The sequence below is a fragment of the Delphinus delphis genome, chromosome 17 (assembly GCF_949987515.2).
Source record: "Delphinus delphis chromosome 17, mDelDel1.2, whole genome shotgun sequence".
NCBI lineage: Eukaryota > Metazoa > Chordata > Mammalia > Artiodactyla > Delphinidae > Delphinus > Delphinus delphis.
The window spans coordinates 18,957,567-19,029,655 of record NC_082699.1 but is presented as its reverse complement, the minus strand read 5'-3'; the positions used below and the strand labels follow the sequence as shown (position 1 = coordinate 19,029,655).

The following is a 72,089-nucleotide window of genomic DNA, read 5'->3' as shown; positions in this document are numbered from 1 at the left end:
GCTGGTACTGAAGTTCTTAGGGGGGAAAAGACACCTATTGAGAAGATCAAGTGATATGATGCCTAAAGGATTATTAAATAACAGTAACTTACAATCAATTTTGAGTCTTTTTTTTTTTTTTTTTGTGGTATGTGGGCCTCTCACTGTTGTGGCCTCTCCCGTTGCGGAGCACAGGCTCCGGACACGCAGGCTCAGCGGCCATGGCTCACGGGCCCACTCGCTCCGCGGCATGTGGGATCTTCCCGGACCGGGGCACGAACCCGTGTCCCCTGCATCGATAGGCGGACTCTCAACCACTGCGCCACCAGGGAAGCCCTTGAATCATTTTTATTGTCTTAGTTTAAATATTTTCCATTACCCTAGACTAAGATAAGGTCTGGCATACACACAAATGCTTGTGTTTTAGGAAACTCAAATAAAGTGACTTTTTTTTTTTTCCTACATCTTTACTGGTATGGAGCAAAGAGAAGACAGCAGTCCCAGGAACTAAGACATGAGTGTAACTGAATATTCAATAGAACCAGACATCAGGACCCAGAGAAACCATAAAAAAAAAAAAAAGGCCCTAGGAATGCACAGCAATCTAAGGAAAACACTAAAATACTGCACCCCTCCCCCACTTTACACATACAGAAACAGAATATAGATATGGGGGCTTGAGTCAAGTTTATTCAAATATCATGTAGATTTAAATGGTTGACTTCATTTAATATGGGTTTTTTATTCCAATGGGAAAGACTTCCTAAACCAATAAGCAGAAGTGCAGAGGTAAAAAGCATGATGCAAATTGTGGAGATCTACAGATACCTTGGTGTAGTTAGACCATAAATTCCAACCCCAGAGTAGTAAATGATGAGGCTAATTGGAGAGGAGAACCCGTTTCGTGGAGATGGAAAACTTTATATGGATTGAGAAGGAGCATGGATCACCCCATAGCAATAGAGAGCCTTAGAGCTGTAAGCAGGGAAGTGATATATCAGATTTATAACTTAGCAAACCATGAGACACTGCGGATAACACGGCTACGAAGGGGACAGGTATATAATATAATTTAAAAAGACCACTCATGAATCAGTTTAGTAACAGGATTAGCAGCCCTCTGGTTACCTAATAACTGAGCAGTTTCATTCAAAATTTTCTTTAGAGGCCTAGTATCCTTGCCAGTGTAAAGTACCAAGGAGCGAGGAACTGCTGCCTGGAAAAATGGAAACCCAGATTCAAGTCAGAAAAGACAGAACCACAGAATGATGACTTTGGTATTTTCTTTTAACTAATGAAAACATCAGAAATTGCTAATACCCCCAGTTTTCCAGGAAGAAAGAATTGGGGCTTTCCTGCCAGTTTTCTTCTCCCTTACTTTTTAAAAGAGAGTCTTTGGGCCACCATGTATGCTATAAATTCAGTATTTGAATAGTTATTTGTTTTAGTTTTATAAATTTTGTACAGAAATTGAATTTTCTTTGTAAAAATAATATTGCTGTAAATTGACAATTGAGAGAGCCAAAAAATTAAGATAAATAAAAAAGTAGTTCAGTGTATTCAAAAGACAGAAAGGAAAATCTCTCAACTATGATAAACTGGGGGGAAAGTCATAAACACATAAGAATATTGTGAATAAACTTAAACACAGAAGCACCTAAGATTACTTTTTAAAATTTCCTACCCAAAAGAGGGCTTTTACATCATGTTTTAAGAAATAAAGTAAACAAGAAGAGGAAATGTCCAATGGTTGAAAATCAAAAAGGCGGCAGATCTGTTTAAACACTATTTTTTTTCAATTTCTCGATCAGGGTAGCTAGAAAAAATTATTAAGAGGAAATTGCTTATTCTAATCCATGAACACAGGCTATCTTTCCATTTATTTGTGTCTTCTTCAATTTCTTTCAACAATGTTTTATAGTTTGCAGTGTACAGATCTTTTACTTCAATGGCTAAATCTACTCCTAAGTATTTTTTTGTGCTACTGCAAAGGGGATTGTTTTCTTAATTGCTTTTTCAGATAGTTCGTAGGTAGTGTATAGAAACATGAGTAATTTCTGTGTGATCTTGTATCCTGTAACTTTACTGAATTTGCGTATTGGTTCTCACAGTTTTTCAGTGGAGTCTTTAGGGTGCTCTACATATAAGATTATGTTAACTGTAAATAGAGACGATTTCACTTCTTCCTTTCTGATTTGAATGACTGTAATTTTGTTTCTTGCCTGATTGCTCCAGCCAGGACTTCTAGTACTACATTGAATAGAAGTGGTGAGAGGGGGCATCCTTGTCTTGTTCCTAATCTTAGAGAAAAAGCTTTCAGCTTTTCACCATTGAGTATGATGTTAGCTATGGTTTTGTTATATATGGACTTTATTACATTGAGGTACATTCCTTCTATATACCTGATAGTTTTCAATTTGTTGAGTTTTTATCATAAAAGAGTGTTGAGAATGTTTATCATGAAAGGGTACTGAATTTTGTCAAATGTTTCTTCTGCATCTCTTGAGATGATCATATGATTTTTATCCTTCATTATAGCCGAAGCAATCCTGAGCAAAAAGAACAATGCTGGAGTCATTGCACTATCTGATTTCAAAATACACTACAAAGCTATGGTAATCAACACAGCATGGTACTGGCATAAGAACAGACATATGGATCAATGGAAGTGAATAAAGATCCCAAAAATAAATCCACACATTTACAGTCAATTGATCTTTGACAATGGTGACAAGAACACAATGGGAAAAGGATAGTATCTTCAATAATAAATGGTGATGAGAAAACTGAATATCCATATTCAGAAAAATGAAATTGTATCCTTATCTCACACCATCTACAAAAATCAACTCAAAATGGATTAAAGACTTAAATATAAGACCTAAAACTGTAAAACTACTAGGAAAAAACATAGGAAAATAGCTTCTTGATACTGGCCTTGGCAATAATTTTTAGATATTACCCCAAAAGCACAGGCAACAAAAGTAAAATTAGACAAATTGTTTATACCAAACTTAAAAGCTCTTGCATATCAAAGGAAATAATCAAGAGAGTAAAGGAACAACCTATGGAATGGGAGAAAATATTTGCAAATCATTTATGTAATAAGGGGTCAATATCCAAAATATATAAGGAACTCAAACAACTCAATAGCAATAATAATAATAACCTGATTAAAAAAATGTGCCAAGACTGAATAAGCATTGTTCAAAAGAAAATGCACAAATGGCCAACAGGTGTATCAAAAGATGCTCAATATTAATAATCTTCAGGGAAATGCAAATCAAAACCACAGTGAGACATTACCTCACACCAGCGAGAATGTCTATTATCAAAAAGACAAGATATAAGTGTTGGTGAGGATATGGAAAAAAAGGAATCCTTGTGCACTGTTGGTAGGAATGTAAATTCGTTCAGCCATTATGGAAAACAGTATGGAGATTCCTCAACAAACTAAAAACAGAACTACCATATGATCCAGCAATCCCATTTGTGGGTGTATGTCCAAAGGAAATGAAATCAGTATCAGGAAGAAATATTTGCACTCCCATGTTCATTGTATCATGATTCACAATAGTCAAGATATGGAGAAAAACCTAAGTGTCCAATGAGGAATGAATGAATAAAGAAAATGTGACTATCTATCTATCTATCTATCTATCATAAACACAATATTTTTCAGTCTTAAAAAAGAAGGAAATTCTATATTTGTGACAACATGGATGAACCTGGATGACATAATGCTAAATGAAATAAGCCAGGCACAGAAAGACAAATACTGCATGATCCCACTTGTATGTGGAATCTTAAAAACTTGAACTCAGAGAAACAGAGATTAGAATGGTAGTTGTCAAGGACTGGGGGTATGGTGGGGTTTTAGTCCCCATTTAAAATGAGGAGATTTTAGTCAAATGGTACAAAATTTCAGTAGTATAGGATGAATAATTTCTGGAGATCTAATGTACAGCATATTGACTATAGTTAATAATACTATATAATATACTTGAAATTTGCTAAGAGCGTAGTTCTTACATGTTCTCACCACACACAAAAAAACTGATAACTGCATGAGGAGCTGATTATGTTAATTAGCTTAATTGTGGTAATCATTTCACAATGTATGTATACACATATGTATATACATCTATACATACATATATATACATACATATCACATTGTACACTGAAAATATATACAACTTCTATTTGTCAGTATCACCTCAATAAAGCCGGAAAAAAAAACTGAAGCTCAAGAATAGAAAAAAATATTCTAATAGAGGACCTAATAGTTTTACATTAGTTCAAGTGGGCCCAGAAAATTTGATTTTAAGGAAATAAAAGAATATTTAGAGGTGATCATGAAACAATCATGAGTAATGTTTATGTAACTGTGCCAGCTGCAAGTGTATGTATTTTTTCATTTATTTAATTATTTGGCTGCGTTGGATCTTCGTTGTGGCGCGTTGGCTTTCTCCCCGTTGCGGCGCGCGGGCTTCTCATTGCAGTGGCTCCTCTTGTTGCAGAGCACGGGCTCTAGGTGCGCAGGCTTCAGTAGTTGTGGCACACGGGCTTAGTTGCTCCACAGCATGTGAGATCTTCCCAGACCAGGGATTAAACCAGTGTCCCCTGCACTGGCAGGCGGATTCTTAACCACTGCACCACCAGGGAAGTCCCTGAAAATGGTTCTGACTGCAAGAAATACAATGCTCAAAGAAGGTGATTTATGAAATAAAGATGTTTAACAACTTTGCAGATAGGAAGTTTTAGGCCTGATGTCATAACTCAACAAAATTATTAATGTCCTAGGTTCTCACTGTTTTTCCATTTTGCCATCCTCAGCATATTAGCTTTTATTAAAATAAATGCTTGTCACTTCTTAGCTACATAATGAAAAGCACAACTCCAAGCTGTCATATCGCCACAGAACTTTGTTCAAGGTAGGAGTGTGTTTATCTTGCTCTCTTTATATCCATGGAGCAAAATCCTTACCAGAGCCACCTTGACCCCAAGCAGATGTCTCCTTAAATATCTTCTTCTGTAACTCAATCACCTCATCATCTCTAAAAAAATCTGTGACAGAGTAAATGTGGTAACCAAGCTTCATTTAGATATTCATGCTTCATCCCCTGGGGAGTAGGGAAGGATGCACTTTCCTTGAGCATTTTAGCTCCTGAGAATATTGGGGTTCTATAAACAAATGAGGAAAGAGTATTAGGTAGGCCCAACAGTATCATTTTCCAGAGTATTCATGAAAGACAGATTTGTCAAAACACAAAGATAAACAGTGTGTGTTTTTTTTTCTTAATTCTTTTTGTAAAGTTTCATTAGGGAAAATTCAAACATATTAAAGCAAAGTGAATAAATAAACGAAACCACCCCCTGTACCAATCTATCAGCTTTGATAATTTTCTATATTCTGCCAGTTTTTTTTCACCTATACACTTATCTATTTTGTGGAAGTATTTAAAGGAAATCCAAAAACTGAACTGTTCCATCCTTAAATACTTATTTTTTTAATGACTATCAGATGAGGATGTTCAAGAAGTCTAACAAGACTTTTATCACATTAAAAACACATACTAAAGTATATAATTAAGGTTGTACAAAACTTCCTAATGGTCACAAAAATGCCTTTAACTTTTTATTTCAAAATAATTTTAGACCTACAGAAAAGTTGCAAAGATAGGACAGAAAAGTTCCTGTCTTTTATTCAGCTTCCCTTAATGTTAAAATCTTACATAACCATCATGCAATTATCAAAATTGAGAAATTAACATTAGTAAAATACTATGAACTGAACTTCAGACTTCATTCGGAATTCCTTAATTTTTCTACCTATTTCCATTTTCTGTTCCAGGATACCACATGCATTTATTTGTTACATCTCATTAGTCTCCTCTGATCTATGACATTTTATACAAGTTAGTATCTTCTTTTAGAACAAAAAAAGAGATTTTCTATAAAAGGCAGTATAACTTGAAAGATAGTTTGAACAACCCTATAATAAGATCATTATTTAAACTTGTTGCGGGCTTCCCTGGTGGCACTGTGGTTAAGAATCCACCTGCCAATGCAGGGGACACGGGTTCGAGCCCTGGTCTGGGAAGATCCCACATGCCGCGGAGCAACTAAGCCCGTGAGCCACAACTACTGAGCCTGCGCGTCTGCAGCCTGTGCTCCGCAACAAGAGAGGCCGCGATACTGAGAGACCCGCGCACCGCGATGAAGAGTGGTCCCCGCTTGCCACAGAGAAAGCCCTCGCACAGAAACGAAGACCCAACATAGCTAAAAATAAATTAATTAATAAACTTGTTGCAATCATTTACTTCTTATAATTTTATTCATTCCACAAATATTTATTGAACTATAATATAGTATCTTTCACATATTGGGGATACGGCAACAGACAGACAAAACTCCCTGCCCTCATGGAGCTTACATTCTAAGATCACTAGTAATAAAACCCTAAACTAAAATAAATGTGTGCATATTTGGGGACAGCAAGGAATCAAAGAACCAAGAAAAGTCATTCTATACCATAGAGATTTTCAGATGAGAAGAATCCTTGCATAACTGGAAAGGTGGAAGTAACTCAAGTGAGTATAAAGCTGATGGATATCTGGTGATCCACAGGAAAAATGAAGGAACTCCTTGAAAACAGCCCCAATTTATGAAATGACCTCTGCATCTTTTTTTTTTTTCTGCATCTTTATTAAGATAAGAATTTTATATGACTGTACTACATTTAAAGTCAACCTAGAGGTGTCTCCCAAAATGAAAACACGGTTTACTAGTTTCCATTGCCAAAACTCCAAACCTTAAATCCCAGAGCAATTTCCCCTTTTTATTTTAATCAATAACTTGGATGGTAAGATAGACTGTATTACTGTTCAACAATATCTGGTGCCCCTTCCTGGGGAAAGATTATACTTCCTTGCATCCTTTAAAATAAACTTGACCAGTGGCTTTGGCTAATAAAATGTGAGCAGAAGTAACATGAGCCACTTTGTAGGTAGAAACATTAAGGAAGATTTTAAAAGTTAAGAGCATCTCACTTTTTTTTTTTCTTTTAAGCTTGCAATGTTTATCTTTATTTTGTTCTTTATATTTTGAAAGTGAAAAGAAATAGTATTGAGTCAATTTCTTTTTGCTTTTTTAAATATTTGTTCTATGTATTTACAAGCCTTAAAGTTGCTCTAAAGTCTTCTTCTTTCTTTTTAACAGAGTCAGCAGGTATGTTCTAGATACTGCTCTGGCACCCTGGGTCCCAGAGTATGGACCACAAAGATGTAGGAGAATGGGTTCATCTCTCCATTTACTTAGGTCTTTGATACACCTCAGAAATATTGGGGGGAGTTTTTAGTGTGCATGTGATTAATAAGCTTATCCACTATATTTGCTTTTTTGTAGAGTCCTTATGATATATTTTTTAACACAGAAGATCATGACTCCTGTTAACAGAGATGGCTTTACTTCTTCCTTTCCAAATAGGATGACTTCTATATCTTTTCCTTGCCCTATTTTATTCTAAGATGGCATGCAGAAGAATGAAATTGAACATTTCACACCACATATAAAAATCAACACAAAATGGATAAAAGACTTAAACCTAAGATCTGAAATTGTAAAACTGCTAGAAGAAAACATAGGGGAAAATCTTCTTTACATTGGTCTGGGCCAATATGGATATGGCCCTTTTTGGATATGAACCCAACAGCATTAAACAATACAATGTTTAATGAAGTGGTAAGAGCAGATATCATCACCTTGCTTCTGATTATAAGGAGAAAGGGTGCATTTTTTAACCAAATATAATTTAAAATTTCTGTATTTTTCTTTGAATTTAGATCAGTTTTGGTTTCATGTATTTTGAAGCTGTGTTATTAGGTGAATACATATTTAGGAGTTCTATATCCTTTTCATTAATTGACCCCTTTATCAGTATGAAATGTCTATTCCTTGTTATAAAGCTTACTTTATCTGACACTAATATAGCCATTCTGGCTATCTTTTGATTAGTCTTACGTGACATATCATTTTCCATTATTTTTCCTTTAATATATTAGTGTATTTACATTTAGAGTGGTTTTCTTGTAGCTGGTTGGAACTTGCTTTTATATCCAATCTGACAATGAATAACGGAGGGCATTTCAGACTACTAGTTGCCCCACATCTACAATGTTTTTCCCTTTTCCACAGTGAACTAATAAAGGTTACCAAAAAATGGGTTTGCTGAGTAGCTAGCCAGTCTCTGCCACACTTAATAACAGAGATCTAGGCAGGTTATGGCCATGCAGATAAGAATTACATTTCCCAGTTTCCATGAAACTAGGGGTGACCATATGAGAACGTTCAGACTAATGTGAACAAAAGTAATGGGAAAAATGTCCTGTTATCATCATTTGAAAGATAGAGAGCTTATCCTCATCTTTGCTCCTTCTCCTTCAGATAAGCTGAAATGTGTTCACAGCAGTGGCACAGGTTTAACCATACAGATGGGGGAAACATCCAAGAAGAGAGCAACAGGAACACAAACAGGAACCCCAGTCCTTAAATGACGTAGGGGGAGCAGAGCTACTTTCCTGCCCTAGACTGCCACCCACCTCTACACTATTAGTGAAAGGGGACTAATACTCAACATCAGTATTGCCTGAGGCACTGCATTTTTCTCTCATTTAAAAACTATATGATTTCTAGTTATAGTGACTATCAATGAGATGATGCAAGGATCTAAAACTTAATCTACCCTGTTCCTTTAGACTCACTTATCGAAACAAAATACACAACCTCTACAGTTTTAGTGCCCCGACCTCCAGACAGGGATAGCAAATAGTTCCATACCTTATCACTGAATCAAAAGAAAAACTGAGATCTTTGTGGACTCTCTCATTTTGGAAATAGTTTCCATATCATTTAAATTACCTTTACAACAACTTTTTTTCATCTGAAACCGAGTAACAAGGTTATGTTACCACTGACCAGGTTTTTCCTATACCACACACTTAATATTCTTCTAACAAATATTTAAAATTAATTTTCCATTAAAGCAAAATAAATGAATGTAGCAGTTGTATGTCTTATTGAGGTGAGGCACAGTGGAAAAAGAGGCAGGAAAAAAAACAGAAAAGAGGGGGTGACTGAACTCACAACGATAACGATAAACATGCAACTTCATTCATAAGTTGTACCAAATTAGGACAACCAACATTCCAACTATAAATGGGCAAGTAAATCTGTCAGGGAGGATGTACAGGTAGGGTATACATATACACACTTTGACTAAGTACTGCCAGATTGCTCTAAGAATGGTTGCAATAGTCAGACTTTGCACCAGCAGAGGTCCTATATCCCCCCACTCCTGCCCACACCCGCCATTCTCCAGTTTTCTACTTTTTTTCCAGTCCAATAGGTGTAAAGTGATACCTCAGTATTGTTGTAACACGTATTTCCCACTTATGAGTTAGAGTGTGTCTTCATATTTTTGTGAGCTTTTTGGATTTCTTCTTTGACAAATAAATTTGTCTGTTTTTTCCATTGGGGCCGTATTTTATATAATTTTTAAGAGATTTTTGTATATTTTAGATCTTAATCCCTTATTGATTCTAGACATTAAAAATATTTTCTCTCATTCTGGTAGTTATCAATTTCTTTACTATGGTATTGTTAAATAGAAATTTTAGTTTTGGTATGACTAAAAGAATCGATTTGGTTTGTGATCTTGAAGAAGTTGTTTTTCCCTTCTAGGTTGCAGAGATATGCGCCCTCCCTTAGTTTTATTATCTTTAGTATTTTACCTTTCCTAATTAAGACATCTGACATTAATTCATTGGACATTCACCTGTGAGTACTGGGTTAGGTTGGAATCCATTTTTAATCTTCTTCATATCATAAACCAGTTCTCCCAAAACTTTCTACTAAACAATATATTTTTTTTCTCATTGATTTGTTAGCACTGAATGATATTCCATTGTCTGGATGTATCACAGTTTATGTCCAATCATCTGCTTAAAAACATCTTGGTTGTTTACAAGTTTTGGCAATTATAAACAAATCTGCTATAAACATCCATGTGCAGGTTTTATGTGGAGATAAGATTTGATCTCATTTGTTTAAATACCAAGGAGTGCAATTGCTGGATCGTATGGCAAGAGTATGCTTAGTTTTGTAGGAAAAAAAAGAAAGAAAAAAGAAATTGTCTTCCAAAGTGGCTGTACTGTTTTGCATTCCAACCAGCAGGGAATAAGAGTTCCTGTTGCTCCACGTCCTCCCTAGGATTTGATGATCTCAGCATTTTGGATTTTCTCCAGTTCTAACAGTTGTGTAGTAATATCTCATGGCCATTTTAATTTGCAATTTCTTAACAATATATGATATTGAGCATCTTTTCATAATTTGCCATTTGTGTATCCTCTTTGGTCTATTCAGATCTTTTGCCCATTTTTGTTATTTTATTTTTATTTATTATTATTATTTTTTTTTGCGGTACGGGGGCCTCTCACTGTTGTGACCTCTCCCATTGTGGAGCACAGGCTCCAGACGCGCAGGCTCAGCAGCCATGGCTCACGGGCCCAGCCGCTCCACGGCATGTGGGATCTTCCCGGACCGGGGCACAAACCCGTGTCCCCTGCATCAGCAGGTGGACTCTCAACCACTGCGCCACCAGGGAAGCCCTTTTTCCCATTTTTAAATTGGATTTCTTATTGTTGAGTTTTTAGAGTCCTTTGTTTATTTTGGATAATTTTCCTTTATCAAAATGTGTTTTGCAACTATTTTCTCCTAGGCTGTAACTTGTCTTCTTGTTCTAACAGTGTCTTTTGCAGAGGAGAGTCATTATTTTTAGTCTTACTCTTTTTCTCCTTTCATTCTGGGACTCCAATGATATGAATGGTAGCTATTTAGTTTTTGTCCCACAGTCCCAGACTCCACTAACTTTCTTTATTCCATTTTCTCTGTTACTTAAATCAGGTAAATCTTATCGAATATGTCCGTAAGTTCACTTATTTTATCCTCTGACATCTCCACTCCACTACTGAACCCATCCAGAGAATTATGTATTAAGTTATTGTATTATTCAGTTCAATAATTTCCATTTAGTTCCTTTTTGATATTTTCTTTGCTGAGATTTTGGGTTTTTTTTTTTCATTCATTACAAGAGAACTTTTAATTGCTTGTTTAAGTGCTTTTATCACAACTACTTTAAGATCTTTGTCTGGTAATTCCAACGTTTGATTTGTTTCTTTTTTGACATCTGTTGACTGTCTTTTCTCATCCATAGTATGATATTCCCCTGGTTCTTGGTATGGTTTTTATTGCACTCTAGACTTTCAGACATTATAAGACACTGGAATAAATAAGTATATGTGTATATATTGTACTCATATTTATAGCAGACCTTTTCCATGTTGAAACATACACAAGGGCCAAGCAGGCATTTGGGATCAGCTTCTTGCTTGGCCTCACCATCTTACCTCACGCAAGTGGGGTGTCTACTAGTGCAGCATTACCATCTCCAACCAGGGGTACAAACTCAACTCCCCGCTGGGCTCCCTGCCACTAGGGGAAGAGAGAGGGAGAAGCTGAATACAGACTAGCCTTACTTCTTACCACTTCTTTTTGCCTCATTGATCCTGGGTGAAGGTAGATACTCACCCTCCCCACTGAGACCTACTGATCTGGAGGAGAGGAGTGAGTAGCTGGCTTTGCACCACCTTGTTCGGGGTCTTTGATGCCAGGTTGCAGTGGAGGCTTACTTCACCACTGGATCACACTGACACTACCTGGCTGCAGTGCTGAAGGGACTGCTGCCTGCTTCTGCTGGGTGTGGAATAGACATCAGTGCTCTGCTCAGCCCCACTGCCATCACCCCAGCGAAGGAATGGAAACACCTCCTGCTTCAGCTGGTTGAGGAGGGAAGGTCAGCTGCCTACTTGATCCTGTCAGCACTCGGTGGGGTGGGGGGGGGGGCATTCAGAGCATCACTGGATTCTGTGAGGCAGGTGTGGGTTGAAAGATCAACCTCACCTTCCACTTATCTGGAACCATGGGGGCAGGGGCAGTTGTTCTGTTGATGTTTGAGTAGATATTGCCAAAAACGTTTTCTTTTTTAGGCTACCCTTTTCTTGGAAATTTTTAAAAATATCTGTATCCTTAGATGGCTCCAGGTTGGAGGTTTCTACAACACCCTAACCAGATGTCAGGGTGAAGCAATAAAGAAACCCAGGGAATTCACCCCCAAGGAGTCTCTCAAGTCCTGAGTTTCCTAAGCAACCTGTTTGAATAGAAAATTCTAAGTTCTTTATTTTGAAAACTTAAGAAATATTACCCCTTTGAAATTTTGTACCCAGTGGTGTTATTGAAATGCTTGATGTTCATCCGAAACTTATTCCTTTGTAGGTCTTTTCATTCTCCCTGAAAATATTTAGAATTTTCCCTTTGACTTTGATATTCTTAAAATTCACTATACTAGGTGTGAATTTTCCTTTCTCCTGTTTTGTACTCTCTGCATACTTGCAATCACAAGTCTTTCACATGTATTTTTCAATCCTGGGAAATTTTATGTAAATTGTTTCTTCAAAATTCTTTTTTTACTTTTATTTTTCTCTTTTTCTGAAGTTTCTGTGTGGATTTATGTATTTCTATTTCTGGTCTCACTCTGTCTTAGCAATTGTTGTATGTTTTCTATAACTTTATACGATCATGCTGCTTTTTGGGAGAGTTTCTTAATTTGATCTCTCAACTCATTCATTCACCAGCTACATCAATCTTACTATTAGTGCTCAGGGATACCTTTATTTTCCAGCTACCCTATCTCAGACCATGATCTTTAACCCCGATACCCGCTCCATTATTCTCATTTGCTTTCTATGTCTGTCCTGCCTTCAACGTAACTCACCCACATCATGTGCATCCTTTTATTTTATGCCTTATTATTCTATTAATCCTAATTTCTTTATGTAATATTTTGTTGTTTTAATCCTTTATATGACACATCCAGCTCTTCCAAGATATCTAAACCTCTCCTTGAACAATTGATGCTTATGAAAATTTACATATCTATCTTCTCCTGTCTAGTATCTTTATAGACAAATCTGATGGTAGGGTTGCTATTAGCCAGTTTTTCATACATTTTCCATTCATGGATGTTTAGTCACCACTGATACTGTAAGACAGTGGTTTGTTGTTCTATCCTCACACAAATTCAATCACCTGTATACATTTTACTTATGGAAATGGTTTGCTTAAAAATGGCTGTAGAAAAAAAAGAATGGCTGTAGGATAGGAAGCATGGGGCATTAAGACTCCTAAATATTTTAATCTATACTTGTAGTTATTTTCAATAATGCTCTTGAAAAGATATTTGTCTTTCAAAGACTTATTTGTGCTTGATCCTCACTGTCATCTTTCCAAAAATGAAACCTTTTAGGTTTTATCCACTTCATTATATAAGGTGTAGGATAAATTATATGCATCTAGAACATAACAGACACTCAATAAATATTATTACAATGTTTATGTTAGTTATGGTTATATTATTCTCAGGAATTCAATTATGCTTTACTTAGGTTATTACCCTACAATTAAATATTTTTAATATTTAAATTATCTAAATAATAATATATATGCTAAATTTTTGCTCATAAATAATTAGAACAAAGACAGTACTTCCTTGTTTATTATGGAGGCATGTTTCCCTGGAAGTAAACCTTCATCCTACTCTTGCTAGAACTGTGTTTCATCTAAGTGTAAATAACCTGTAAAAAAGTCAATACTGTTGATACTTCTATCTAAAGACTGTTTTCATTGTATTGCTTTGCTTTTAAAATCCATGGAAGCAATCGTTGTGTAGCTATGAATTACACAAGAACATTTCTCGCTTTGATTCATCATTCTAAAATTTTTTAACTTTTTTATTTTTATGGAAAATAATTCTCAAAACCTTTCCCCTTGTTTTTTCCTGAACTTTTCCATTTCTCCTCTTTCACCCTGCCCAAGTTTTCACATCTATATCTGTTTCTCCTTTCCAGTCAAGTGCTCCAACCAGCGGGTAAGGCTGCCAGTAAGCAAAGATTTACTCAGCGTGCGACGACGTGGAAGAATATTTGGCTGCTGCGTGCCCAGGCTAGCTTTCTCTGGCAGTGCTACACTGAAGGCTACTGTCAAACAGAATGTCCTATTAACCAAAAGAGCTGGGTAAGAGCCATTAGAACCAGCAGAAATTATCTGTGGGTTGGTCTAATTTTTTTTTTTTCACTGTGGAGGAACATTCCTTCTTTCCTTTCGGAATTGTTATATTTCTTCAATTGCCAAAAGGAAAATGTTTAAATGGTTTAAACAAGATGACTCGTATAAAGCAGAAAAGACAATTTAACACATGCAATAAAGTTTATATTTAGCAATACCTGTTAATAAAGAGCACATGAATGATTTCCTAATTTATATTCTTATTTTCAAATGTTTGCAAAGTTTCACATTTACTGTATTACATGTGAGATGCTATAATTTCAACACTTTTCATCTGTGGTATTGTAAGGAAATAGAGTGTGTGCAGATAAAAAGAAAAAATACATACATAAAAAATAAATTATTGGTCTTGTGATCAGACATAAATTGTTCTTAATATGCATATACTATGTGTGTGTATTCTTGTACATAAATCAAAATGTACAAGTATTTATAAACTCTATCCTATGAATAAAAAAATTAATGATTAAAATATGGCAGTATTCAATGAAATCCTGATTTATAATGTAACAAGTCTCTTAAAGGCAGTAAAATCAATACATCAAAGTAGAACTTACATTGTAATGGACTAATATCCTCTTAAATAATCTTAGTTGGGTCCATACCAGATCACATGCATCACTACTTCTTTTTTACACAAAGCAGTTAGAAGGTCAAGCATTTTGGTTAATAACACTATTTCAACAAGGAAAGGTATAGTGATAAATTCTCCTAGAGTAATGTACACAAGACACACATGACACACTTACCTTTGTTGCATCTATCCTACACAAGCCTTCAGGGCAACTGAACCATATGTTTCTCTTTGACATCACAGACAAATAAACCTGTCCAGACTATTATTCTCTTCTGTATTCTCACTGTTTTTATTTTTCTGTTGTTTATTCTACTTTATCAACTTTAGGTATTCCAGACTCTGGCCTAATTTATCAACCACCTAGTTTCCCACCATTTTTTGATCTTCCAGATCTTGGGTTCCCCCAATGACCTGACACTATCAAAGCTCTCAACTCTTAACTTCTTGTCAGCAAAACGACTCATTGACTTTTGATCCTAAGTGTCTGCCCTACTTATGTGACTGCACTAGCCCTGTATTTCAATATAGCATCAACCAAATGAATGAAGGATTATCTCCAAGCACTGAGGATATTTAAAACACTCTCTAATCTGTATCTGTTAACTCTGTGAAAAAAACCAAATATACCAAGGGTCATTTGTCTTCCAATCATTTATAAAAGTAGCCTCTTCTAATTCTCTGCCCTTCTAATTCTTTTCTCCAAACATACCTTCTGCTCAATTTTTATCTACACTATTTCATTTAAGCATTTCCGGGTGAAATATTTCTAATGATTTTAGACTATATGATAAGCATAAAATAAAATCTGAACTAAGATCCAATATAAATCCTTAAACTACATAATACTTTTTTTGGTACATGAGTCAAGACCAGAAATCTTCTCAAAGACTCAACATCAGTTTCAAAAATTATGTGGTAGAAATGTCTCCTTATTAAGTTGATAGATATTTCAAATAAAGTAGTAAATGACAGAAATATTTAGTTTCCCCTTTTGGAATGTATGATTGTAACACTTTTCTATGTCTTTGTGATTATCAATGGTTTGTTTTTTTTGATGTAAAAAATTTCACAGGCTCTAGATTGAGAAAAAAGTGATATTTTTGAACCTCCTGTGACAATATAATATTCTGATATAAGTAACAGTTAAAATGTGTATGTCACTCTCTACTATTTCAATAATTTCACTATTTCAGTAAATGCATGGAAAATTTCAGAATCAGCTCCATAGGTTCTTAATATTTTTTAATAAACAAAATTAATAGCAATCATATTTAAAGCAGAAGTGTCTTATTTTATTTTCAAATCATTTTGGAGTTCACTAAAACCATTTAACATCTCTGCTTTTGCTTTCCCCATTTGTAAAATGGAAAAATAAACATCTATTTCATGGACTTTTTGTCAAACTCAAATTAAATATTACATGTGAAAAAAGCTTATAAATTTTAAGACACTACTGGAATTTGAGGAATTATTATTTGACATGTTCATCAGACTAACAAAAATCAAATTAAGATCATTTTCCTCTACTAAAGGATGTAAAAGAAAAATGTTAATATTAAATGAGTTTTATGGTATTTATTGCTTTCATAAAATGTAGGTTGGAATCATAACTTATAAGGTACAAGCTGCAAAGTTTTAGAATTTGTGTATATTCCAGTGCAATGCATATTTATAGCAGATAGAATGGGAACCAGGAACTAAGTGAAAACATTCTCTAAATTCAGTGCACAGCTCAATGTTGAAAGATACTGGTTATGTTATTCTTTTTTGGTGGAGACTACAACTTGCTGCCTATTTATATCAAATACTTCTTTGTGATATGTTTTATACATTTATGTCTACTAAATCCTACTTAGAAGGATTAGAGTTATTTTGTAACAAGACAGAAAGAGAAAAGGATGATCTCTCCCAGAAGTATTCTGCTGGGCAGCGAGGATGTGTACAGTGGGAGCAGGAATGTCACCACATCACGAAGTGCGTATGACATATGACCTCACATTATAGGCTCTGGGGATATCACTGATCCGGTTTAATAAAAAGAAGAAAAATTATGGTAGCAGAAACTGTAACTATAACCAAAAGCATAAGGCATCCAATATTATACCTGTGTCTCAAACTGGACTATTAACTGACAAAAAATGACTTTTACACTTCCTATGAAAATATAAACATGTGAGACTCGCTGGCAATTTTTAAAAAACACAAGTAGTAAGCCATAAGCCATACCAAACATTAAAATATGTTACAAAGCAAATTAACAAGGCATGTTAGTATTGGCTGATAGATAGCTAGATCGATAGATCAGAAGATACAGCCAATAATTATAGCAATATTTATGGAAGTTTAGTTCAAATAAGACAGCATGTTCAGATTTATGTGGGAAAGATGAACTATTCAAACAACAGTGCTAGGAAAAATGAAGAGCCATTTGGAAAAATATAGTTGGATTTCTCCTTCCTCAGTCCTTATACCAAAATAAATGTTAGATTTATCCAATATTTAAACATAATAAATAAAAACTTTAAAGTGCTTGAAGAAAACGTTGAAGTTTTTTTTTTTTAATGTATGCTTGAAGTAAGAATGGCTCCTCTAAGCAGAATGACACCCGAAATCATTAAGGAAAAGACTTAAAAAATTTAACAACAGGGGCTTCCCTGGTGGCGCAGTGGTTGAGAATCTGCCTGCTAATGCAGGGGACATGGGTTTGAGCCCTGGTCTGGGAAGATCCCACATGCCGCGGAGCAACTAGGCCCGTGAGCCACAACTACTGAGCCTGTGCGTCTGGAGCCTGTGCTCCGCAACAAGAGAGGCCACGATAGTGAGAGGCCTGCGCACTGCAATGAAGAGTGGCCCCCGCTTGCCGCAACTAGAGAAAGCCCTCGCACAGAAACGAAGACCCAACACAGCCAAAAATAAATTAATTTTTTAAAAAATTTAACAACATACACATACAAGTTTAAAAATGAAAAGAAAAATGACTGGTCAAAATATTTTAAATTAATAAGGAGGTGTTAATTTCTTAATTAGACAGAATAGCATAATGGTTAAGAGTTCACATGCATGTATGCACAAATCCATAAATACAAAGACATGCAGATCTGTGACTGTAAATCCATATGAGGCTTGGTTGAATTTATAAAGAGAAACTTTACAAATTCAAAGTAACATACTTTTCATGATATATCTTTAGAACATCTGAATTTTTTATTGTTGCCATGGGCTTCATTACCTCTTCCAAATAAAATACAGCTTATAAAAACAAACATTTGTAGCTTTTTGGTTACAGCCAGTGTAGAATAGCCTGTTTTGGACTAGCCTTCCAGCACAGAACAACTATAAAAGCTGAAAAAAATCTATAAAACATGGATTTGGAAAGCATCAAATATAGTCCAGGCTTGAAGGGGTAAAACCCTTGTGAGAAGGGAATTGTATAATGAAATGTCAGATAAGGGAGATGATAGAGCAGAAGCAGAAAGTGTAAGTCTTACTGTGTTGAGAAGACTGAGGCCAGATGTTGGTGCTGCCAAACTGGCTGGGATTTAATAGGCAAACACCAGTGGAGAAGGAAACCTCAGAGAGAGGGCTTAAAAATTAGTATACACATCTCCCCTAAATCATTGTCTGACCTGCTGTGCACTCACAGGGTAACACTCAAAAATGTTTTTAAAACTTACTAGAAGTAGCATCTGGGAGGTTAAAATGCTAAAGCAGACATGGCAGTAGCCACATGATTTAGGGAGAAAAGCTGGAGTTCAAACCCAGTCAAAGTTAGGGGTAGCTTTCGTTACTACCCCGTGCTTTAATTTGAGACCCCAGAAAGGCTATGCTCTAATAGTGAGGGCTTTGGGAATGAAGACAAAAATAAAATAACTAGCCCTAACAAAGACGAAAACCAAGCCTTAATAGGACCAAGGTGATCCAATAGTGCTGCGGTTGTTTTGCAAAAGAAAATTTAGCCCACCTGGAGGAAGATAACATCATTTAGAATTTCTACAATTTTCCTCCAATTCAAACATATGAAGCATGCAAAAAGAAAAGAAGCAAATGACCCCAAATCAAAGAAAAATAAAAAAGGAAAGAGAAATCTACAGGTGATTTAGGTATTTTAGTTACCAATTGGTTATCAGTCTGATTGCCAAAAAATAAAGATAAAATTTTAAGAGCAGCCAAAGAAAATCACTCTTTGCATTCAAAAGGACAAAAATTAAACTTAAAGCTTAATGGTCATCATAACTATAGAAGGCAGAAGACCATGGAATATCTTTAAAGTGATCAAAAGGAAAAAGACAAGTTACTCAGAAATCTCTCTCTAGCAAAAATGTCCTCCAAAACTGAAGATGGAGTAAAGATGTATCAGATAAATAAAAGCTGAGTAAATACATGAGCAGGTGGCCTACACTACGGTATATTATGTTTTCTCATATTAAATAAAATATGACAATATATGGAAACACAGAACTTCTGAAGTAAACAAACCCTGGAAAAAGTAAATGTAAATAAATACTGACTACTTCAATGAACAACAACGTCTTATAAGGCAGATCAAAAATGTAGAAGTAAAAATTATGATAACACGAGCACAAAAGGCAGGAGTGGTGGTAAATGAATTAAACTGTTTGAAGGCACTTGCATTTAGAAGTGACAAATGTGCTAATTTAAGATAGACAGTAATATAATAAAAAATGCATATTACAGTCCCTATAAATTACTACTATGAGAAAAATAAATGAATATAGAGCTAAAAAGTTAATGGAAAAGTTAAAAAAAAATGGAATAATTAAATATACCTGACTCATCCAAAAGAAGACAGGAAAGGAGGAACAAAGGAATAAAAAACAGATGACCAAAATGGAAAATATATATCAAGTGTAGGGGATTTCAGAGCTGACCAAGGAACAATATACAACCACAAGGTGGCAGGAGCACACACAAACTTTACTGGTCAAAGCTCTGACAGGTTTTCACGGGGAGTCCCTCACAACACGAGGCCAATTAGAGGCTAAAACGTGGGGCAGAAAAACAGGAAACTTACTTGTCTAGGTGATGTCGCTTACCCAGGTGGGGAGCTTGTTGGCCTAGTTATTGAAGCCTCCTCTGCAGTAGATGACTTTATAGGGCATTTGCTTATGATAAAAGTATCTTCATACCTTGTACCCATCCTGAAAAGTATATTTGCATAAAGAGATTAGGCTGTGTATACAGCTAATAAAAGATGCTGGCTGTGGGAGAGAAATAACTAACAAGAGGCCAGAATCTAGAGCCATATTTTAGGAGTTCAAATCCTGGCTCCAATATTTACTTTATGGGTGATTTTGAGGAAGTTATTGAACTCTTATCATCTATAAATGAACATGATAATAATGGCCCTCTCCTCACTGGACTGTAGTGTGGACTGTGTGAGTTTCCATATAAACTGTTTAGGACAATGCCTGGCACGTAATAAGCACTCTATGAAAATGGCTATTACTAGTACTATTTATAAAATCATTTGATAGGCCTCTTAGTATTTCACACAGCAATACCAGTTGTCTGGCAGTTTTTTAATGTCTTACAGACTTAGTGTATATGTTGTGAATTTTTTTGTTTTTTTTTTTTTTTACTTTTTAAAAAAGAGATTCTGATGCAACAAACAGATATGCTTCTAAATTGATACATTAAATTACCGAATTAGGTTTATTCTTTATTAGTATGGTACTCACCCTTACTGGTAGAGTGTTTGTAGTATAATCACTGTTGATACTTTCTGAAGTGTGCAAGGATGTATTCAAAGCATTTAGGCATCAGGACTCTAACATTGGGTTTGTGTGCTTGTTCCTGGTTTTATCTCAGGGAAATATAGAAAATATGATTGGAAGTCTGAAGAACTTACTTAAAATTATTCACAGCTCTATAAGACTTAGGCCAAGTCAGTGCATATTCAGTTTTTCCACCTGCAAACTGAGATGATGAATGGTAGTTAGATGAACACTAAGACATTTATCTAACACACCATCATTCTATAAAAAATGTAAATTTACACACACATAAATTCATATACATCATAGACAGAGGTTGTCCAACTATAGTTCTCAAAGGAAGCTAAGATTTTTTTTCTTTTGGTCGATTAAAACTGTATCAAAGTTATAGAACAATTTCCAGCACATCTGCTCTGGATACATTATCATAATTATTTCCTTACATTGTACATCTCAGCAGTGCCAGAGCAATGAGCCAAGTAGGAGCAAAAATCTTATTATTGAGCAGTGACAACAGTTCCCAATTCTTTTCTTCTCTGATGTTTGATAACTGAAGTCAATTAAAGACTTCCAGTGGAATTCTTTAAGTTAAAATAAAAGGGGATTCCCTGGTGGCGCAGTGGTTGGGAGTCCGCCTGCCAATGCGGGGGACGCGGGTTCGTGCCCCGGTCCGGGAGGGTCCCGCATGCAGTGGAGCGGCTGGGCCCGTGAGCCATGGCCGCTGGGCCTGCGCGTCCGGAGCCCGTGCTCCGCGGTGGGAGAGGCCGCAGCGGTGAGAGGCCCGCGTACCGAAAAAAAAAAAAAAAAAAAGGTTATTTGTATTTAACAGCTATAGATGAACACTCACCTCCCGGCTAAGTGCAAATACAGGATTTGGCTTATTTTTAAGACTGCAAGGTCGGGCCAAGGTCCAGCCCGCTGCGCAGCCGGGTCTGGGCAGTGGCGGGAGAGGCCAGGCCGCAGGCTGGGAGTTCCGGAGCAGCAAGGCGCTGCCAAGGTCCAGCCCGCCCCAAAACAGAGACGCCTGTTCCCCTGAAGCAGATCCAAGGAACTCCTCAGTCTTGCTGTCCAGGGCCCCGTGGGAAAGTCCTCTGCTGCTGAGAGATGCCTCAGAGGCCTGACTCCCACAGAGGCCGCCCTGTGTACCTTGCCGGCACAGGGCCACGGAGCGTCTAGCTCCAAAGACCTTACCTGCTCCACGTCAGGAGTGCAGTGGGGGAAACAGCTGACCCCAGGAAGATGGGCTGCGAGGCTGGACCGGCCCTGTTCACACAGCCCTTCAGCTCCTGGACGCCTGAGAGCAGGTGCTCCGTGAGGATGGGGGGGGCGGGGGGGGCGGGGCGAGCGAACTGCCAAACTGCGCATGCGTATCCTGCGACTCGGCATCCGGGCTCTTTCGGATCGGTCCCAGATTGACGCCTTGTAGGGATGGGCTAGGCCCATCTGGCCGGGGACTCCGGGCCAGATCTCAGGGGAACTCCTTAGTCTTGCCATCCCAGGCAGTACCGGGAAGTCGGCTGGTGAGAGACACGTGGGAGGCCTGACTCTGGCTCTGCGTACCTTCACGGCGCAGAGCCTTGAGTCTGGCTGCAAGGAAGTTCCTCGCTCCTCTTCTAGAGTGCAGTTGGGGGAGCCGCTAGCCCTAGGAAGATGGCCACTGGGCAAGGTCGGCCCAGGTTCACAAATGTTCATAGGATCCCCTGGAGTGTTTGCTTAATACCAGCCTGACTCAAAAAAGAGCAATGAGAGAAGAATAAATGGAAGCTTTTCCAGAGCTCACCAGGACCCAGGAAACAAGTTCTGAGCATCCGGAGTGGCTATTCCTTGCGTATCAGTGGGAGCACTTCATAGAGACCCCAAAAAGATTAGACCTCAGTATGAGACTAAACAATCTCTACATAGTGATAAAGAGAAAATCTTGAAAGCTGCCAGAGGAAAAAGAACCATTATGTAGAGACGGATACAAATAGAATGATTGCAAAGCTCTCTTCAGAAAATACATAAGCCAGAAGGCAATGACATGACATCTTTAAGATACTAAAAGCAAACAACTGTCAACACAGAATCTTATATCCAGTGAAAATAGTTTTTAAAAATTAAAGCAAAATTAGGACTTTTGAAGAAAACTTGTAATAAAACACAAAACAAAAATTAAGCTGCACTCCATCAAATTTAAATTTTCTGCTCTCCAAAAAACATCATTAAAGTAGCAAATACATATTTACATATATACTGCTTAAAATACATATCCTTATATGTATATGGATGTATATGACAAAAGCCTTATATCCAGGATATATAAAAAACTATTATAATTCAATAATAAAAGACAACCAATCATTTAAAAATGGGCAAAGGGTTTGAATAGACACTTCACAGAGTAGATATATAAATGGCACATGAAAAAATGCTCAACATTATTATTCATGAGGTAAATGCAAAGTAAAACCACCATAAATGAGAGAGGATTGCACATGTATTGAACAGCTAAAATTAGAAAGATTAAATGTAATCAAGTTTGCCAAACATGTAGAGCAACCAAGAGCTCTCCTACATTACTTGTGGGACTGTAAGATGGTACAACCACTTTGAAAAAAAGGTGAGCAAAAATATTTTAAACACATATTTGCTACATAACCCAGCAATTCTTCTACCTATGTATCTAAAAGAAATGAAAATATGTGTATAGGCAAAGCCTTGTACATGAATATTCGTAGCAGCTTTATTCAATATTACCTAAAACATGGAACATTCATCTGCAGTAGATGAATGGATGAGTAAATTGATGGGAATTCATACAACAGAGTACTATACAATGTTTAAAAAAGAAAAATTACTGATAAATATAACAACATGAGTAAATCTTAAAAACATTAAACATTATGCAGAGCAAAAGAAGCAAGGCACAAAGCAGTACATACTATATAATTATATTTATATGAACCCCTAGAGGTGTTCAATCTAATACTGATAAAAAGCACAACAGTGATAGCCAAATCTGAGGGCATTTGGAGGATTGACTGGAAATAAGCAACACAAAATTGGGGGGGTTTATGGAAATGTTTTATATCTCCTTATAATGGTAGTAAATACAAATGTATAAATTTGTCAACACTAATGTAGTTGAATTGTGTTCTCCAAAATTCACGTTTAAATCCCAATCCCCAGTACCTCAGAATGTGACCTTATTTGGAAATAGAGTCATTGCTGATGTAATCAGTTAAGATGAGGTCATATTGGATGACTTGTGTACTTATACAAAAGGGAAATTTGGACTCAGGCACACACATAAAGAGGATAACGTGTGTATATTGGGTTTATGCCACATGCCAAGGGAATACATAAAAATGTCAGCAAACCAACAGAAGATAGAAGAGAGACATGGAACACATCATTCCCTAGAGCATTCAGAGGGAGCCTGGCTGTACCAACACCTTGATCTGGGACTTCTAGCCTCCAGAACTGTGAGACAATAAATTCCTGTTGTTTAAACCACTCATTTTGTGCTACTTCATTAGAGCAGGACTAGGAAACTAATACAACTCATCAAAGTGTATAATAAATGCATACACATTCTTGAATGTAAATTATACCTTAATAAATTTGATTTAAAGTGATTGAATCTAGTTCATTAATATCTGAAATAAAGTCCGTAACTTTATTTAAATAACTTCTGAGAGTTCACATGGAGATAAGTTACTTAACCTTTTAGAATCTACACTCTAATACATAAATTTGGGAAAATAACCTTGCCTCACAAGTTGTGAGAAATCAAATAATATACATGAAATCTAAAGCAGTGTTTCTAACACATCGTTGGTGCTCAATACATGTCATCCCTTCTCCTAGAATAAATGAAAGCAGAAAGCTTCAGGAGGGGCTATTATCTGTTCATTTATTCATGTTTTTCATTGTATTGTTCCTAACCAAGTTGTTCCCATACGGCTTTAAAAAAAAAATCTTGGTTTTAGCATAAGTTAAGAGCTCAGTCAGGCTGGGATTTTAACACTCCTAATGTTATTTTAAATCAATCCATACACTTTTAAATATTTATTCCTGATTTCTATTTCATCTTACATACACGTCCCTTTTTAAAAGTGAGCTTATCAGATACAGCCCTGTGTAGGCCCTCTGTTTTCATCTTCATCAGCATAGTCATAAATATAGTCGACAATTAGAGTTTTAATTAGAAGGTATTTTTTAGTAGTCGCTGAAAAATTAGTTTTCACAATTTAATGATCTAGTACAAAGATATTTGCTTATCAACATTGTTTTACACTCATTATTTTGCAGAACATGACAGGGATCGGAGAACAAGAAAAAAAGAGAATATCTAACTGGTAGGCATAATAGTAGAGTTCTAAAAAGTTTGTCTTTTAAAAATCTCAAAAGTATAATTTAGCCTTTAATTCCAGCAAATTAGTGAAAGAGGTTCAGGTAATTTGACTAAACTATTTCTTCAACTCCTAAATATTATGGTGCCAGGGTTGAAATACCACATCAGATAAGTGTTTTAAATCCACCTGAACAATGTAATTCTTTGTGCAATAAATTAGCTTAAACCCTAAATCTTGAAGTTTGGTATGTTTGCAAAAATCATTGCTGTTTCTTTCTTAGCTCACCATGTTCTTCAAGTGAGTTTATATTTAAGAACATAGTAGAAATGCTAGAGAAAAGTCAAGACTTCAAGTTACAATATTGAATAGAAAAATAGACACTATAGCATGTAAATTATCAACAGATTTAGGAAAGAAAAAAATTTTGATTACTCTGCTTTACTTGAAATGCCCACATTATTTTTATTAGATGCATAACATTAAAATAATAGTTAACATGTGGTCTGTTAACCTTTGAAAGCTGAAATAATGATGTTAATATTGATACTATTATATAAGCATTGAACTCTGTTTTAAGTCCACATTTAGAATGTTTATCAATAAACTATTTTAACTAGCTATAATATTTTATTTCTGCTGTGACAACATGCACAATGTTTACTTATGTCATCAAGAATAAAATTAGGAATTGTTGGACTATTCATTCAACAATACTGACCCACTATTTTTAGAGGATAAAAATTACTGTGTCTCTGGGGTACAGAGATAGATAAGAGTATTACCATTATCCAGGAGCTTATCCTTAAATTTAAAGAACTAAATATAATATAAGGCAAAATTTAAAAATTAATATGGTTAAGTTAAAAAGGCATATTAGAGAGCATTATTTTATTCTTACCAGGAGAGTTGCAGAAAAATTCCTGGAGGATTTCACATTTAGTTAAATGCTGAAGGATCAGTAGTGTATTATGACAGATGCATAGTTTCCCCATGGTAAATAACAACAAAAATGATTATAAAGATATTAGTAATAAAAACTAACGTATATTGACCATATATTGTGTGTTTAATGTTCTTTTAAGTAGGTTATACATAATATCTCAATTATTTCTTAGAGCAATCCCTATGAGGTATTATTTGTCCCATTTTTCAGGTGAGGTAATTGAAGCACAGAAAGTTATGTAACTTACTCCAGGCCACACCCTGTAGAACAGCAGAGATAAGCAATATGGAGCAAGACTATGGAGGGTCTTAAATGCTTTTATAAGATGATTTGGTTTTCTTAAATAACGGATTTATGGAAGAGAGTAATTCCAGTAAAAATTAATGATGCACTGAAAAAGAATGGAGAGGAACAAAATGAAAAGGCTCCACCTGGAGACACGGCAATAGTACAGAAAACTGATGATGAATAGCTAAACGAGAGACAAATATAACAATTCTTATACTGACAGAATTAATGGGGCGTCCCTACTCGGGGTCGGGGGGAGGAGTGAGGAACAGAAGATGAATCTCACTATATGTGTTTACATTTCAATCACAGTATTTAGGAAGGTGTCTGTGTCTTTTGGAAAAAAATATGATCCCACAAAATTTGCTTTAAGTTTTGACATTTTTAATATATAAATGGTTACTTTTTGATTACCTACATTTTGAACCAATTCCCAGCCAATACTTGATAACTGATCATGATGTTAATTTCTTCACCAATTGCCTCTCCAGCAGCTGTTTATGTGAGCCCCTCTTTTCTTTCCTTTTTTGGTATGATCCAGATCTCTTGCTTTCTCTGATCCCTCCTGTAATTTATCTCTCTTTTATCTGTTCCTAAACACCTACTCATTTCCTTTCTAAAAATATTTGAAGTATTTGTTGCCAATTTTTCATAATCACTTTGTATCTTTCAGATTCCTTCCTTCTAGTTTATAAATAGATCTCTCTTTTTCGAAATTTCCCTTAATATAATGTTTCTAAATATATATTGTCTGTCTCGTCTTTCACAAACAAATAACTAAATAATCAGGGTGACTCTGAAACATCTGATATAAGGGGTGTTGTTTAGATTAATGTCAAAACCCAAATTCAAAAGACTTACAATAATTTTGTTAACTGAAAATGATTTCTAAATCAAAATAAGGATACAAAGGGGACTAAAAAAAATACTTTGAAACATGATTAATTTTAATATGTTTACAAGGAAAGAGTAAATTCACCAGCAGAAAAAAAATTACCAAAATTAACATTTTACAGTTTTTTAGTCTTAAAGCACAATACATTTTTCATACAAACAAATATATCACCATTATAGATACCATAATATGGCAACATTTATACACAAGGCCATTTACCATTAAGAAAATCAGTGGCAATGGTGATGCAATACATCAGTTCATGTTTGTTAAACTTTTTGCTATTATACTTCCTGGCCCGCAGGAGTATTTGCCAGGATACAATATAAATGTGTGACCCCAGTTTGAACAATACATAGAAAGCTCTGGTTGCCCATGCTTAATCCTACATTTATTATATGATCACTAGAAATGTTTTCGTACCACTACTCTGACGTAATTCCGTTTACTATTAAGACCGTTCCCAAGAAATCAAACATTTTAACAGATTCACTTGGATATTAAGGAATTATTTTATACAAAATAAGTGCAATATCAGGACTTAATATTCTATATGCCTAAACTTAATAAAAGAGAAAAACTATACAGGTATTATGTGGAAAATAATTTGATATTATATGGAGTAGGTAATCATAGCATTGAACTTGGGAAAATGCAGTATGTGTTTTTTTCATTTTTAGAGTTACTATTTTTATTATTGTTTTTAAATGCACCAGATGATTTTCTGAGGAACATTCACATTCAATGTTTAGTTTCATTTTACTAGTGGCATATACAAAGCACCATATAATATAACATATGAAATGTAGAACAATTATGACTATGTAATACTGTAGAAATAACTGCTAAGAAAATATAGCAATATTTAACACAGGATTTCTAAAACCATTACATATTCATCACTTTTCCCTAAACTAATAATGTCCCATGTTTTATTTTATAGACGTAGTCTATCACAATTTATATGCATTTGACACTCATGGGGGGTTGAAAATAGTTGATATCTTCTGTACAGTAATGTTACAGTTTTATACAAACTTCAGAAATATGGCATTTGGAATAGTGTTCCTCCTCCAAGTGTTCCATTTCACACAACAGCAAATACTCTGAATGCCTTTCCTCCTGGAGGATTCTGTAAACTGCAAAAAATACACAGAGTGTATTGATGTCATCTCCATATATAATCCTTCAAACAAATCATGCTTTCTTATGACAGTCAAGAAAGCAGCTCTATGAATCCAGATGGCCAACTTTCTTAGACTACTATGATTTATAGTTATTGGAAAGCTTGAGTGAGGATGACATAATTCTTAAAATCTTGGCTGTACACAAGTTTGCTAAAAAAAATGTAAGGTGCATAGTGGTAATAATAGTCCTTTATATAGAACGTTATAGATTTCAGGTCATGTTTTCATATATTACCACCTTTAGTTCCAATAAAGTACAGTTAAGTGGCTCTTATGCCATTTTACTGGGGAAATACTAAGATACAGGTTTACAACTGACCGGCATGGTTAAAAGCTAACTGCAAGTTAAAGAGATGGAGATACTTAAGAGATACTCTGGAATACTAACTTATTATTCCCTAAGTCTGACAAAATTTAAATTATATAGCTAGCATACTTATTAATATTTTAACATCTGTGGTTTCAAAAAAATCTTAGTGAGGAAATTTAATGGTCAAATCTGGAAGGTCCTAAGTATTTCTTCACTGAAATGGAAACATACACACACACACAGAGCACTCAATCTCATTTCAGAAGTATTTTAAAACAGGACTTTAAAGCAATGCAAAACCATTCCTTTTACTCTTTATTAAATTATTTATATTTTATTTGACAATATTAATCAAGGTATGTTTTGCTTAAATGCCTCAAGTTAAAATTGGTTGATAATGGCATTAATTATTATTTATTCTAATCAAATGTAAACTTTTGAAGTCCATATTTTTTGCATAAAGTATTATTTTCTTAATAATACAAAAAAGCTTTTAGAGATAAACACAAATGCTAAGAGAGAGACAAAGTGCAATTTCTTTTACATATTTATTCACGTGTAAGGAAAGAAAGGGGAGAATTTTAGAAGAAGAGATGAGAATGTCACAAGTGTGCACACACAACATTACACAATAAACACACACACATACACAAGCCAGGTTTTTCATACAAGTAGACAGCTAATTGAAAGCCATTTTTATTTGTAGGAAACAAACTGACAAAGTGCCCTGGAAAGTGTCTTTTTACACAGTGATACACCGGAAAAATACACATTTTTGAACTCAACAGAACTAGTTCTGAATCTGAGCTCTGAGACTGACTAGTTATATGACGTTGGGCGTATCATTTAACCTTTCTGAGCCTCAGTTAACATGTCTGTAAATTAGGGTTTAGAGAACCGACTTTGTAAGGCTACTGGTAGAGCTGAGTCAATATACTTAAAGGGCCCTCGAGCATCTGGAAAATTCATAGTAGATGTTCATAAATAATTATTATTCTCAGTTTTCTTAGGATATCATCTACCTTATAGGTTGAAAATAAATTTAAGAAATATGACAGGTAAATGAAGCCACATTACTCAGTTTAGCTTATAAAACTGCATATCATACTCTATAACTCCATCTACTTTATATATTGTGCCTTTCATATATATAGACAGAGAGAGAGAAGGAGAGAGATGGGGGAAGGGTGTGGGGAGTGAGCTCTGTGTGTCTGTTTACATTTCAGTGAAGAAATTCTCAGGATCTTACAGGTTTGACCATTAAATTTCCTCACTAAATTTTTTTTAGATGTTAAAAATATTACTAAGTATGATGGCAATACAATTTACATTTTTTCAGACTTAAGAAACGGTAAGTTAGTACTCTAGGGCATTGATATGAGCCAGCTAAGTCAGGCGGTGGAGAAGCCACCTCCTTAACAATGGCCTCCTGATACAGTCTCATCTGAAAATAGATGCTAAGTACAAAGCTGTCATTTTATGAGGATGGCTTATGTGGAAGGCAATCTAGGTATCCTGCATGGCATATCCTTTTGTGTCCTTTACAGAAACTTTACCATATGTGCAAACCCTCCACTGGCAATTTTGAAGAACCTAGTAAATGTTTAAAAGTTAGGGATTTATCTGTATCTATACAAAATACACGGGACTTAATATTACTTCCCCAAGTACCAATGATTTAAAAAAAATCACTACAGGGTTTTTTTCTCTTAACTTTTATTATTACTCAATAAAGTAAGTCACATGAATTTTCTCAAACCACTGAAATATATAATACTAATGAGCCAAATACCAGATGACCTGAAAGAGTTCATTTACATCATATTCGGCATCGAACTTCCAATCAAAAAGAGAATTTGGTGCCGGGGAAAATCAGACTCATTGTTTTGGTCAAATACTTTGTGAGATAACTGGAGTAGAGAAATATTCAGTGCCTCGCTCACCTAGAAAGAGTTACATGTAAAAACTAACCTAGAAAATCTAAAAGAGGATGAAAGAAATTTCCTTATTATAAGATCAATTAACAAAAGAGTGGTTCTGACTCATAATCCGATTTTCATGTTGATTTTTATAAGCCTGCAGGAGACAGGCATCTCTGGTACTGCAGCTTCTCCCATCCCTGGAAGATGTACTATTACACAGCGTGCAAAGGAAGCACACTGGCTCAGTCACGAAACCTCAAAGCCATGCTAAGGAGAGTTGGTTGTAAAGCCAGCATAATGGGAAAGATGATATATCTAAATACATATATGTTTATAAACATATATATCAATTTATTTACCTTTCTGAGAAGATTCCATTCTGAAAAGAAGCAGTGTAAGTCTTTCTTTTGTCCACAGGCATCACGTCAACATAACCCCCGTGATTTTGAACCACGCCAGCATGTACAGCTGCTCTGCAGATACTGGACAGCTGAAGAAGAAAGGAAAAAACCACCATCATTAGAAAACGTCTGCTGAACTTGTCCAGCCTACTCTTCTATTGGACACAAGGTCGCTGACATCTGTCTCTGTGTGGATACCCAGTGAGCAGTTACAGGATGATGTTTTGTGCATAAAGGAATGTTTTAAAAGACACAAAGTTAGAGCCAAGCAAGTCGCACCTGAAGGTAGATCTTAAGGGTGGCTGCAAGGATAAGATCCTTTCACCAGCTAATCTGTCCAAACAGCAAGCTTTTACTACTGTCCAAGCAATAAAATGCAAATTAGCTCCTTTATCTCTTCAAGGGCCTACTTATCACTCTTAAATTTCAGCCTTTGCTAGTTCCTACTCAGGTCACTCCGACCAAACGTTCACAGGGGGTATTATCTGGACCTCATTTATATTCAGTTTTGACTTTGAGCAACTCAAACATAGTTCTGTATATCTCTACAGTCCCTTTTCCAAAATACAGGCATACATTAAATGAGGAGGTTTTTCCTATTAGATAATATAACCTATGTAGAGAAAACTTGCCCAAAAGAATAAGCCCAAGAAGAAAAAAAGATGAAGAATAACCATCACTTCTACCTAGATTTGCAATGTACATCACTCTGGTTTGAATGGTCTGACATGAGGTACTAAGGAAGTTCTATTTTTGCATTGTACCAGTTATATAATCTGAATTGAATGGAATTTCTATAAAGGAGAAAATTGTCTCAGGTCCAACAAACGCTTTCCATTTTTTTAACACGACTGAATTCTAGAAGTCAACGCTTTTCTTTTGGCCAATTAAAGTCTTCTGTAGATTTTGACAATTGCTTTCATCCAAATGTTCTACCAAAATTTGTCAATAGCTGAGCATAGCCTGACAAAATCCTACAAAATGAAACGCTTGAACTGTTTCAGTATAAAGCAATCTACCCCATATCCCGATGGGTCTTTTCTGAACCCACTGGTGTATTCTTTTCTTATCTCTATGCACATGTGAGTGACCTAATGTGCTTTTCTAAGTTCACATAAGCATGTGTATCTTACGTGACCTTGCTTTATTACTGTGCTCTGAACTCTGGCATCAGTCAGTATTTATTAGATCAGAGAGACCGAATGCCAAGCTGTCTAATACTTTTCATGTTTTTGCTATATCACAAAATACCATACATCCAAAACCCCATATCCTTACTCTGAGGACACATTTTATTCACCATTTAAAGTCCCTCACTGAATTAGTATTTGTGTCCGATATGGTTCATAACAGATGGAATTAAAAATAACTGTACACTTTTCAGTATTTATCCTGTTCTGTTAAAAGGTTATCATCAGCACTTTTCCCAAGGCAATAAAAGTGCTTAGATATAACATTCACTAAATCCAAGCACTTAATATGGTTTGAAACTATTGTTTTGCCCATAACTATGCAGTCAGCAGGCATTACGATTTGAGTTCAAAGGTCAGAAGAGATTTTCTTTTCCTACCCGCACATTGTAAGAACTAATATACCACGAAAAGAAAAAACTATATCTGTGAAAACAGTGGAACATTTTTAATGAATGCAGAAATTAATTTCATCTGTCATAAATGAGAAATAAAAGCTGAAAGCAATAGAATGTACAAGTTGTAACTCTATAAATGGAAAGAGAGAAAGATGGGGGAGAGAGGGAGATTGATAGATTGTTTCTCATTTTTCCATATCTTGTATTTAAATAGATAATGTATTTTGTAAGGGATGGGAAGATTGCTTAATTAATGGCTGAATCTCTGATTCTGTATTTAGCACATAAAAAATATATATTTTCAACTTGTTCTACATAGTAATACAAAATTTCTTACCCCATTTCACTGAGATAGAAAGATAAAATGATCTCAGGATATAAGTTCTAATAAAAACCTGAACTCTAGCAAAGAGATGGCTTATAGGTACAGAAGTGTATAGGATATTTTGAAAGATTTTCACCAGACATGAGTAAAATTAAAAGTTTTTTTACTTAAGGGGACAAACTGGGAAGAATGATTTCTTTGGAAATCTCTGATGATTCTAGATTTCCTCATTCATATATATTTATTAATTTTTTTTAAACAAACATTTATGTTTCAAGGTGTTTGCCAAATGTCTGATATCACTGCGTACTCTAAATTCTGTTAAAGCAGGAACTAGGCCTGTCTTGTTCACATCTTGGCACATGTAAAATTGTTGATGAAAAAATAATGCATAATTTGCCCAGCTGCTGCCTTCAAGAAACTTAAAAATTAATAAAAGAGGTGGGGAAACAATCATAACGCCTAACAGAATCAGTTAAGTGCTAAATAAAAGGAAAAAACAAAGTAATAGGGTTAAAGAAAAGCAACACCGGGCTTCCCTGGTGGTCCAGTGGTTAGGAATCCACCTGCCAATGCAGGGGACACGGGTTCGAGCCCTGGTCCGGGAAGATCCCACACGCCACGGAGCAACTAAGCCCGTGCACCACAACTACTGAGCCTGAGCTCTAGAGCCCATAAGCCACAACTACTGACCCCACGTGCCACAACCACTGAAGTCCGCGTGCCTAGGGCCCGCGCTCCGCAACAAGAGGAGCCACGACAGTGAGAAGCCCGCGCACCGCAACAAAGAGTAGCCCCCGCTCGCCGCAACAAGAGAAAGCCCACGCACAGCAACAAAGACCCAACACAGCCAAAAAGTTTAAAAAGTAAATAAATTTATAAAAAAGAAAAGCAACACCATACTTGGGTTAGGAGAACCAGCAATACACTTCACAGAGAAAGTGGCAATAACTCAGAAGGTAAAGAATGACCATGATGTTCACAGAAAAATTAGAAAAAGCATGTTTTCAGAGACAAGAAGATAAGCACAAATTGTGAGGACTACCAAATTCTGATACCAACAGGACATTGAAATTGCAGATAAGAATACTGCAAACCTGGAGCTGGGAGAGAGACTTAGATTCGGAGAATAATTTTAACGGTAAAGCTGAACTGAAAAACAAAAAAACCTGAAACCGAAATGAATTCACCAAGTGGTGGTAACACTCACATTTCAGGACTCTTCACAATTGTATTTCCATAGTATTCTACTGAATAAGTACATCAAGAATATATTTCTTTTGGAACTCTTTGGATTAGATATTGGTAGTGGTTTCCAAATGTCTGCCACATAAAATCTAAACTTATCAGCATGTATTTAGACTCTCCAATTACATGTTTCAAGAGCCGGATCCCTCCCTCCATCCCTCACACTAAGTTGGCTGCAGCCCCTTTTAGCTTCACATCTCACCAGCTCAGATACAAGCAAACCTACAAGTCACACCCACTTTCAGCTCACTTGCTCTCACCTCATCTCCATGTCTTTGTAGGTGCCATTCACCCCACCTAAAATGTGCACTAATCCTCTTTACCAACCCACACTTGAAACCTGGATCAGAAAGCACTTATCGGCCCTGAAGCCATCACAGCTAATCTTCCTCGTCCAACCCCAGTCCTGGCATCCATTACAATACACCCTCAACTGGTTTCCTTTTGTATGTATTTTAATGATTACCTGGTTTTGATTCTATGCTACCTGCTAAATGCCCATTTGGCAGTGGAGATATTGTTCATACATTTGACAAACTCTTAATTATCCAGTTTATACTTCAAGTACTGAAGAACCAAAAGGAAGGTTAAAGAAAAATAAAATGCTTTTTCCTTCCCAAGGATGCATCCAAGCTATTTCATTTAGTATCTGATATAAGAGACATAGATAGGATACGAAGAAAAATTTAGTTAAGATAAATGATTATGCATGCATATTTGCATATAGATATTTAGTTTTTAGTGTTACTGATGATTGACCTTTCCGAGAATATGTATATCAACACAGAATCTGTTCCTTTTTCTGTATAGAAATGTACATATATACATTTAAACACGTGTGCATGCATATAGATAGATACTGAGAGCTGCATAGATTAGGGTACTTACATCAGAATAAATTCGAGTTCCAATTACACGAGCATAATGTGGATTTGCCTGCATACAGTTCCGAGGACAGTATACTCTAAAAAATAAAAACATGCTTACAAATATTAAGTAGCTGGTTATTTCAGTCTTTCTTATTAGTAAGATCATAGACATGCATACACAAAAGTAAACTCAGCATTCTAAATCCTACTCATTATTTTTTATTGAAGTATAGCTGATGTACAATATTATATGTTACAGGTATACAATATGGTGATTCACAGTTTTTAAAAGGTTATACTCCATTTATAGTTAGTATAAAATATTGGCTATATTCTGTGTTTTACAATATATCCTTGCAGTTTATTTTATACCTAATAGTTTGTACCTCTTAATCCTCTACCCCTATACTGTACCTCCCCACTGGTAACCACCAGTTTGTTCTCTGTACCTGTGAGCCTGTTTCTTTCTTGTTATATTCACTAGTTTGTTGTATTTTTTTTTTAGATTCCATATAGAAGTGATATCATAAAGTATTTGTGTTACTCTATCTTATTTCACTTAGCATAATGCCCTCCAAGTCCATCCATGTTGTTGCAAATGGCAAAATTTCATTATTTTTTATGATTGAGTAGCATTCCAGTGTATATATACACATGTTTTCCTTCTGAAATAGGTCAATTGTACAATCCCAGCAGTAAGCACAATTGCTTCTGCTTACTTTACCTACTTCCAGCTTTTGGCACAGATGTGTTTCTTTTCTCTTTCTTTTTCTTTAAAAAAAAAAAAAGCTTAGCCAGGAAGCTTTCTAATTTGGGTATCCAAAGCAGAAAGAAACATCAGGAAGTATCTCTCTCTCAGTATCTGGGAATTTGGTACCCAATATGACTGCAGAATTTAGTAAACACATAACTTGGAAAAACTGAATCATTGTCTGCCACAGACATCTCATAGGTTCTTTTCTCTATGTTCACATCTTTGGTATCTCATCCAATTTCATGGCTTTGATTATCATCTATAAACTATTGATTTCCAAATTTGTATCTGTAGTTGGACCTCTTCTCTTAATTCTAAATCTGTATGTCCTATTGCTTACTGAATATCTCCACGTAGACCTAATAAATATCTCAAATTTAGCATATTTGAAACCAAATTCCTAATCTTCTCACCCAGTCCGCAAATATCTTCTTTCTGTAGGCTTCCGACAATAAATGTCAACTCCATTATTCAGGTGCTCAGGCCAAAAAATACCTTTATTCTATCCTTAACTCCCTTCCTTACCTCAACCTAATATTCAACCCAATTTCTATTCGTTGTACACTGAAATAAAATCACAGCATCCTTAAGCACCTCAATCACTGTAACTCTGAGCTCTATCTTCCAATATCTAGCTCACTGCAATAGGCTCCCCTATGGTCTCCCTGCTTCCGATTTTGCCCCCTCCAATCTATTTTGCCACACACTTACACTGAAGAATACAAGTCTAATCATATCATTCCTCTGCTCCAAATATTCTAGTGGCTTTCCATCTAATTCAGAACAAGTGACAGGATCCTTATAATAGCCAATAAGCCCTGAGTATTCTGTCTTTCTCTGACATTATATCCTACCCCTCTTTCACTTTCTCACCCAGCTCCTGTCACACTGGCCTAATAGTTATTCTTCAAACATACAGAATAATCTCATCCTCGGGGCCTTTGAGTTTATCTTTCCCTCTGAATGGAAATGTTCTTTCTCCAGATATCCTACTCCCTTCCTGATACTTCAGCGCCTTTTTTCAAAGTTTCCAAAAGTTCTTTTATTTAAACATAGGGTCCAATTATCAGTGTTCAGTCAGTCACATGATATTTTTAAAAATTCACTCCCAGAGTTTAAGAAACTGCCAAGTGGCACTTATTTAAATTGATTGGCTCTTCTGGATTCACATACACACACGCAAGTACACACACTCATACACTAAAAGGAAATCAAAGCTAAGACTGGAAAAAACATAATTCATTCTACATAGTAAATCAGTCTCAACAAAATGACTATATGAAAATCATTGTTTGATAAAAGTATCAATTAGTTTCCTAAAAGTATTCTTAAAAAAAAAAACAAAACTTCATTGCAACTACCTTTACCAATTGAAGCCGATCTTCTTCAACACAGTTTTTAAGAAATGCCTACATTTCTTATTTAAGTTTCATGTTCCTAAAATTCGTATAACACAGTACACTTTAGCATCTAAACCAGAACCACTTAAATATAAGTAATAAATGAATGAGTTTTTATAACTTTGAATTAAAGGTTGATTTTTATAAAAAATGTCTTCTGTAGGAGGAAGGGTGTCCCCATTGACTATAAAATTTTATTTTTGCATTTGAGAACTGCTGCGCATTCACTGCCCACCCTATGGCGATAAAACCAGCTGTTCTGCCCTTAGGATCATGCTGTGCACGCTCTACCTTAACCATATTTAGCACTTGGTCTGTGGAAGGCCAAGATCAGTAGATTCAAACTGAGTTCATTTCTTCGTAGGCAAGTTCAGGTCAAAGAAAGACTGCAGGAGCTTTTTGCTTGTCTGAGTTCTAGTCTCTGGTTTTAACACCTTGTTATATATTTGTGAGAATGTAGATAGTGATCTAGTAAACACTCCTTCGTCTACAACTTCCGTTATGCTTTGAATAAAAATGCTGACACATTTTAACAGTACCTGCCTTTACATCTAATCATAGGGAAAGGGGCTGCTTGGCCCTGATGTGATCCATTAAAGAGTCATGCAATGACCAGACAAGTGCCTGACGTGCATAACTTGTAACTTACTGGGTGGCCAAGCCTCATAAAGCTGTAGGGGAATGAACATGTGATTCTTTCTTTTAAATGCTAAAATAAAGATTTTCGTGGAGACAAAAAAAAAAAAAAAATACACACACACATTTTTTGGAGAAACTACACTAGGAGTGCCTAGAGTGCATGCAGTTTGTGGTGTCCATTGCTCCCTGCTGCTAGCAGTTCAAGATGATACATCTTCTGAGTCCTAGAGACACCAGAATCTCAGGCAAAAGCAGTTATCCAGGGTAAAAGGCCCCCTGTTTACAGGTTAAAAATGGAGAAAATCTAGAAAACAGTACCTTGGGCAATGTGAAGCAGGCTTATGAAAAGGACAGAGCTGTTCCACAGTTGTTTCACAAGTGACAGCCTGAACTGAAGAATTCAAACACAAAACAATAAGCAAATCCTTTAGAAAGAATAATGTGCAACAGAGTGGTAAGAAAATAAGACGAAAAAAGTGCTAACCTGTTACTTTAGAGACTGTGAAGGAATTAGCAGACTGATACTTGCTGAAGATAAAAACATAAAAATTTCAATCGTCAACATCTTACATGCATCACCATCAACATAAATTCTTATATTTTTTAAGTCTATGAATGTTTGATTTTTTCTTAAATGTTCTTATTTAAGAACATTCTCTTAAATGTTCTTATTTAATGTATTGCTTCACAATGGGAAAAACTATAAATTTGTACATTCTTAATGAAACTAGAAATTTTAGAGTGTTAGCATGATCTTTATAAGCAAAAGGGTTCAACTTTGAATTCTATATCTAGACATGTAGCAGTATAAGAATTAATCATCTGTTTTATGCTAAATTCATATTACGTTCAAGTATGAGCCAAATAAATACCATTCTTGATATCAGAGAAAAATCTCTTCATTATCAATCTCAAAAACTTATACATAATAGCATAAAATAATACACATTTATATCTATATATTTGTTTCCTATTAAAATTAAAACTCTCAATATACTCATTCCCTGTTACCATGGAAGCAAAAATTTAGTCTTTCAAAATAGTCAATACAAGGCAGTGTAAAAAGACTACTAAATAATAAGGACCTTAAAGGAATATGTATCATTCATCTTTTTGTTCCCCCTAGTATCTAGTAAAATGTCTACAATAAATGAATGAATTCCTCCTTATATGTTTTATTAAAAAGCAAGAATATAAGAATAGGTATTTTAATTAGTTTATCTATACCCAGGCTTTCATAAAAAACATCTATTGCAAAAGGTAATGCTTATTTGTGATGGTACTTTAATATGACACACACACGTTTCAAGAGAGTTTATATAATAAACAATTAAAAAAACAAGTTAAAAGAAAAAGGTAAATAATAGGAAATAAATGTTCTTTAGTGCAACACGCAATGTTTGGCTTACCAAAGCTAAAAACTAATATTTATTATTTATTTAAGATAACTATCTGTTGAGTGAATAAATTAATCCATAAGTGTTTCTGTAAAGCTTTTACTTAAGAGATTAATCACTAATGGCTAAAAACCACACATCAGGCCTTTGAATAAAATTGTATACAGGGGGCATCATTCCACCAATTTACAAGGACTCTTAACAAATTCTTATCATTATGAATTCTATACTGTGGAGTATCATGCAATCGTTCAGTTACAAAGGAAGGGAGACTATCATATTTCCTAAGAAAAGGCATTCCATTATGAGGTTCAATAATGTCTATTATTTTAGATAGGAGAAAGAGAAACTACAAAGATATTTCAAAAGCCTACATTTTTCTACTTTCTATAGAGTATATATGAAAATATGTTGTTTTATAATAATACATTTAGTATATTTAATATGACAAACATTTCAAAAGTTAATCAATGCTTTTATACTGGGTCAAATCACATTTTAACAGACAAAAGAAAGGTGACATAGTGTATTACATATTTAGAGACTTTGCAAAATGCTCTCTTACCTAGTAATCTATCTTATTAACAAAGTTACTGTTGCATGAAATAAATAATTCTCCCAAACAGGGCAGGAAGAATATGCAAATCAATTAGCCTTCTCAGGCACTTTTTATCATAGCTGAAAAATGTATTGCTTCACAATGGGAAAAACTATAAATTTGTACATTCTTAATGAAACTAGAAAATTTAGAATGTTAGCATGATCTTTATAAGCAAAAGGGTTCAACTTTGAATTCAGATACTTTTCCTTCTTTTTGCCCATGGAAATTATGTAGTTGAAATGAACCTTGAAAATTACCTTCTCTCTTTATAAACTAAATTCTTCTATGCTTTGCTCTAAATGAATGTAACTTATTGTTACAACTTAAAACCTCTGGTCCAAAAGATTATTTAGGTACTTACCCAATTGTTTGAACACCATTTCTATTGGATTTGATGAAATAATGTTTTCTTCCTTGTCTAGTGATATCCACCCAACCACCATCATTGTCTATTATACCATAATGAATTGCAGCTCTACAGATGCTGGATTGCTGGGAGAAAAGGAAGGGATAAAAGGATGTTAAAATGATAAGAATTCTGCATAGGATACAACTTGTTACTATGTATGACTTTAAACAATTCTGAGCAAAATAGCTATACATATATAAATTGTTATTTTTCCCATTAAAAAATCAAAATATTATATGAAAGGATCCTATCCTCAAATAATGACATTTATAATACCTACCATTTCATAATGTACACTGCCAATAACTTTAGCTTTACTATCCAAACAGCCAGCAGGGCATTCATATCTAAATAAAAGAAATGGGGAACAAAATTTAGCTTCTCTGAATGTCCATACAGAATGAAAATATTTTTTATATCTTGCCAGTCAATTTTGAGAGTAATAATAAATATTACCTATTGCAGGTTGTGCCTTTGCACTGGTCTCTTAATCTTATTTCGCAAGAAACAATTTGAGCTAAAATTTAGAAAATAATAATAATTTAGATGATGCAACAGCTGCTCTAATTCATCCCATACAGTCTAACGCCAAGTTTTTGCCATTCTAAAAATGTTCAGATTAATAAAATATAGTTGAATATACCAGCAATGTAAACTTTAAAATATAAATAATGCGGAGATCTTACACATTTGCTGTGTGCTTATGACTTCGTTTCTGTTACTATCATCTGCTATTGTCCGGATGTGGGTGTCATGGACTTGTGATTGCTGTCGTTCAATTTCATTTGTTTCTTCTTCTTGAGGAGGGTAATAGCTATCTGATCCTTCTGTTAGAGAGAATGGATTTAGGAAATATGAATCCATCTTAAATGTGCACAAATTACCCATGATACACCTTTATATGCCTGTTTAACACTGAAAGCTACTAGAAAAATCAGTACTGTATATATTGGCACAAGTTTTGGCGTAAGGTGGTGATCTTACATACTGCATTGGAATAAATAAAACAGATGCATAAACCTTTGAGCCCTTGACTCATTTATGCTAACATTAAATGGAATCATTTCTAAACTTTACTTATATTTTAAAGTGGTATCAGTGATTACCTTTCATAATGACATCATGAGGTCTACACAGTGATCTAATGAAGTCGGGCTTAGTGAATTTGAATTTGTTTTCTCAAATGAAATCATATTTTCAGGAGGATAACACTTAAAATTCTCCAAAGGATCACATTTAAAATTCTCCTGAAAGGAGAATTGTGCTATTTACCACAATATCAGTTTCCATGGAAAGGTTTCTACTGCAGAAGGAAATTCAATGTGCAGAAATTTAAACTTAACAATGGAAAATATGCAAACTTTGAATTTAATATTTTTTCCAGGTTGGCTTGTATTAAGGGCTTGACAGGGGCACATTTTGGAAATGTGGTTATTTGCATGTATGTCTAAGAATTCAGAATCTAGAAAAAGGAAGTATGAATTCAGAGGAAAGTCAGCTTTAGTAAGACACCGTGGTCATTGGCAATGGAGCAAGCAGGTTGGAGGTTTGGGGGATGGAAAACAGACTCAGGCACAATGAAAAAAGCTTTCAGGAATTAAAAATGGCTCATATTACACAGTGAACTATATGCTTACTTCTTGTCTACTTATTATAGCTAGTGAGCACTCAATCATTAAGGAAAAAAGATATCTCTTTATAAGTACTGAAAAGTGGCTGCATTTACACATATTTTCAAATACACCTGGTCTGCATTATTCTTCATTTAGTCATCATTAAGAACAAAGTAGTACAAGAGTGTAAAAATGTTCACTTGGATGCCCAATAAAAAGCATGACTTTCACAAAGCTTTGTCAGGTAAGTTTTATCTTCATGTGTTATAAAAAGGACATCATATTTATATTTATTTTTGAGGACATCCAGTACATTTGAGACAGTATTTTTTACAACAGTTTTATAATACTATTATATATATATATTTTGTTGTTGTTGTTATTTTGGCATGACAAATTGTATACTCTGCAGTAAGAAGCAGAGAATTAGTATAATTCATTGGGCATGGTTCAGTAAGATTCATGGATAGGTATTTAGGCAAAAACTCTTAAAGTGCTTAAAATAAATTGTGTTAAACTGCTAAATTCTTCAGAAATCATGACATTTATGGAAATAATTCTAATCAACACTATATCAAGATGGCTTTTAAGAATGAAAATATACTTGTCACTCTGGGATAATTTCAAAGTAGAATTAAGTGGTTATCTGGAATAATCATGAATCTTTCCTTTAAATACATGTTGGTATAATAGACTTATTAATATTATAAATTTTAAAAAATATTTTAAATGACTTCTAAATATTTGAAATAGAGTTCTAGAAACTTTTCATGTAATAATTAAATGTGCTTTGGGCTTTCAAACACAAATTAATGCAGAAGTTGGATGAAAATATAAATCAAACTGAATATTACAACACAATATCACATACCTTTGTAGCACAGATTTTCTCTACAGCCTCCTCCAAAACTAGGTGGGCAAGCAGAACAGGGCCGGCCATGTTTGTAGGGGGCGTGGCCCCACCAGTTTCCCCTTCAAAAGATAATCCACACCATTAAGAGGTGGTCTATTTTTAGTTTTTTGAGAAACCTCCATACTGTTTTTCTACAGTGGCTGCACTAACTTACATTCCCACCAAGAGCGGACAAGGGTTCCCTTTTCTCTACATCGTCACTAACATTTGTTATTTGTGTTCTTTTTAATGATAGCCATTCTGACAGATGGGAAGTGATATCTCATTACTAAGTTTAAACATACACTGCTACCTCATTCTTTTGAAAATATTCTAAATAATGTGTTATGTATATTGCTAAAAACTGAAAAACCAAACTTCTGCAAAACACTAACCTCTGCTATGGAATATTCATCTATATCCCATTTGTTTTAATAAAAACAGATTTTAGACGTAGATTTGACCCTAAGTTCAGTTGTACAATATTTTCAATGTAATTAATTGAAGGGTCTTTACATAGGTGAAAATACATTTCTCGGTCTATAGTTTCTCATCTCTAATAAACCAAAATTATTAAACATTTACACAATATAGTAGTGCAATAAATAAAACTGAAGCCCTAAAAATATGATTCCTATCTTTACAAAGATTATATTTTCAATTTTCATATTCCTTTTAAGCACCAATTTTACACATTAGACAACCATAATTGTTGCCATATGACATAAACTCAGTTAAAACAATGCAGTTTACTCAATAATACACACTGAAAATAAGGAAAAAAATCAAAAATATAAAGTTATTTTTATGTTGTTAAGAAATACTTACATATGCAAGTAGTGTTTTGTTTACTTACTTTGGGGAATAATTGCACACCAAGTAGATAGCTTTGGGCCATATCTGCCCCCAGATGTTCATGTTATGGCACAAATTAATGGCACAGCCTATTCTGCTACTTGTTGCCCACACCACCTACATTAGAGAAAAGCACGGCTTAGAAAAAGTAGGCTGAGATGAAGTAAGACAGCAACATATCTGAGAGAAAATGCATAAAAGTGAACTGGACAACCAACAGTTACTATTCAAAATGAAATGAGGCAATGTCAGAAACAATATTTTTACTGAGACTTGGGGAAATACTTAATTTAACTTTAAAAAAAAAAGAGATGCACAGGTTTATAACTCTATCCAGATATAAGACATAAACATCTTATTTATTACTAAATAATTCAAATGTTACATCCTCACAGTCCTAAATGCCGTATTAATTTTCCTGTGAAGAAACTTACCTACCAAATGAACAGAATTTCTCATCTTAAAGCAGAAAGTACTGGAGCAAAAGTTTAGGTGTTCAAATTTCTTATACAATGTGACATTTTCACTGTGCCACTGGCTATCAGGGAGTCCAATACTGATCTTAATCTTGTCCCATGCAAAGGCATACAGAACCATTTGCTTTATAGTCACTAATAATCAGTCATAGAAATTCTAGAAACTCAGATCTGTAGTGAGCTTTATCTAGTCAAATCTGCCATTTGTTGTTTGATTTAGAAGTTTTAGAACATGTCCAATACCCAATCCAAACACTGAAAACTTAAAAACATGATAAATGCTGCACACATGTAAATATTGAATGTCATGGTAAATAAAACCATATTTTTATTTTTTGAAAATAAAAAAATTGACATCTGAATTTGAAGATGGTGAATTTCTTCCCTTTTGCACTTACTGGGGTCATATTAAAGTATTTTATATGTAAAATCATTGAAATAATATTTTTAAGGAAATGTCTGTACTTTTTTCGATAATTATTCTTGTTTATAAAAATTTATAAGCTTGTTCTACATAAATCAATATTAATATATTTTTAATAACCATATAAATGACATAAGGAAGGCAAATGTTCAGTATCCTAAGTTCTCCCACACACACACACAAAAAAACTTTGTTAGTTTACATGAACTCAAATTAAACGAATAAAGTGTAATATACCCAAAACAAACCTGTGTATAATGAGTACATACAGGACCAGAACATCTGAATGGACAATACGGGTTGCACTCATGTTCATATGGGTAGCTAAAGTCTTTGACTTCATCATACCATGCTTGTACATGAAATGTTGGGGGTCTATATCTATTTGAAAGAAAATAACCACAAAAATCAAGTAAGGCTGGAGAAAATATAAAACCAAATATTGCCAAAAAGATTGATGAAGTTGGGTAGAGAGGCAGTTTTGGGTAACTTATTAACATTAAATACTTTTGCACTTTACATCACTAATATATCAATTACTTGAAACAAAAATAAGTTTAAAATACTACTGATCATTCTGGCAGGATATTTATTTTTTATTTGTCTTGGTGTGACTGCTTGTTTTCCTTTTAGGCACTAAGCCTTTGAAAACTTACAAAGATGAATTAGTAAGTACTTCATTTCAAGCTCTTATGTTTTCAGAAACAAGAAGTTGTAGTTTAAGCTACCTTCCCCAATGTGCTCCCAAATTCTGTCCAATTGATGGAAGCATGCTTGCAGGTCCATGTTCCCACAAACAAGTTTCAGCCCAGGATTCTGCAGATCTTTCCAGTTCTACATCCCATGTCTACAATTCAAAACAAAAACAAAATACAGACACGAACAGATAATGTATATATACAGTTTGGATATTTCTTTAGAATATAATGTTACTCAGTTCTTATGTTTTCTCCCTTCTTCTTAGCAAAGTCAGCATATTAGTCTGGGTTCTCTCCATCTCTCATATAGATTTTTGCACTAGCCTCCTAATTAATCTCTTTTCATCCACCTCTCATCCCTCCAATCTGCTCTACAAGTGATTAGAATTACCTAAGTGGACACAAATACGCTGAAGTGATTCCTCTAACCGCATCCAACAAATCTCTGTATACTGTTCCCTGTCATAAAACATGTTATTCCTTGCTTTTGCTGGCATCGTTTCCTCTGCCTAAGACTTCCTTCTCCCAATTATTTGTCAAACAGGCTCTAACTCTTACTTCACAATACAGCTTTATGTAATACATTCTTGACACATTTTCAGTTCTCTTAGAAGTAAGCTATTCCCTACTTTGGGCTCTTAAAGCTTTGTTATGCTCCTTTGTTTAGCAGCTATTACACAGCAGTGTTAGTATTCGTCTACATGTCTCTTTCATGGGACTGTGAGTTGCTTGGGGGCAGTTAGTTAACTCACGCTGGTACCTTCGGCCTATTATCTGTGTCTGCCATATGGCAAGGTGGTTAATAAACATTTGCTCAATACATGAATGGTTATTGAATCTGTATCCTATAAAATATAAATGCATTTTTGTGTACAAAATTCAATAATATTAATTCATATTTTTTAAATAATTTATAAAGTGATATTTAAAATTATAAAATTATTACTGAAATAATTTCATACGTCCTGGGTTTAATATTCAATTTGTTAATTTGAAAATCAGGCAGTATAGTGAGTGTGGTGGTAAAAACAAAGAGCTGGATAGAACTGGACTCAATATTGGCACAATTACAGGATTCTGGCCATGTTAAGAGGGTAGAAAAATAGTCCTGGAACTAGAAAATGAGGACACAACCTAAAGTGATAGCAGTGAGACTGGAGAAAAGCAGACAGTCTGAAATAATGTTTAGGAATTTAAATTCGTAGAAGTTGACGGATGACTGAAGGAAGGTGGTGAGGGGGGAAAAAAAAAAGGGTGAAGACTGATGAGGTTACCAAACTGTGAGAAAGAAAAACAGAAAGAGAAATAGATTGTTGTAATAGAAGTGTATGTCTATTCACTTCAATGCATATTTCAAGGATGATGTGTGAGGTGTCTGTGATACGTGCAGTATATATGTCAAGTAGAAAGTGGAAATAGATGACTGGGGTTCTGGGGAAAGAAATACACTCTGAAGATATGGATTTTGAAGTTATTCACTCAGAGATCAATTTCTTCAGGAAGATGATACAGAATGAGAAAAGAAATGAAAAGAAAAGTCTGGGGTTATCAAAATTGAAGGGGAGAAAAAAACAATGAGTTAGTAAGATGAACTAGGGAAAATGGAATCAGAACGGTTAAGAGAAAACTGAAAGAGGATTAAATTATAAAAGTGACAGGACAAGAGACTCCAGGAGAAGACAGTGGGCAATTAAGGTCAAATGTTACAGAGAAGTCAAGGAAGATGAGGTCTGCTAGGTGCTAATTCATTGTTAAGAGCAATTTCAGATCTGTCCTAGGCAGAAAATCACAGCACAGAAGGTTAATAAGTGACTGGAAAGAGAAAGTGGAGAAGGCAAGTGGGACTTACTTTGTTAATACTTTAGAGACGAAGAAGAAAGATGGGCAGAAGCCAAAAAAGATTTGATGCCAGGCTCTAGAGAGAATTTTACTTTCTTTGATTTTTAAGGATGGAAGAAACCTAATCATGACTATAGGCCAAATGGACAAGACACTAGAAAGAAGCACCAAAAAGAAAGTATGTGTGGGGAAGGGAAGTTTCTTCACTCTTCATATAATCTTTTCATATTAAACATTCCTCCTCATTCACTTGTGGATCTGAAATACATAAAATCATGCTTTCAAAGCCAAAAAGTAAAATGTATACAAAATTAGGGTAAGTATATTTTCGTTATAATGCATCTTTATTATCTAGCAAAAACACACACAAAAAAAGTGTATTTACATGCCACTAAAAAATTAACAGCAGCAAAAGTATCCGGTTTTCGTAAAAACTTGAATTTCACTTTGAATTAATATCAAATGTTCAAGATGACTGATTTTGTGATACAGACATCAGTAAGTATTTATCAGGCAAGCACTTTATTCGCCAAATACAAGCATACTATTAATTAAATTCATTACTTAAGTTAGACCTAATTTTTATAATTACGTATTATGTAATATGCAAAGGCATAATTCAACTTGCTGTCATTATATCCCCAGACAAATTAGGTAAGAAACAAAGAATTTGGCTGAAGTCCCAGAAAATGAGTAAGATGCTGATTTCCTTTTGTTTTCAGAAGGTTGGAGAGATGGTCATCTCTCAAAAGCAAACATGTTCCAAAGCAGAGTTCCCTGGAAAGTAAGCTGTCCTTAAGAGACAATCAAATTTTTGTTTTCAATCTTGGAAATCAGGTTCTCATATAATACTTTAGTCATAAGCATAGTGAAACTATACTTATCCATAGGTTTCTAATCTAGCAACACAGCAATCTCATAGTCAAAGAGCAGCCGGGAACCAGAAGAAAAACGTAAACGTTCCTAGATGGAAAAAAAAAAAAAAAGCCTTGAAACCACTGGGATGGTTTTAAAACACTCTTCCCACAAAGGGTAGTGTTGAATTCCCTCCCCTTCACTTCTATTTAAGCTAGATAGTGATTCCCTTCCAACAAACAGAATGGCGCTGTGAGACTTCCCAAGCTGGGTTAGGAAATACAGACTCTATCTGATTCTTTCTCTTTTAAAGACACACATCTTAAAAGACCTGAGTCCACAAATTAGGAGTTCAGCTACCCTAAATAGGTAGCTGAAAAAAATAAGATGGAGAGACCACACAGAGACAGACAGAGATGCAAGAGGAGTTCCCACTGTCTGAGTTTTCCTAGCCCAGTCCAGAGATCTGTGAGTTTGCACGTCCAGGTCACTGCAAACAAGTGAGAGACCCAGAGCAAGAAACCCCACCAAGGGAGTCCTTAAGACCCTTATTCAAGGTCAATTTAGTCTTGTTTTACACACAATTCTACAACCTTAGATGTCAGTTTTTCTTACGAAATTAAAGATGGATCGTTTTTAGAGAAGATATACAACCATTTCCAAATTCACAAATATGCTGTATTTCCAAAGTTTGTTTATATATCTGTTGTGTAGAAACGAAAAAAAATCTAAGACATATCATTAAAATGCTTTAAGCTATGTTTTCTTATTTGTAAAATGTGTCAGTTGAGATAGACGATAACTCAGGTCCCTCTGAGTTATCAATTGTTGAGTATATATTATGGATAAGTTGTTTTATAGCATAACTTGTCTTCTAATTAATCCATTAAAAATGGGGGGGTGGAGCATATAAAATTAACTATTATAATATTAAAATAGGGACATACATTATTTTAATATAAGAACTGAGGCAGAGGGCATGCAACTAAAATTTGCTATCAATATTTAATAAATATTAGTTAGTGACAATTTTAAAAGTAATTACTTGAAAAATCTAATCAAGCATTGATGTTTAGGGCAAGTTCAATAATACAAATCAAGGACATTCTTTTTAAACAAATCACTGAAAATATAGCTGTCCTGTAAGAAATACCATCATTTAACATGACAACAGCATGGAATGTATATTTTTATGCTACAACATAATGTTTTAAGACTGGCAATAATTCATACCCATCCCATTTAAATGCAGGTTACTCTCTATACATTTCTATTTAAATTCTAGATTGCAAATTAAGTCAAGATGGCCTAACCGGCTTCATTTTTTCTCTCTGAACTATTCACCCAGGACTAATTTAAAGCCAAGCCACACTTAAAATTACCATTTCTTTATAGAATGGGTACTTGAGGTGTGCAGAAATAAAAACCACTCTATTTTCCATCTACATAAGTAAGCTGTTCCTTCAGAGAACATAGTAAAGTCTTTAACTGAAGTTTTATTACTAAAAGAAACATTTAGAATACTATTAACATACTTTGTCTCCAGTGACATTTTTCAACCAGTTCACCATAGTGGCCCTATCGTTTTCCTTAAACCTTGACAAAGGACTTTCAAAAGTAAACCTAGAAGCATATAGTCGTTTCAGCACTAAAATACTGTTTGTAAAAATCAAAAATTATGCAGCTAGACATGTACAGAAAATTCCATTGACTGCTATCGTTTGTGAAATATGGTGGGCATAAACAATTCATATTCCTATCAGAATACTTGTTATCCTATTATAATAACAATGACAGTTGCAAATCACTCAGGATTGTAGTTTTTAATAGGGTTAATATTGCTAGCTTACCAGAAGTTGTATCCCTATACATTAGGCAAAAACAGTCATTAGTAATATGACTCTTTCTTTCTCTTTGATATTGAGAATAGCTTCTCTCTTACAAAGGATTAAGTATTTTCAAATATATTCTTTGATTATTGTAAATGTATAGCTCTTTCCAGATTTACATAATTCTAAAATTCATGTCCTGGAAATCACTGACTCTTTATAGCGTCAAAATTATTATTGTAGTACATTAAACAAGAGTTGAAAGCCAATGTTAATTAGTCACTATGAATTTGTCTGAAGACCATTTGCTTAAAACTGAGGCTTCAAAAATATTAGTATACAAAACTAAAGTGAACAGTAGACTCTTTTTCAAATATGTCAAACATTAATCTGAACTTTTTAATTATTATTATTTTAGATTGCATTAAAGCACATGAAGTAAAGTTTTGTGATACTATCTGCTTGATGCAAATTTGTGTAATTAGACTCTTCATACATAAATCCTCAAGATCAGAGGTAGGGATGGAGATAATGGAAATCCCTTTATCCACAAAGGTATTGATAAGCACTTCTTGGTGAAGGTATCATGATAGTTAGTCTACCAAAGGAAATACGCTAGGTGACACTGAAGCTGTGAAGTAGTTTATTTTATATAGTTAAGTTCAGCAATAAAAAAATATATGAGTAAACAAAGAAATTTTAACAGGAAAATTGACCAGCATGATCTGATACCTTTAAATGCACAGAGAAATAATCTCCTGCCTGGAAACTCTCACATAATTTAATAACTGTTCAGTGTCATTCTAAGCAGGGAGAAAGAGGATTGCAAGATTTTCTACCATTCTCTAGAAATAATGTTTTAATTCATTATAACTTTTTGCAGGATTGATACAGCTTTACTGGATTTCCAAGATAAATGCAAAAAAAAAAAAAAGGTCTTTGACTATCTTACTATTAGGTATCTTAATTAAATGGCAATTAACACCAGTCCATGACACAATTTGCAATTTAATATGGACTTTTAAAATATGCATTGCTCTCTGGCAAAGTAACAACATCAAAGCACAGTGGTGTTGAAAATGCAGTTACGCTGGAAATCCAAATCTAGGCTGAAAGCTCTGGTCTTACCTTCCTACTAAAAATGATAAATAACAATGAAATTATTTTTAAAAAACTATATAAGCATTTGCAATAAAACCTGAAAATGAATCCCACAAAGATTTGTCTTTTTAGACATATACATATGCATACAGAAAACCACCCTCATGTCTCTAAGCCTACCTCAGTTCTGAGCAGTCACTGGCTGTCAGAAGTAATGATACCATTCCAGCTTTCCATATATTGAAAATACCTTTGAGTATTGAAAATACTCTTTCCTTAGGGCTATGTCTTCTAGACATACGCAAGCAAGGTCATTAATGATAAGTGTTTCTTTCCTTTTTTTATATAGACAGAGATAAAACTAAGCTTGCACTTGTTCCAATTATTCAAACTAAGGTTAATTAAAATACATGATACACCCTGGAAGAGTCTTCTTTCCCATTTAAATTGTGTACTTTCAAATTTATCTCTTTGATTATGTCAAGTTTGGCTTCTGTTTCCTTGTCTCTGACATTAGTAAGCTGGAGTAAGTCTCTTCAATTCCTTTTAGCTTTAAAATTCTATTATTTTGTACTTATAGTCTCTTCTAGAGTGCCCTGTATTGCTTGTAGAGTCCCATGAAAACTTTCAAACATAAAATAATATTTCTGATGACAACAGAGGCTATTTCTTAGCTAAGAAGAAAAAGTTGATTTGTGATTTTCAAGACTGCAAAGCCAAGAAGGTTTCAAATCTTCAAATTATGAGTCTAGAGGAGAACTGTTTCCGAATCACCTCTACTGGAGAAAGTTTTAATATTGTCCAAAACAGAGAAATACAACTGAAAACCTTCCATAAAACTTCCCAGTAAAACTTCAACATAATTGAATACGACAAGAAGACATTCTCAGTAAGAAGCTCAAAATGGGTCTCTCTTCAGCTTAGTCCTGAAAACCAAATGGTAAAATCTTTGAAATAAGGCACAGACTTCCACACGTAATTTTTCTACACAGCTAAAAGGAACACCAGGATTTTTCAACCAGCTCATGAATATAGAAGCAGTTGAAGAAAATCAAAGACATATAGAGCCATCTCTTTCTAAACACAACCTTTAAAAGATAATTCTTAGAGTCCGCCTGCCGATGCAGGGGACATGGGTTCGTACCCCAGTTCGGGAAGATCCCACATGCCGCGGAGCAGCTGGGCCCGTGAGCCATGGCCGCTGAGCCTGCGCGTCCGGAGCCTGTGCTCCGCAACGGGAGAGGCCACAACAGTGAGAGGCCCGCGTACCGCAAAAAAAAAAAAAAAAAAAAAAAAAAGATAATTCTTGTCCTGTCATACCTTCTGGAAAAACAGGTTTGTAAATATCCATCATATGTCACAACATAAATCCCTCCCAAATCACTGTTGTTTTCCTACTTAAACCAGAAAGTGCAATCCCAAAATCTTATGGAATAAGCTGTCAGTGTTATCCTCTCAATAGCAATAACTTGATCTCCAGGAAAGAATTTGTTTTTCTATGGAAGTAACACATTTGACGGTTCGCAAAACTTCAGATTCAAATTCCAAAAATAATGCCTCATTATAAAATCTTAGCCACCTTCTTTTCTCCCCGATGGTGGAATTATCAGAACTATAACAAAGAAATAGACGTCAATGAAATCAATTAATCAATCACTCAATCTACGCTGAAAGAGTGTATGAGGTTTCTGTGACAAAGTCATCTGGTATAAAAAGCACTACAGAAAACAGTAGTAGTACATTCCTTACAACTCAGATATTACCTCCGGTGTTTAACTTCTGTGCTTCACCTGCTTTGAAAAGACTGTAGTTACAAGGAAAATGCACGAGGCTCAGATTTCAAAGGGAACACCTGTGTTTCAGGACATAGAGGCTTTGCCAGGTACTGAGAAAGTAGCAGCATTACCTCAGGGCAATGCACATATTAGGGTCTCCTGTAAATTACAGAGATGCAAGGCAGATGAGGCAGAGTTTTACTTAAAATCTACTTCAAAACAAAGCCTTAAAAGTCTTTAAAAAGATAATTTAGGGAATTGCCACTTCCTTTTCCTAAAATTAAAATAATTTTTGGAATGAAAATTTAATGTGTGGATAAACTGACAAGATCATTTTAATTAAACCCATTGTTTCAATATTATACAGATAGACCGAATGCATGGTGTAGGGCAGATTGTCTTTGTGAGGCAGCCTAGACATTAATTCAACAAAATCCTTACATTTCTACAGAATATCTGCTGATTCATCTCTCATCTCCCTGCCAAGGCCCTCTCAAGTCTGGCAATAACTTACCTACCTCACTTATAACCCACTCCTCAACATGGGTCCTCTACTGCTGGCTCTCTGGAACGTTAAAGTGCTGGTAAATCATCAGAAGATCTGATTCTGACTTGGTAGGTCAGGAGAGAAATCAAAAAGTTATGACATTTCTAACACTGGTGCCAGAACCATACACTGAATACTTCAAGAAGCAAGGTTCTAGTACCTGTCTGTTCATATTTCTCGGCCATTGAATCCATCAGAAATTTTCCCCTACAGGACTGTTCTTTCTTTCCCCCCCTCCTTAGTTACTTAAACTTTATCCTTTCACCAAAGTCCTGTTCACAATCACTCTCCTCTTGGAAGTCATTCCAACCACAATACATACTCCATTTATCTCACCCTTCTCTGAACCTTCTTAAACATATAATTTACCAATTACTGTATGTTCTCCTAGATCTGTTTCTACTACTTTCGGTCTTAATTCTCAAACTGGAATTTTAAATCAAAAACTGTCTCATACTTTTTCTGTGTTTTCCTAATGTCACCTAATATACCTGGCATATAATATGTTGCCAATATGTACTCATCGATTATCTCTAGCCTCAGCTGGCCTGTCCTGGGCAATAACTTGGATCAGAGATACAGGAACCTAAATTCCCTGCGTCAAACATACATGTGTGATATAAACTCCAGTGAAAGGGTGTTCATGATGTACCTAGGCTAAACAAAAGGTAATTCTTGAAAAGCTGAACTCGGATCATTTTTGCAAAGGTCATATATATCTATCTTTGTATTGACTTTGTGATAAATTCAACACTATAATGCTTTCATTATTTTGTTGTCATTTAGGAGAGAAGTAGTTAATCTTCAAGACTATATTTTGAATGTTTAAGGAGACCTCAAAGGAGACTTGAGAAAGTACAGTACCACCTATCAGTTACTTAAATAACTGATAGGTGAGCCAATTTATAAAAATGAGGACCTATGTTTTAGTTTATTTATAGCTCATAAATTTAGATAGATATATGATTAATCTAAAAGTCAAGCCTAAAATATGCATGCTAGGAAAGATAAACTTTCATAATAAATCACTCTGCATGCATCAGTTCATATATTTAAATAGCAAACTGAAAGTAACAAGTTTTGCAAGTAAATAAAATATTAATTGCTTTTATTTATTGTCCTCGGGGATGTCTTTTTAATTTTCAAAAAGAAAAAAGAGATGGGTTAACGAATGAAAACTTCTTTTTGGAAAAATTAGTAAAAGATAAAGTTTTTGGACAAATAGAAACCGAAACCTAAAATTTAACACCATTACTTCAACTTAAACCAAAGGCTAATATAAGAAACATTTAAATGCATATGTTTACATACTTTTAATGAAACTGCTATAGTAAGTTGCTCATTGTTCCTATATTGGGAATTCTGTGTTAAGTTTTCACTAATTCCTGCTTCAAGAACGATAAATTATTATGCTTCCAAACAGTCATTGAGAGCTATGTAAACCATATGGTCTCCTGTTTTCCTTGGCTGCTAGGAAACTCAAAGCTGGTTTAGTAACCATAGCATGGTCAATCAGATGTTTAGGTGTCCCTTAGGAACTTGCCTATACATTTGTCTTCAACAACTAAACAATGACTAAGAAGATGATGTAAAAAAAATACGGTTTATCAAAGCCTTTATTTGAAAATTTGAGAAAGAATATTGTGTTAAATATTCTTCATTTTTTCCCACATAGTCACTCTCAGCCACTTGCTGCCATACTCTATGTTCCAAGACGCTCAACTCTACACCCTGAGTTACTTCAGGCTCTCTTGGCTCCTGGGTTCTAGTTGAATTTGGCCAGTAGAAGACATGCACAGGAAGTAAGACGGTGAGAGGTGAATTTAAGTATGTATTACCCCGTCTTCAACCCCACTCATCCCCTGAGTACTCTGCCTCACAGTGATGGCGCCTGTGTCCTTTCATACAGCCCTACTATCAGGCTCTGGTCCTCGCCAGGCTGTGGTACCACGATTCATGCCTGGGTGTCCCCCATCCTTGTGGCTTGCCTAAGCCCTGCCCACAACTCTGCATACAGAGCCTTCATTAATTTTTTCCTGTTAAATCCTTGTTATTGTGGCATTTGTTTTCCTAATGAGAAATAATATCTGAGAATAAAAACATCTCACAGAATGTGTATTAGTAAGCTGCCTAACATATTACCTGATACCTAATATACCTTAATAAATGTTCTCTTATTCCTCTGTTCCTCTAAGAATCTGCTTCATTTGCTGTGATTCACATAATCTTTTTATGGCACATTGTTAATATTCACGAGACTAAGGAAGAAATTTAAATCCCAAATTTTGAATGATTAAAAAAAGATAATCACTGTCACCTAATTTCCAGTGAAAAAGTAAATTTCTTAGAATTCAAATTTAACACACTGTTAGTTATAAAACGAAGTTTAGAGTAAGTTATGCCTGGCTTTACTTTGAATCTATTGATAATCAACTCTATAAGTCAGGACCTTTGTTCCCATTAAATTTCCAGGATGGTATTTCCACTGAAGCCTCCAAGTAAGTACCTGTGTAGTTTAGGTTTAGTTTAGTGTACACACACACACGCACACACACACACACACACAGAGGAATAGTTTAAAAAGTGTTAATATAATCAAAGTTTGGAAATCCTTTGTAATAACTGTATAACTTACAAAAGTCAAACTAATACCAAATTATGTCAAATAAAATGCTTCTTCATAGGTATGCAGAGAAGGAAAATGTATAGGGCTATGTTGCTCAAGTCTGCCATGAGTCGCACTTGATAGAGCAAGATTATTTTCATCTTTTCAGCTGTTCTCACAGATCATGACAGCCATGCCCTCTTCTTTGAATCAACTGTACACATATTCTCATATCAACATCTTATCAGTTAAGGTTCTCATCATCCAATGCCCTCAACCACAGCCCCTACCACACATTGACTATAACGTCTTCCAAACACTATTTCAAAATGTACCTCTTCTAAGAAGAATTTCCTGGTTACTGCTTTATTCTGAAATACTTTTAGATTTATATACAGTTTAAAATATATTCATTTGTACTTCTTATCACACTCTGATTTACATTTTGAAAACAGTTCTCCAGCAAAAGCCATGGCATTCTGATCATTGTATCTCCTGGAAGACTCTATCCCTACTTGCTGAAGGGTCTGGGCATCCCCACTTCATGAGACAGCGGTGTCCATAACCCAATATAACTCTGAAAAGTCACTAAAATCCAATGCTAATTTAGCCACTTGTCATACTTATTAGAATGATTTTACCCTAACCAAAAAGCTAATGTACTTAAAAATAAAACATAAACACTTTGAAATGAATGCTTTTGCAAATTTCTAATAGTATTTTCTTGTCAAAACAAATCAAATCCTCTTTCATTCTGCCCATTTTAGAATCACTGTTGAAAATCCAATCATCTTTTTATTTTTTCATTCATTCATTCCATTTTTTCCCTTTCAACTAGCATAAACTGAGCTTACAGCATGTGTCAGCCTCTCAGCCGGGGAAATGCAAAAATTACGAAAGCACAGTTCCTTCCCACAAAGGAAAGTAAGGCTAGAGAAAGAGACAAGGATGTAAATAACAGAGGCAAAGACAGGTAGGAAACGCTGTGGAAGCCAGGGAACTGGGGTGAAGTGCGCCTAACTCCGTACAGGAGGGTTTAGACAACAGCAGATTCGTCTTTAGAGGTGAGTCTTGAAGGAAGAGCAGAAATTCACTAGAGAGAAAACGAGATGCACATAAGTCATTCTAACATCTGCAAAAGCAACAGGGCTTGGCAAGATCCCTACAGCATAAAAAAATCCAAGGTATATGGAATAACAGTACAGATGTTCCTGTGAAATAGCACCGCTTTTTATTTGTTTAGATGTATTCACTACGTTCACGGAATTCAGTTCACAAAGCTCTTCTCTCAGCCCTTTCTTTCTAGACAGGAGTTCTGATGCTTTTATTCCATCTTCATTCAAAAGTCTCCCTCCCCCCCCCCACCTTTTTTATCGCTTTGGTTTCCTGCCTCTGGACAACATCTGATCTCACTGTAGCTTCTTTTGAGCATATCAGTCAATCTTTCAGTATTTCAGATTTGGATTTGCCATGTCTTCAGCAAACATAAGATATAGTTTTATATTTTATTCCCCTGTTTAGATGGTTACTTTGTACTGTTTGCTTACTTTGTACTGTTTGAGTTGCAACAATAACGCAAAGGGGAGACTTATAAAGAGTAACTCCTATGCTCGTTCTTGGGTCTTATCTAATAGCTCATTAACTGATCTAGCTGACCCTTCCCAGCCCCACACAGCCACCTCCTTTCTTGCTCGCTTTGGAATTCTACTTCCTTCTCACTCATATGGCCTTTAGAGTCTCTCCTGTCACTGACTGCACTTCACTTTCCACCATCCTGCAGAACTGTGCCATCAGCTAAATTTGACATTTCATTTTCTACCCCTCCTCCAAGCTGATTTAAACATTGAGTCTTGGGGTCATTTTCTACCCCTCCTCCAAGCTGATTTAAACATTGAGTCTTGGGGTCATTTTCTACCCCTCCTCCAAGCTGATTTAAACATTGAGTCTTGGGGTCATTTTCTACCCCTCCTCCAAGCTGATTTAAACATTGAGTCTTGGGGTCATTTTCTACCCCTCCTCCAAGCTGATTTAAACATTGAGTCTTGGGGTCATTTTCTACCCCTCCTCCAAGCTGATTTAAACATTGAGTCTTGGGGTCATTTTCTACCCCTCCTCCAAGCTGATTTAAACATTGAGTCTTGGGCACTCTTACTGTTCAAGCTTCTTTATCTTTGTGGTTTCTAAGCACTTCATGAAAGGAAGTGAAAAGGAGTTTCTATTTTCCTGCACTAATAGCTAGAGTTGCTATAAAAAGGAGAAGGCGAATGTGAGAGTTGAGATGAAAAAGAAAGAATCCGGATCCTCGCATCAACTTGTCTTAATTTAGACCTCGCTTTCTCCGGAGAGCCTAAAGCTTTCTACTCAAAGTTCCGATCCCAGACAGCAGCTGCCTCTTCACCTGGGAGCTGGTTAGGAATGCAGAATACTGGGGCCCACCCAGACCTACTGAATCAAAATCTGTATGTTAACAAGGTTCCAGGGAATTCGTATGCACAGTAAAGTCTGAGTGGCACTAGACTAAAGCACCCCTTCTTTCTATTCCCCAAATCATACCTAGCTGCTTTCCCATGAAAAACACTTGCTACTCAATTTCCTGACGTTTGACTTCAAATTTTTCTTTGATTAAAAACAAAATATAAAGCATTTAATATAGACTATTAAGTAGATTGTATCCATATTCATATATTGCCTTTAGGTTAATGAGTTTCTAATAGAGAAAATCTGTTGCCTTTTTCCCAATAAGTTATATCTAAGCAGTTGACTTAATTGCACCTCATTGATTCTGTTAACTAGTTAAAAGAAAAAAAAAACAGTAAGCTTCACTGGATCATAGTTCCAGGTTCTTACATTTGGTGAGTTTAATAACCCACTAATCCAAGTCACATATTTGGGTCATTCCCATAATTTAATTTTTAGAGTTCCCATCCAACTATGTGTATTTAACCTCACTCTGCAATTTGAACCTCAAACACATTATTTGGTCTATATCTGTATCTGTACTTGATCTGTATTATGTACTATCTGAATACTTAAAAAATCCACCGCCCTCCCCCCACCCGGGCTAACATGCCTTTAATGTCTTTCACATCTCCAGGAGCTGCCTAGTCAAATGTCTTCAGAGGTCAAGCAAGTGACACCACACGATGTGGCTGGAAAGAGTGGGGTGACCTACGGCAAACCAGAGAAATCATTACTTTAAATCTTCCTGCTTTTTGGAAATACTTTACTACTACATACTCTAGTAACACATACCCTAGTAAACCTCCTCCCTATCTATTAAATTTTGTAACCTAAAGCACGGTGAACCAAATGAACTTAAAGTACTTCCAAACATCTCATACATTTGACTCCACAGAGATCTTTAGATAGTAACTCCAAAATTACCATTTCATAATATCCTATCCTCACACCCCTCCATTCCTGCCTTCTCAATCTGAGCTGACGATCTTGCTACATACTTCACTGGGAAAGACAGCAGCACTCACATCAAAATTCTTTTTCCATGAAATACACCAAATGACCTGCTTGTGCACCTACAACCTCAGCCTTTCCTGTCAAAACAAATGAACTGACTTTGGCGTTATATTTTCTCCCTTCCATGTCAAGTGCTTTCTCAACTTGTGCATTTCCATCAACTTACAAGCATGCTCTTTAAAGAACAAAACCAAGAGCACTGCCATATACCCGTGTAGCGCTAGCTAGTTCCATTTCTCAGATCTTCACAGCAACGGTATCTTGAGGAGTTACTTAGTTCCTTCTCAACTTCCCCACCTTTCGTTCTCTTCCTCCCACTTCAGTGAGACTTCAGGTCATACTCCACCCCTGAAATGACTCTTATCAAAGTCACCGGCAGCCTCCGTGTCCACAAAACCATTGTTGACTTTTCTTCCTCTTACTTCACTCCTCAGCAGTATGGAAGCTGTTGAACTCTCTTCTCCTGGCTTCTGGGACACCAGGGTAGCCTGTCTTTTCCCCCAACCTCACTGACCACTTGTTCTCAGCTTCCTTTGCTAGCTTCTCCTTTCTGCTCAACCTCCATATGTTGCTGGGCCAGGGCTCAATTCAAGGCGTTCAACCTCCGTCCATAAAAATCTTCTCAGATGGTTTTGTTCAGTCAGTTAAGATGGTCCCTAACAGCATCTACATGATATCCACATTTTTATCTCAAGTCCCACCTCTCCACTGACCATGAAACTCAACTGAGGATGACATGGCATCGCAAGATAAGCTTGGCCAAAAAGAAACGCCTGATTTCATGGCCACCTTCTCCTTTCTGTTTCTCCTCCTGTCTCAACGAATGCTTCAACTATCCACCAACGTGCTTGAGTAAAAATCTAAGATCCTTATCCTTCACCCTTCACATTAAAGCTATCAGAAAACTATCAGCAATACCATCTAAACATACCCTGAAACTACCCACTTCTCTCCATCTTTACCACTGTCACCTTGGTCTCAGTCACTATCATCTCTCACTCAGAAGATACCAGTGGCTTCCTAACTATCTCTCTGCTTTCAGCTGTGACCCTCCTGCAGCTCTCTCTCCATAACATAGAGTAATTTTATGAAACAGGAAATATGACTGGGTCAATCCTTTGCCAAGAATTTTCCAATGACCTTCCGTTTCACTCAAAATAAAATCCAAATTTCTCTTCACCAATGACCCAAAAGGAATTCTCGCCCCTGCTTATATGTCTACTTCATTTTCTAACACTTTCCTCATTTCTAAATAAAATTAAGCCACCCTAGCCTTCTTTGTGGTCCCTGAAGACTCCTATCTCATTCCTGACTTAAAGACCTTTTGCCCAGTATTCCTTCTGCTTAGATCTCTGGAGCTTTGTTTAGCTGACTCCTTCTCGTAATTCAGCTCTCAGCTCAAAAGCCACTAACTCAGAGAGGTCTTCCGCAACTGTTTAACATGTTAGCTCCACCTTTATCATTCTCTATCATCTCACTTTGCTTATTTTCATTAGCTTGTTGAACCTTTTACACACTAATGTATGCTTCAGCACCAAAAAACAGTGCCTGGCACAAAAATGCTCAATCAGTAGTTGTTGAATTAAATGTTTTCTAATCACAAATTTATCAATGAGAATAACAAATTGTTTTAATCAATTATAAATGCCTTTCTGTAACTTCTTGAAATTATGAAGACAACAAATACTTAGAAAAATAAGGAAAGGGTTATTAAGCATACTTACTGTAATACCTTCACCAGACAAGTCATTACCACTTCAATTTTCACATTTTCTTCCAATGAACTAAATGTTTTATGTTATATATATATTATATATATATAAAAGACATAATAACATATAAAACGAGCATAGATTTATGCTAGTTTCATAAACTTTAATTCAATTAGTCAAAATCATCAAAAATACGAGAATTTAAATTTTAAATCATGTACAGTTACGTGGATGTATAAATTCCTAAAAGAAGTATGTGAAAGAACAAAGTTGAACAAGAGCAAAGAATGTTCTTGAACTAAACGTCACTCTTAATTGTGATTATAAATGATTATAAATGACCACGTTTGCTTTTAATGAAGGCATTCAGTAAAGGTAACTACAGAAACAATTAAGCTAAGAAACTGCATTTTCCTACTGACCATAATTATAAGTCTGGGATATGTTCCCTAACTAAACTACCTCTTCTAAAACTAAGTTAAAACTTTTGGTTAGAAGAGAGTTAAGGCTGCAGAGCCCACCTGGCCCAGAGGAGGTGGTTCATTCTTCCTTGAACCATCCTAGGTCACTATGATGCCACCCAAACTGTTTTATCAGACCTCCAGTGTGGCCTCCATATCTCAAAATTCAAGGGTCCTCATTTTACTTGATCTTTGTAAGCAACATTTAACAGAGTTGATAATCCTTTCTGCCTTTCTTCACTTGGTTTTCAGGACACGTTGCTTCCCTGGTTTTCTTCCTGGTCCTCCATTCCCTTTGCTGCGGCTCCTCTCCTTCCCTACGTCTACACTGCAAAGTATGTCGAGGGCTCACTTCTTGAACATTTCTTCTTTCTGTACTCATTCCCTTGATGATCTCATCTCTTCTACTGCCTTTAAATACCATCTAAATTCTGATGAATCCTAACTGTATGGTCCAGATTAGACTATATATATCTAATTGCATACATGACAAATTCACTTGGATATTTAAGGGAAATCTTAAATTTAATCTATCCAAAATTGAGCTCCATCTTTCTCTACCAAAAGCTGGTCTATCCACATCCTTTCCTGTCTCAAAAAATGGTAACTCCAATACTTCCAGTTCCTCAGGCAAAATCTGTACAGCCACACTCCACAACCAAAATCTGTCTGTGTTACCTCCAAGATGGAATAAAATCCCAACAACACACTCCATGATGCTGCAACTAGTACTTAATGAACAGGAACCGGGCCACTGACCTGTTCTGCTAAAGTTCTCACCTTCTCTTGTTTTTAGGGGGGGTGGGAGAATAGACTGGAGGTGAGGGCAGACCACGTGGAGAAACAGCAAGCACCTTTATCCTGGGAAGCAAGGAGGCAGAGTTTGCTTCCACCTCCTCTGATCTCTTGGAATTGGGTTGGCAAAATGGGTATCAGTAACCTGCTGATTTCTAGAATCTCTGTAACCTCTGTAATCTCTGTCAGTACAAGCTGAAAGTTCCCCATCGATATTTAAACCAGAATGGAAACTGCCACCAGTTTTCAAAAACCGCAGCCAGGGCTTGGGTGGGTTTAGATCTTGCACCAGATGCAGTAACTCCCAGCCTATTGGCTGCCTGGCTGGCCAAGTCAATTGCACTAGTCTTGCAACAAGGCTTCCTTGAATTTATCAATATTGATGTCATGACTACAAGGGAGTTTCAGTGTGGATTCACACCATGCCACTTCTCTTCACCTTCAAGGCTACCATCCCACTCCTAGCCACCATCAGTTGCTGGAATGATTGTTGCAATAGCCTCGAATCCCTGCTCACACCATTGCCCCACCTCCCACCACTTTAAAGTCTGTTCTCAACAAACCAAATCGATTCTGAGTAAGTATAAGTAAGACCGTGATATTCCTCTGTTCAAATGGCTCAAATGGCTTGTCACTCAGACTCAGAGTGAGTCTTTAAAATGACTACAGTGATGTGTATCTGTTCTCCTCAGATAAAGCTCTGACCTCATTTTCTGCATTACTTCCACACTCACTCTGTGTCAGCCACAAGGGCCCCCTGGCTGAGTTGGGATATGAGGATCTTTACACCTATTCCAGGAAAGGAAGAATGTTTGTTATGTTTACTGCTGGGTCCTAGACAGTGCCTGGCATTTGATAAATTCCTAATACCTGCTGAATGAAGGAATAAGCAACAATAACAATTTTAAAATTTTGTGACACTTTTCTGGCTCTGGGTGTTCCACTCTCCTAATGAAACTGCTTGTCGTCTCTTGCCTTTCTAAGATCCTAGGTTTGCTGCTTACATTTAATGAGGAATCTTAATCTCCTGGAACTCCAGGGTAGTAGAACTGAGCTACAATGTCACTACTAAATTCAGTAGAACTAAGCTACAATGTCACTCTCTTCCTATAGGTACTGCCATCTACAGTGGAACTTCCAAAAAGGAAACTACATTAAAGTGTCAATGTCTTTAAAAAAACAAACAAAAAAACACACAACTAGGTATCAAATTAAGGTTTTGAAAACTTTTCAATTCAGTAGAGGAATAAACAAAACATAGCTTTATTGTATCTAAACAACATTAGTGAAGTAAACATTAGTGAAGTAAAATAAAAACACTTTAAGAAAATTAAATGTTATTTTAAATATAGAATAAACTTTAAATAAGAATAACATTCTTTGAAGCAAGAAAGATATTTCATGTACCTCTAAGTGCATATGGATTATACTGTACGTCATTAAGAGATGCAAATATTTAACTTTTGAAAGCTACCAGACAAGTGCCAGTATACAGAGAGAAGAATCATTGTTTTAGGAATCAAGAGTTGCAATAAAACCTTCCTGATAGTGAATTCCTGCCACTTTTAGCAAGATGAGAAATGTGTAGACACTGAGCTTTGGTAAATAAGTTATGATGCCATCATTTCATTCTCTGCATTTATTCTGGATATATGTCATTGGTGGCAAATAATGTCAGAAAATGTGAAGTTATGAGAGTTGTTTTGTGAGAGCAACTCACAAGCTAAAAATCACTTTTTCAGGCTTGGATTCATGCTACAGAAAGTCAGAAATAGGGCAGAACTCAGACTAGCATCACCCTGTTCAGCAAACTAGGTTATCCCCTGTCCAGTTTCTGGAATTATCTGCTGCACTGAAGCACAGAAGAAAAATATCTGGATTTCCAGTGTTAAGCATGACCATATAAAGAATATATGTGACAACTGGAACTAAGCCATTGTTTGCATCAATATGTACCATGGACTGCAAGTACCACTGGCTATTTGGCTTGGAGCCTCTGGTTGCCCAGCAAAAGGATAAATATCCAGATATATTTTGTTCTACATTTGGAAAAATGCTGTGCAGAGTTTCTGCCCCTAGTCTCACCATATGTGAAGTGAGAGCAAGCAGGCACAGAGCAGAGTATCTGTTAACGGGGGGATGGTGGTGGTGGGACGAACTGGGAGATTGAGATTGACATATATACACTAATATGTATAAAATAGACAACTAATAAGAACCTGCTGTATAAAAAATAAATAAAATTAAAATTAAAAAACAGTTCTCTAAAAGACATGGAAATAGTTATAATAGTGGAAAATGGCTTATATAATTAGCATGATATAATGACACATGTCATTTTTAGGTAACATGTCCTTATGTTGCTAAAATACATTCTAGACTTAGGTACACTTTCTATCACAGTGAGCTATTTTGGATTTTAGCCAATCAATAAGTTTTAGAGGCTCTATTAAAAATTTGTTAGAAGGGGTAAATACTCATTAATTTAATTATGTAATTAAATGATTATTTAAATTAATTTAAATTAATTTATTATTTAAATTCCAGAGCATTTGAGTATTATCTCAGCAGCTCTATATTACAGGACGATTTTTAGTATAGCATGAATATTTAAAAAAAAAATCCTGGATTATTTATTCCTTCATCTCTGGTATTTCCAGTTTCCATGTCACTATCTCTGGTGTTGGTGATATCCTACCTTCCAGAACTTTTATTATTTTAATTCCCCTTTCTCACCTGTCTTTCATATTTATCTCATATATAATCTTACCTATTCTTCCATCCCTCCCTTTATTCAACACATATTTACTATCACTCAGCAATGTTCAGTCAACAAATATTTACTGAGTACGTCTTTGCATCAGGCACAGGGTTATAAATATAAGCAGGGTACATCCTTACCCTTCTAGGAATTCAGTCTTGGAAAGGGAAATAGACACGTATATATCGAATTGCAACAAAATTTCAATACTATAAATAGGCTTGAATAAAATCCTTTAGGAGCACAGAAGGAGTGGGGCAGGGGAATGAGCGCATCAGAGGAAGCTTTACAGAAAGACAGAGTCTGAGCGCACTCTTGAATTTGTCAGGAGGAGACAGGATGCACAGGCATTCCGGGCACAGAGGAAACTGAACTAGCAAAGAGGCACAGAGGCATGAGGAACACCACCATCTCTAAGAACAGTGTATATTTTAAGTGTGAACACAGATTCAAAGATACGCAAAGGAGTTGAGGCTATGGGGCATACTGGGCTAGACCTTTTGTAAGTTATTCAAGGTGCGCTTCAGCTTGCGAGCAGCCAGAAGTTCACAGAAGCTTTGGGCAGCTGAGTGACCACCAGAGATTTGTCTGAGGGAAAAGACAGACTGAATAACAGAGAGGAAGGCGGACTAAAGTAGAAATAAAGTAGGACTAGACGGTACAGTCCATTGCAGGGGAAGCTGCAGTACCCATCACGAGGACAGTGGAGGAGGGTGAGACCGCGAGCATCCGTTAGGATGAAACAGAAGACATGGATTCAAAAGACATTTCTGAGACAGAATCTAGAGAATCTGGCAAGTAACTGTGTATTTATGTTTGTGCGTGAATTTTACGTGGAAGTGGGTAGGGGGAATGAGAGCAAGGCAGCAGCTGAGGATGTGCCCAGTTTTCTTTTTGTTTGTTTGTCTTCTGTTTAGAGAGGACTAAGCCGATGTCCATGACATCCAGGGAGAAAAGTAGGACCGTGGGCAAGGATGGAACAAAAGCAGCTCATTTGCTTTTTAGAAATCTTAAACTTGAAGTAACTGGGGAGTCAAATTACATGGAGAGGACCCAGTGGGCAGTAGGAAATAGGAAAACAATGCTCAAAGAGGACAGTTGGATGGAGTGTCAACTACAGAGCCATCAATATACGGATGGTATTTAAAGTCAAAGGAGTAGATAAAGTCCTGTAGGAAGGGAGAAGGCCGAAAGTAAAACCGTTGGGGCCAAAAGTAAAGTTTTAAGAGATGAACAGCAAACAAGAATATGCTGAAGAAATAACCAGAAAAATAAAAGAACCAAGTGATGGGGTCAAAACCCATGGAAAGCAAAGGCTTGAAGAAAACTAAGAGTGTGCTCAACAGGGTCAAATCTCTTACCTCATTGCAGCCTGTGGGTTTTATATTCCTACATCGATTTTACCGATGAGAAAAGCAATGCCCAAAATGATTGCTAACCGTCAGACTTCGCATACCAGTAAGCAGCAGAGACAACACGAGAACCTAGGTCCAGCGCCAGTGTTTTTTCCTCAAAAATCCATTGCCTCTTCAGTAACAGCTTCATTTGATGACCTAAAAGCCCCAGTTTTCAATGTATCCTAAGTTAAATGCTGGTAATCTCTCTCCTTAAGTTCACTGGTTTCTATCATTAACAACTCGTTTCTCCCCTTCCTGATTCTGCCACAGGGCTTTGCTTCCATCAACCTATTCTGCTTCTAGTTTCCTACAACCAGCCTGCCACTTACTCCATGTGTGTTGGTTCCTCTTCTTCTAACTGAGAAATGGCCTCCACTCTTGCCCACAATTTGTGGTCCTGATCACCTTCCAGGAACAACATAAACCTCATCTTCCCCACTGATTAACTCTCTCGCTTAGGAATATTCCTAAATTATTCTCCATTATTCTGTGCTCCCCTGGCATTATTCACACATGTGAACAAAGAACCCTGTGTCCTTGCTCACTTGAAAATTTTCAAATATGTCTATTCTTTCTTCTCAATCAGCCTATAAGCTCTTCAAGGGAAGAGGTGACCTTGCAGAAGCCATTTTTAACCCTATTAAATGAGCATTAGAGTACGGGTAGCATTGTGATGTTAATAAACGTGGATGTGACTTGGCTGCCGGAGTTCAAGCACAAAGAGTACACTAAAATAAGCACCAAATGTAAATAAGGTAACTGGCTATGCAAATTTTTAACATAATATGACACATAGAGTGTAAGTGGCCAAAAGTGGTGGCACTTATCATAGGGCATTGCAGATTTTATAGGAAGTGGCTCTTTAGTTAGTTTTTAATTTTGTTTTATCAAAATAAATACACTTTAAACAACTATTTGAACAAATTTTGTTTTCACGGGTTGATCTACATCTGTACTTCCATTATTAATATGTAAGATATAAACCAACAGTATTTCAAATAAAACAGTATTGTTCATTTAGACTTTCCCATAAATATGTTTTCTAGAAAATGTGTTCCAGTACTACCACTGGGAAATAAACTCCTCTGCAGCCCAGTTATTGGCCAGGACATAGTTCCAGTACTAACAGTATCTAAGGGCAACACAATATAAACCCTGGCTGGTTTCTGAATCTACATTTCAAGGACAGAATGAAACCAGTGAAACTAAAAAGAAACTCATATAAACATCTTAGACCAGACATCATACAATAGGCAGTTATTTTCTTTGGAAGTCAGACATGAAAACAAATCACAGAATGTTCTTTCATTATTCCCATATTACTTAAAACACACACAAATATTCTCAGATTTCTTTTTGCGGGTTTAAACTCTCAAGTTCTTCCTTATTTTAAATAAAAAGCAACTGAATACCTATCCACATGGAATAAGCATACAGTGGCCTACTTGGAAAAGCTCCATGACTGGCTCTCTCTGTTTGAAAGCTCACAGATGAAGAAGTCATAGAATTTTGTACTTTGAACAAACACTTTAAAATACACAAAAATCAGAAATGTGAGACATTACAGATGTCATATCGTGCACAGAATTTTGAAAAGAGCGAACAAGTTCGTCAGATATTCTATTTAAACAGTATAAGGAGACATAAAATTGGTTATATGTCTTAGTAACATGTACTGGGACCTTGTAATTGCAATACGCCTGATAATGAGCTAAACTTTACACAGGTCATCTCATTCCTCACATAATCCTCACAACAACCCTCTGAGGTGAGTGCATGTGCTAGACATGAAGAAACTGAAGTAGAGGGAAATTTATAAGTTGCCTACAGTCACCTAGCTAGTATCAGTGCCAGAATTTAAACCCTGATGGCCTGATGTTTGGGCCCTGATTCTTAATCTCTGATGAGTTCTCTTGAGTGCTACCTACTTTCTTTAGGGTAAAATATTTTGCTAGAAAAAGTTAAAATAATATAATGAAATATTCTGTAATGGGTAATGTTACCTTAGAATTTCCATGTTTCATGAAAGTTACCTAAATAGAGAATACCTATCAAAACTAATGTAAGTGCAAAAATAAAAGTAAAAACCAGAATGTGTTCAAATTAACTGTACCCTGCAATGTGTCCAAAGGAGAAATGTTAGCACCACTGTTCCTTAAGTTTCCGGTCACCAATGATTATTATCAGCCTTTGCTAGTGCATTCCTAATTCATGCAAGTAGTATAGATTTTTGAATTTTTTTCTGCATATTTAGGGTATGAAGTATGCTAATATTAATGAGTTATAGTCTTACAAGAGTAATAACTAATAGTCTTTAAAAAGTAATTTTGTTTCCCCAACTTGCTAATTTACTCTGAGTGAATATAAGGTTATTATGGATAAGTCACATATTTTTATTTAATCCTTCACCCAGGCTTATTTTCACACGTCAAAGTTCACAAACAAATCCAGAAGAAGAAAAAAAAGCCATTGCCAAAGTATTCCTTAACAAAAAGCAACCACAGAAATGTACACTTTACAATATGTCATTTACATACTTCTAAGAAACAATGGACCATTAGAAATGATATAGTTTGCAAGGCAGAAATAGAGATACAGATGGAGAGAACAAACGTATGGACACCAAAGGGGGTAAATTAGGGGGTGGTGTGGTGGTGGTGTGATGAACTGGGAGATTGGGATTGATATATATACACTAATATGTATAAAATGGATAATTAATAACAACCTGCTGTATAAAAAAATAATAAAATAAAATTCAAAAAAAATGTAGGAAAAAAGGTAATATGGGGGCATTAGACAGTTAATAAAAATACTCTTTTCTAGAAAAAAAAAGAAATGACATATATCTATATCTATCTACCTATCTATCCATATATGTATATCAGCCATCTGGAAAGCATCTTCAAATTACTGATCCTTGATTTTTTTCAGATCCACCATTCATAAGAAGATTCTATCGGTTAGGAATTAGGAAACAATTATTCTAAGTCACTTAAAAGCAAATACACCAACCATCAGCACTTTCAGGATAGGAATCTTTCTCCTAAGAGTAGAATTTAAAGTACTTAGTAGGAACATTAGACCTAAAGGTATTTACTTCTACTCTGAAATTCAAAGAGCTCTTAGAATGAAAGGAGCACTAATAAAAGAGTATGCGGAAGAAGAGACTCTTGAAGAAAATCTTTTTTTTTTTTGAAATTTTATAGAGGACGAATAGTAAAAGGTTAAATACTAGCATGATGGAATTTAACCATGGAAGCTAAAAGCATTATTAAACATTTCTATGTACATACCATTTGAAAATTTTTCTTACCATATACTCCATATTAGAGGCTGCTGGATACACCTGACTTCGTAACTTATTATGAAGGTCCAGGATACTCTGCATGTCATTGTCCGTGATGGCCCTTTTCCCTCTTTGCTTTGCCATCCACCACTCACCATCCTCATCCATGTACTTTTCCAAAAGTTTGTCCAATAAAGTGGCATTAGGAACCACCATGGCTGGAATTGCTCTGGCCATGAATAGCACTGTGGTTACTCTGAGCCACTCCCGCGCAGTACACTTCATAATGAATGATCTCAGGATGTCCCCGGGAAAAGCTCCAAGAAAGGTTCTTCCACTCCGTCTGGCTATAAGGACATGCAGTGTAATTAGGGTGAAAATCCCAGCAGATATTAATTTTCTAATAACAAAACTAATCCAACAGTTACAAAGGGATGGAGCCAGTTTGATTTGTTTATACAATGCCAGCAAATGGACATGCACTTTTTGAAATAAATTTTCTCCCATCCATTTTTCCTCCAGAGGACTTTTCACAATTGTTTCCACAAAATAGACAGCAACATTTTCCAAGATAATGTGCATGACGCCAAAAATAAATGGCAAAAGTAACCGAGAGGAGCCAAAGCTTGAAAATAATTTCTGAATTACAAAGCTTTAAATGGCTAGATATTACATACAGCCTGCAAAGGGTATGATGTCCCTAGAATGTTTTATCAATCAATCCAGAGCTTCACGTTTCTCTCTCTGTTTTAAGGTATTATCTCAAGTGTCCCATCTCTGGTTCAGAATGTCAACGAAATTATGAAATTGAGGGTGAATGTTGTAAAGAGGTACAAACTGTTATTCACACATATATCCATGGGTACTTCTAGAGGGACCCCTGAATTAATGCGAGTGAATAGTTACGGTCGCTGGGGGAAGTCTCTTCTTATACAGCCACAGGTCAAGAAGAAAATCTTTATTTCCTAGAAAGTGTGTGCCTAACCTGTGGTCCGCACCCGATAAAGCCAACGGTACGCGGGCAGCTTCACAGCCTCTCCTCCCACCCGCCGCAGGCGCGCACTGTTCACTTAACCTAAACCAAAGGGCGCGACGGGAGGAGGTGAAACTCACAAACTCAGAAGGAGCTCCCACAAATCTCCACCGTGGCTGCTTTCCGAGCAGCCCACCCACCCTCAGTGACCGACCATTCTCTGCACGTTGATTTTTTATTTTTTTTAAGTAGAGTTTAAGAAGCCAAAAGTAGATTGGAGAAGGCGGTGCGGTTTTAGAAATGCCCTTACCTCTCCAGCGTGAAGTTCCCTACGAGAGCTGAGCCGAACAAGACGGCCGGCTTCCCGCAGCCCGCACGCACGACTGCACATAGACAGCCCGGTTCGGGCAGGACCCGGGCACGGCGCGTCCTCGGGCGACGGGGGCGCTGCCTGCAGGGGGACGTGGGCCCCGGCCTCCGCGGCTCCTCCCTGGACCTGGAAGGAGGAGCAGGCAAAAAGTGCTCCAAAGTTAAGAGCCCGAGGCTGGGGCGGAACAGCGGCTGCCCGGTTAGCTCTCCAGGGTGGGCGCCCGAGCTTCTCGGAGCCTTATCAGTCGGCGCGAGGGGCGGGGACCCGGGCCGGGCTGGGCGGCGAAGGCTGGAGACGACCTCGCTCCCCCGCTCGGTGCAGCCGCCCCGCGCAGAGCCAGGCGCCGAGCGCTTCCGCCGCTTCCTCGAGCTCCCGGGCATTTATTGCGGTCCTAGCGCGCGCGCACGTGACGTGAGCTCCCCCTCCTCGCCCACCCCACCTCTGCCCGGCCCTGGACGGGGGCCCGCGGCGGGAGCGACGAGAGGCCGCCCTGCTTCTCCCCACGCCCCTCACCCCTCGGCCCAGCGAAGCCGGGACACTTGGCCTTTGTGCGTGTGCTTTGGGCTTCAGGGACCCGGGCGTGGAAGGTCTGGACCCTGTGGGAGGCGTATGCAAGGAGGCCCCCAAGTCCTTCCGCCCCTCACAGCTCCCCTGCTTTCAGAGGTCCTTCTCCTAGTTCCTTCCTGACTCGATGCTAAAATGGCTCTAACAACCCTTACAGAAAAGGAGCTGCCCCCTAGAGGGCCTGCGGAGAGGGTGGAGGTGGGGTTAACACGTTGGGTTTTGGAGATTTAGAAGGAGAACTGGGGCGGGAAGAGGGGACTGGGGAGAAGGTAGCCTGGGGAGCAGAAGTCTTTTCCTTTTATTTTCTCCAGGGCATCACTTCCATTATCAAGACCCATTGTCTAGAATTGGGAAGTTGTTCTTTTTGGCTCCGTTAAAACCTTGATGATGATGACCAAATGGGGAAGAGGTTTCATAGAATGGTGGGTGATCTGTGACTCAGGATTACCTGACAGTTGAGAGCTCCACTTCATGCATAAAATGCGTTGCATTCGGGTCCTAAGGTGACCACAGAACTTTTTTTTTTCCTAATGATGTAATCATTTATGGAGTTGATATGAAGGGTAGCCTCAGTTAATTTATCAGCGCTACCTTGACAGGAATTCAAAATCCAAACCTAGAACTGATAGTGAACTGAGTCAGTTTCGCTGTTGTTCACGCTATACTTGGAAGTAGGAAAATTACTCATTTTAAATTCACAAAGGCTCACCCTAATTAATGTGGTGCTCTTCTACAGGTA

At 36.1% G+C, this 72,089-nt stretch overlaps 1 protein-coding gene across 2 annotated transcripts; it reads right to left on the bottom strand.

The window, feature by feature from the left end:
* Positions 1 to 26,950: 26,950 nt before the first annotated feature.
* CRISPLD1 (cysteine rich secretory protein LCCL domain containing 1) lies at positions 26,951 to 69,728 on the bottom strand. 2 transcript variants are annotated; one of them, XM_060035183.1, is made up of 14 exons: positions 69,471 to 69,728; positions 45,034 to 45,152; positions 44,554 to 44,686; positions 43,407 to 43,522; positions 42,530 to 42,630; positions 40,732 to 40,872; positions 40,502 to 40,562; positions 40,326 to 40,392; positions 39,998 to 40,128; positions 38,123 to 38,166; positions 37,957 to 38,029; positions 34,865 to 34,940; positions 30,774 to 30,904; positions 26,951 to 28,134 (listed from the first exon to the last, which is right to left on the bottom strand). In XM_060035183.1, the coding sequence occupies exons 1-14, from the start codon at positions 69,726 to 69,728 to the stop codon at positions 28,083 to 28,085; spliced, it is 1,503 nt and encodes a 500-aa protein (XP_059891166.1). In that variant the 3' UTR covers positions 26,951 to 28,082. The 2 variants fall into 2 exon arrangements, with proteins under 2 accessions (XP_059891166.1, XP_059891167.1); XM_060035184.1 differs by lacking the exons at positions 43,407 to 43,522; positions 45,034 to 45,152; positions 69,471 to 69,728 and having other exon boundaries at positions 44,554 to 44,621.
* Between the last annotated feature and the right edge of the window lie 2,361 nt (positions 69,729 to 72,089).

What these genes read in the sequence shown, in the direction of transcription:
- CRISPLD1 (XM_060035183.1), bottom strand. Translation starts at nt 69,728, where the DNA reads ATGAAGTGTACTGCGCGGGAGTGGCTCAGAGTAACCACAGTGCTATTC. An exon ending in CCTCTAATATGGAGTATATG is followed by an intron (nt 45,153 to 69,470) that starts GTAAGAAAAATT and finishes TTTGAATTGTAG; the next exon opens with ACATGGGATGTAGAACTGGA. An exon ending in TATGTACTCATTATACACAG is followed by an intron (nt 43,523 to 44,553) that starts GTTTGTTTTGGG and finishes TCTCTAATGTAG; the next exon opens with GTGGTGTGGGCAACAAGTAG.